Source organism: Rhopalosiphum padi, chromosome 1 (genome assembly GCF_020882245.1).
Source record: "Rhopalosiphum padi isolate XX-2018 chromosome 1, ASM2088224v1, whole genome shotgun sequence".
NCBI classification, from domain to species: domain Eukaryota; kingdom Metazoa; phylum Arthropoda; class Insecta; order Hemiptera; family Aphididae; genus Rhopalosiphum; species Rhopalosiphum padi.
In genome coordinates, this window is record NC_083597.1 from 32,240,708 (window position 1) to 32,302,811 (window position 62,104).

The 62,104-nt window shown below is 26.2% G+C and overlaps 4 protein-coding genes and 1 long non-coding RNA gene across 6 annotated transcripts in view; 2 read left to right on the forward strand and 3 right to left on the reverse strand.

Moving 5' to 3' along the window:
- LOC132917107 (vacuolar protein sorting-associated protein 18 homolog) overlaps positions 1-1,490 on the forward strand; it is a 5,612-nt gene extending 4,122 nt beyond the window's left edge. The window contains exons 14-18 of the mRNA XM_060977672.1: positions 1-315; positions 384-535; positions 613-879; positions 939-1,078; positions 1,161-1,490. The exon at positions 1-315 is cut by the window's left edge and continues 40 nt beyond it. Of these exons, the coding sequence (XP_060833655.1) occupies positions 1-315; positions 384-535; positions 613-879; positions 939-1,078; positions 1,161-1,224 (938 nt within the window). The 3' untranslated portion in view covers positions 1,225-1,490. The remainder of the gene's footprint in view (positions 316-383; positions 536-612; positions 880-938; positions 1,079-1,160) is intronic.
- A 1,918-nt stretch (positions 1,491-3,408) lies between these two features.
- On the reverse strand, positions 3,409-9,174 carry LOC132932437 (uncharacterized). Its single transcript, XR_009662874.1, has 4 exons — positions 8,701-9,174; positions 6,884-7,024; positions 5,479-5,658; positions 3,409-4,654 (listed from the first exon to the last, which is right to left on the reverse strand). It is a non-coding gene; the product is annotated as an uncharacterized LOC132932437 (long non-coding RNA).
- Positions 9,175-14,932: 5,758 nt separating this feature from the next.
- Positions 14,933-43,866, reverse strand: LOC132920445 (guanine nucleotide-binding protein G(I)/G(S)/G(T) subunit beta-1). 2 transcript variants are annotated; one of them, XM_060982851.1, is made up of 9 exons: positions 43,456-43,866; positions 24,740-24,836; positions 20,743-20,888; positions 20,218-20,388; positions 20,015-20,137; positions 19,823-19,952; positions 19,690-19,761; positions 19,335-19,551; positions 14,933-17,926 (listed from the first exon to the last, which is right to left on the reverse strand). In XM_060982851.1, exons 2-9 carry the CDS (start codon positions 24,794-24,796, stop codon positions 17,820-17,822), a joined length of 1,023 nt encoding a protein of 340 aa, XP_060838834.1. In that variant the 5' UTR covers positions 24,797-24,836; positions 43,456-43,866; the 3' UTR covers positions 14,933-17,819. The 2 variants fall into 2 exon arrangements, with proteins under 2 accessions (XP_060838834.1, XP_060838842.1); XM_060982859.1 differs by lacking the exon at positions 43,456-43,866 and adding an exon at positions 31,860-32,362.
- A 1,552-nt stretch (positions 43,867-45,418) lies between these two features.
- Positions 45,419-48,614, reverse strand: LOC132917937 (uncharacterized). The gene is made up of 3 exons (XM_060978938.1): positions 48,437-48,614; positions 47,705-48,189; positions 45,419-46,658 (listed from the first exon to the last, which is right to left on the reverse strand). The coding sequence occupies exons 2-3, from the start codon at positions 48,155-48,157 to the stop codon at positions 46,449-46,451; spliced, it is 663 nt and encodes a 220-aa protein (XP_060834921.1). The 5' UTR covers positions 48,158-48,189; positions 48,437-48,614; the 3' UTR covers positions 45,419-46,448.
- Positions 48,615-48,794: 180 nt separating this feature from the next.
- Positions 48,795-51,713, forward strand: LOC132917936 (signal peptidase complex subunit 1). Its single transcript, XM_060978937.1, has 4 exons — positions 48,795-48,982; positions 49,427-49,486; positions 49,553-49,639; positions 51,435-51,713. The coding sequence occupies exons 1-4, from the start codon at positions 48,947-48,949 to the stop codon at positions 51,573-51,575; spliced, it is 324 nt and encodes a 107-aa protein (XP_060834920.1). The 5' UTR covers positions 48,795-48,946; the 3' UTR covers positions 51,576-51,713.
- The last annotated feature ends 10,391 nt before the right edge of the window (positions 51,714-62,104 follow it).

Sequence of the window (62,104 nt, forward strand, 5' to 3'; positions counted from 1 at the left end):
GCTTGAACTGCCATGTGGAATCTGTACATAACTATTTGATATCTCTCTATATCAAGTACAATAGAGACAAACTGATGAATTACTTAAAACTACAAGGTCGAGAGATAACAGCTGTAAGTTACAATCCAGAATTTGCTCTGCGATTGTGTCGTGAACATCAGTTAGGAGAAGCGTGCGTACAATTGTCTATTGTCTTGGGCCTATGGGAAGCTGCAGTGGATCTAGCATTGACAGTCAGTGTTGATTTGGCCAAAACCACAGCTTCGTTGCCCAATAATAATATAGAATTATCAAAAAAACTTTGGCTAAAGATCGGTAAGTTACATTATAACCTACTTATTGATTTGACATAATAATAATATGATGATCGATTTTTTCCTCAGCACAATATGTAGTAAAACAAAATAATGACATAGAACAAGCCATGCGATTTTTGGAAGAGTGCAAGTTTTTAAAAATTGAAGACATATTACCATTTTTCCCAGATTTTGTAACAATTGATCATTTTAAAGATGCTGTGTGTTCATCTCTTGAAGTAAGATAATGTGATAATTATTGTAGCTTGTATTAGGTTATTTATGAAAATTATTGCATTCGCATACATTTTGTTAGGTGTACAATAAGGATATACAAAATCTCAAGGAAGAAATGGAAGATGCTACCAAATCGGCCGAAGTAATTAGATCTGAAATTTTGTCATTCAGAAATGGATACATGTTAATCCAACCATCGAATGAATGTAGCAGTTGTCATGAACAATTAATGACCAAAGCTTTTTATACGTTCCCTTGTTCACACTGTTTTCACGCAGAGTGTCTGATCAAGGAAATGCAACCATATGTCAATTCCAGTACAATAAACACTATTAAGGATCTACAAGTATGTAGCTATTGGTTGCTTTTTTATTTTTAATAAAGTATAACATTATTTATTTTTAGAATCAGCTCAGCACCTTGTATCAAAACAACAAAGACATATCACAGTCATTGGAAGCAATCAATCGTCGCGATAAAGTCAAAGATTCCCTAGATAAATTATTGGCAGCTGAATGTTTTTTCTGTGGCGATATTATGATCAGGTACATAATATACATTTCTACAATAATAGGCAGTATTAAATTATTATTAAATAAACATAAAATAATATTATTATCATTTTAGTCTTATCGATAAGCCTTTCATAGAAGATGCTGACTTTGAAAAGATAAAACAAGATTGGGAATAAAATCTATAAAATATTATTTATGATTTAATTGTATTATTTACTAAATAACCATAATATGAACATACCTATTATTATTGTTTATATTTTACTTTACTCTATATTCAATTAGAAATAATAATTATTATTATTTTGTCAATTGAAATTTGTTGTATTTTTTAATTCATGTCTTCCACATCAATCATGCCATATTATATGCACAGTTATACCATGTATTGAATACCTAATTATTATATTATATGATTTATAATACACAATGATCTCAAAGGGTTACTAATTTTTTTGTTTGAAATAATTATTGCCTTGATTGTTTTATGAATATAAACTAATTATCAATTTAATTATATTACTTATTATATAAGAATTTTTATTTTTTATTAACCATTGGTAAATGTAAATATAAAATATTTATTAAAATAATAAAATTAATACTACTGCAGTTGTTGGTGTCCACTGTCCAATGGCCCATGAAGTTTTCTGTCTTACATTGTCATTCGTTCGCCTGAATACAGATTTGTCATTTGGTATTTTAGTTGTTGATCAGTATAAGTAATTGTAAGCTCATGACTTCAAAGTGCAGGACTGCAGGAAGTGACAGAAATACAATACAACATGGTAAAAACTATGAGCGACATGATAAAAGTGAAACACTAGACATACGAAAGTACAAAACATCTATTGTTGGACAATTTTTTGGGTAAAACACACTTTTCAGTGTTAGGTTTGTAGATAGTTATATATTTTACAGAAAAAAATATTAAATAAATAATAATATTTTATAATTACATAATATATTATATGTTAATTATTCGTGATTCTAAATATCCGAAAATAATTGGTGTATACATTTTGGTGACCACACAAACAAATCAATCATTGATGGAACATTAAAATAATGCAGACAGTTAAAATCCATCAAATTATCAATATCAATATTCAATAATAATTATGATTTACATTATTGTAATTTTATGTAATCAATAATATATTCTATATACTTACTAATAACTACTGTTACTAGTCATTGTTATGACTTATGACTGACCCAGTGATATATTGACTGACATTGAATTGAGTCCCGCAAATACTTTTGGGTTATCAGAGTTGAATCCGACCAATATTGTTAGGTTGTTCGAGTTGAGTCCTTTCAGCCTATTATTAATATATATTTATTGCTTATATTGTTTTTAAAATAATAATAATTTATGTGTAATATAATAATGTTAATAATTAAATAGTGGTTGGTAAAAATTTGAATGATACAGATTTTAAAAAGTCAATTCTTTAAATTTGCTTATTTATATATTTGTTTGTCTGCTCCCGTAAAAATTTTTCTTTTTCTAATATATCTTTACATGGTTTTTTTTTTACTTTGCTTTTTAATTTTATATATATATCAGACTGTATCCCCAGAAGAGTGTCCACAGTAAAAAAATATTTGGATGTCTCGAATGGAATGAAAAAAAGCATTTAATTTTAAGTGACTTTTACTGTGTAGGTAGTTATGATATTTTACCTATACGAACTCAATTCTTCTTGCTTTGCGTTGTGTATAATGAAGTGAGTGATGCTTGTATTGTAAATATCTGGTAGTTCATCATAATTCATAACAAATTGTTTTTTTTTTATGAGATTTTAACTTCTATTGGCTATGTCCGAGTGGTTTTATCATTGCTCGAAGTTATTAATGATGCAAGTCCGTCATACTCGTCATAGAGAATGGTAAGTTCATGAGTTTCACAATCATAAGTATTTACGTCCCACACCTACCTCCCCTTTACAATTATCCAAACCGTATTAGTTGGATAATTTTAAAGCTGAATCGGTTGGGATGGTTAATGTGTTTTGTTTGTGCTTTACTATGGTTCCACAGAGAAGCTATTAAATGATGTTGTATTGACTTTTGGTCCATTACAGTCATATGCAATAAAACCATGTGCCATGTGTAATTGCAGAGAATGAGTAGATGTGTGGACTTCATTATGATTATGTTGAATGTTGAATGTGATATTTTGTCTTACAATTTATAAATATATAGAGTAGAATACAATGGTTTCAATAAATATAATATTATATTATAAATAGTATTAATACAAATAAATAGTTATAATATATAACTAATAATAATAATAATTATAGTTATATACTTATATATAATTTATGTTACTTGCTATAATTGTTGTAAATTTTTATTAGGTTAAAACTAAATTTCTTCTTTTTTTTTTTACCTTTTTGTACTTTTATTAGGAGTATAATTTTTTTTGATTTTCATAAACATTATAGTATTTATTATTCATTTATCATTATACGATTATTTATCATATTATGTTGTCGTATTTGTTGTTTTTCTTTTTGCTTATTTTTGCTGAGTTTATGTTTTTTTTTACTTCAAATAATTTTTATTTTTTATGATTTATGATATTATAGTGTTTTGCATATGTTTTATTTTAAAATTTTTTTTTTTATATAGGCTTGTTTTTATAAATGATAATTATTGAACCATTTTTATTATTTATTATTTTTGCGTTTTTTTACAAAAATGTAATATGATTATGCTTATTTAGGCTAGTTTATCTTAGATGATATATATGAGACCTTTACACATTTTTATTTTAATATTTTATTTATTTTATTTTTAAATTCCAACAATTGTCCAACAACGTATAACAAGTCCGAGAAGAGTTTGTTGGAATGGTTTTAGTTTGTAGTGCCAAGTTCACGTACGTCTTTACATTGTAGGTATAACAAAAAAGTTAGATTAAATGGACGTTCTAACGGGCGTACCCGCATGTGTTGTCTCTGTCTTACTAATGTAGATCATAGCTAATTTTCGTTCAGCAGAACACATTTTGTGATTTTAGGATTAATATTAGAGTAAATTTACCTATTATCAAATTTAAAGGTAAGAATATTATCTAGAAAGTTGCCTATATATTGATATTATCATTTTAAAGTGAGTTATAGCTATGTAAAATATTACAACTTTAAAATATTCATAACTCACTTTAAAATTATAATATCAATAAAAGCATATGCAAATTTCTAGATAAATTCTTACTTTTAAATTTGATAATAGGTAAATTTACTCTAATATTAATCCTAAAATCACAAAATGTGTTCTGTTGAACGAAAATTAGCTATGATCTACATTAGTAAGACAGAGACAACACTTTTTGGTAGAACGTCCTCTTAAAATCTTTATAAAGATAATATTGATAATAATAGATATTTGGATTTTTTTTCAAATACGCCGCCACATCCAGGGTGTTCTACATTTAACCTTTGCGCCGTAGTACTTTTGAATACGCTTGTGTGTCCATTTACGGTTTTTGGTTTTAAAGTAGGTGCTTTGTAGCGGTTCGGTCCCGGGTAAAACTTTTTATTTTGAAAAGGTGTACAGCCGCTTCTCTTTTGTGTACTGTTAAATGAATACCTAGATAGAAGAAAGTTTAAAAATAGTGATTGATAAATGAAACATTATCTTAAAATTAAAAATAACACCTAACCTTAATGTCATATTGTTAGCAAAAAAATTACTTTAGAATATTATTAAGGGGATTCGATACCGTGATTTTCTGTTTTTGTCTAACGCACGCGTGGCATAGGATTTTAGACGGTGGTGGAACAAAATTGCATCGGGTTAATTTAGTTTAGAACTATCAAGCAATAAAAATATTAGGCACTAAATATAAATACCTACCATTAATACCAGTATGTAGTAGGTAACTATATTATGTTTATTATGTAGGTATATTATTATGTCAGTGTGTGAGTAGTTACTTTTTAATTTTTACTGTGGATATCCGTTGTTTTAGTTATATAGTATTAACTGTTTGGCTGTTACTTTACTAATAGAAGAAAATACATTTCATATTGATTATCAGACTTACACTATTTACCAATAAATTAACGTCATACAGTAATCAAAAATATTTATGTTTATTAACCTAAGCCAATATTAATAGTAACTTTCTCCATAATTTATGGAATTAAACGTCACTAAATCTGTTATTAAATTATACCTGGATTGCATTACGATGCATCTGCTAATAATGCAGTGTAGACTTGAGACTATATATATTATATGGACACGGGAAAATATTACATTGCTTTTCAATCGTAATAATTCGTTCAGTTGAATGTCGAATTCAACTGAATATAACTAAAATCTATTAGAGTCTATTACTAATCACATAAAAAATATGCACCTTCTAGTCAACTATTTTACAGTTTATATTTATATTTTATTTTTGTGACCTGTAAACGTGTCATAAGGTCCTCTGGTGCCAATCTTCTTTTTCACTCGCGTCTCAATCATATGCTGTTTCAAACCATCTGCGTAATAATGAGGTGGTAAAATCAATTTATTCTTTGGTGGATCACAGCAGCAAGTGTTGATCTTAATTACGCATCTCGGAAAAACCATGCTGTTTCGGCCTAATTGTTTAAAAAAATTATATATTATACAAGTATACAGTTATTATAATAATGATACGGAACGAATTGTAAAAAATTTAAAATCAAACAAATTTTAATTAATAACTACTACATTACACAATGATTGTTAGTCAATATTTTTTTATTATTTAATTGTAATCGTGATTAGGTATATCAAATGGACGTTGGCATTACTTTTATATTTTTTACCTTCACAAATAACGAATTCGTCATATTAAAATTACCACTTTTCATATGTTTTATATTTTTATTATCAAATTATTCATATTAAATAAGTCTAATGAACTCGTAAGTAATTAAAGAAATAATTACTAAGGGTACCTTAGTTTTTTACATTTTCAAATAATTGAAATAACTATTATCTCTTATAATCAATTTATTGTAATGCTTATTTGATTATAGAAATATAGAATATTTTGATAAAATAAAAATACTATACGAACCTTTTAATTTTTAGTAAATTCAATTATAGGTAACTTGTACCTAATTTCAACAGCTTGTTTATAGAGATTATATTAATATTAACTATATCATAATAATTATAATATGATGATTACATTAATTTAGATATAACTCTATGAACAGAGTTAATAATAAAAATGAATATCTATTACATAGACATATGATCTCATGCTAACATGGTAACAGTCTAATAAATATCTGAATTATGATATTTCAAAACGTTATTTAACAAAAAAACTGTTATATTTTCTAAATATTATGTAATATTACATTGTGTATATTAATATAATAATTACATTAAGTTATTTAAATATTTTATTAAGAATTATTTATGTACCTAGTATTTTGCAATAAATAAGTAAAAGCAATTTTCATAAAATGGAAAAAATAATATTTACAATTTTAAACATAGACACACAATAAAGTATAAAGTATTTGCAGCGAATATAGTTTATAGTACTTTTTATATAAATATAAATTATGTGTGTTCATAATACAGTTTTAAAAAAATTGTTTGTACTTTTATATTTTATTATAGAATAACAATTGTTATTCTGACCTGTGCCTAACGTATGGTCTTTTCTCTCTTCGAACCTGTACGACCCGGACAATAAAGGCTTCTACTGTATCGCCGCGTTTAATGAGAACATTTTTTTACCAGATAACTCAACTTTATGTTATGTAATTGTGAATAATTTATAATAAACAATAAGTATTTAATCTATATGTATAAGAATCTAACCTGATATTGGAGACGAATGAAACATTACATTGTCTTGCATTTTTATATTATTCGTTGAATAAATAATTTAGCCAACAAATAGTCAAATGTTCTTGAATTAAATTCCAAAAAAATAATTTCTTCCGGAGTTAGTTCGGGCAACTAGTATAAACATAAAAATTAAACAGTCACTGTAGGTATACGGTTGTCATAACACATGTCACATAATCACATAATATCAACAATATTATTATACTTTAATTATACAGATGATAGTTGTTATTTTATACATTCTAATTCTATAGTAAATAAAAATAACACACATATATTTTGTGTAATATTTAGTTATTATTATTTTCAAATTCTGTTTATATTAGAATAACGTATAAGTACAAATAAATACATAATTTACACATAGGTTTTAGTTGTAATATATTTATAATAAGTTTAATTATATGTCTGTAACATAACGATTACTACATTATTTCTATTAACTTTTATTCATTATATAAGAAATAACGAAACACCCTATTTGAATAATTCACTTGAGTAATAATAGTTTTGCAAAGTTTTATTACATAAAAATAAAAACTGGTGAAAATACTATATCAGTCGGATGTTAAAGTTAAATATCCCCAAGGGTGGGGTTGTTTTGGAGCGAATCACCTTGTTAATTCAAAGTAACTGCATAATGAAAATTTTCTCGTAAAATATAACTTAAATTAGAGCAGAAGGGTTAGTAAAACATTGTGTGTAAAATGCGGTGAAATTATAACGGGCAATGTTTTATTTTTCACAGGAAATATTATCCTGGTAAAATAAGTCAGAGAATTATGATTTTATAATTTTGGACTCGTTTTATTTCAAAATAATAAAATATTCATCATTTGTACCTACATTGATACCTGCGTGAAAGGATTTTTATTTTGTGATATGTAAAAAAAAAGTAATGCTTGAATTATATTTAATATTATTTTCTTATTTTTGGTTCTGTAGTACAACAATTCAAAATGAAACTAATCTAATAAGATATATTACAATTTATAATATAATGTATAAATAAAATATTTACGGGAAAAAAATCATTTTTTATCCTGGTCAATACTCAACAAAATAATTGTTCAAACATTTTTGTTGAGAAAATTAGTTTTTTCATAAAATAATATTGTGGTTTATATAAAGTGTGTTATAATACGAAATAAGATAAAACTAAATATCAGATTTATAAGAAAATAAACATCTTTTTTAGATAAACAAGTTTCTAAAAATATAAATAATAATTTATTGTTATTATTATTTTCAACAGTTATAGTAGTACCATAAAATAAAACTATGAGAGTGCATAAAATGTTTAGAACCAAACTGATTGGGAAAAAGGCGTGTGAATTGAGCTGAAATCGTGAATATATTTACTCACGATTTTGGTTGAGTTTTACTGACGCAATTCCAACGATATAATTTATTTTAATTTCAGATTTGTATTAAATGTATCTAAAATATTTTTCATAGCCTCAAAAATACACGAAAATGATCGTTTATAAGACATCATATTTTAATTATTATATTGTAATAAAAGTGATAAAAAATGTACATAGTATTATATTAAATGCACTGATCATTTATATGAAAAAATACATGTACAATGTTATATCAATAATTTTAAATATTTAAATATTTTGATCATTAACCGAATTTAAATCTATACTTTCATTTAAACAGCCATATTATTAATGCAGTTATTAGTTAATTGAGATTTTGTTTAATTCGTCTAATTAAAATAATATTATGTTTCCGTGAAAATACTTTATAGATAGACTAGAAAATACTACAGTACTTACAAGATGTTAAACGAAAATGTATAATTTATGTTTTCAATTTAAAGTCATGGATATATTAGACCGTTTTTTTGTCGGCTGGCGCATAAATCGGAACTCTTAATGAAAAATTAAAAAAAAACATTCTCACTGTATGAAATGGTTTTCAAAAATTATGTCCTTATACTCGATAATACAATTTCATAACTATTAAAAAATACGTTTACGTGTAACCACTGCAACCAAATCGAGTAGAACGTTCACGAACACGAACACAATATAATAACGCACATCGATGATATTATAGCTGTATAATTAAACCGTATAGAATTTGATTTAAAGATAGATAATACCTATTCTCGTTTGAAGTGAGAGTGGGATTTTTATTTATCATTATACATATAATGTATATTATAATATATGTACGTCAGTAGGTATTCGATCGCTTTGTAGATGATTGTTTTCGTTATTAAAATACAATCAAACTGGTAGAAGCTGCAAGCTTCCCTTTTTACCAAATAACTTTACTTTTAATTATTAAAAAATATTGATTAAACGCCATTACTCATTATATGGTGTGATAAATGGTCACATTTTTTGTTTTAATTACAATTTTTATAAATATCTTTGAACTATAATTATGATAAATTAGTTAACATCACGATCTGAATGTTTGAATAAAAAAACAAGTTGCATTTTGTTTTTTATCAGGTAAAAATATTGCTGGTTAAAATTATTGCATACATAATTGATAATAAAAATACACAGTAGTGGGTTAAACTCATCAATATTAGCTCAACGAGAAAAAACTCGATTCTATGCAATATTTTCACTTTAATTTTATCATGTACCGACACTGTCACACTGACTTGTATAATTTTATTTACTTATTGAATATTAAAAATGCAGTTAAAATTATGTCTAAACTATACCAGCAGATTATTTTAACAATAAAATTATAACGGTAACAGGCAATACAGTGATGGGTGAAGCAGTGACAACTGAAATGATTATTAAACAGACCTAACTTGAAATTGAGAAAAAAATTGATTGGACATCTATTAAGAAAAAACAAATGAATAGCAATATTAATTGAATAAATGATAAAGGGAAAAAAGGTCTCTGAACAAGTCGAACAAGAACTCAAATAACGAAACAACTCATAGAAGGTAAAAGAATAATAACAATTTATAAATAAACTAAAGTACCTATCAGTGGAAGATAAAAAATCAGGTGGCCTATCAAAGTAATTTAACCTATCTATGAATTATAAATAACTTTATGCAATAAATTATAAACGCTTTTTGTACAATAATAAAAATAGCTTCAACAAAATGCATCGAAAATGGTGAGATAGTGTGTAAATAATATTTGTTTGGTATTCGATTAATTTAAATTTAGATGCATTAATATTAAAAAAAAAAACAACGTTTTAATGACTTCCATAGTATAAACATTATTACGCAACAAAACTTCATGATTAAAAATAAAATCATAACATTATTTTATACACACCTATAATAATATGTCACTCTTAGACCAAATAAATAATTATACTAGGCAGCATCCTAATATATTAATCGAATTATTATTCTGATATTATCTATATATGTACTGTTAATAATAACACACGAAATGTTCGATAATAACACATTTTGTACAAAGTCCTATACACTAATATACAAAATCAATTTTCAATCGCACAAGTATAAATTATGAAGGGTAATATAAATTAATATAATGTAGCACCCAAAACATAACGCTCACGCAATCAACAATCGGCAGTCATAAACTCATAGCTGGCTCACATATTATAATATAGAGTAATAATTATTATTAGTTACAATAATTCAATAACTAAACAACTCTTTCTCGTCTTTCAGTCTTATACCTTTCATACGTTTTGCGTATTATTTATATCAACCAAATGATTTCATTATTTCACTAAGAAGTAACTTTCTTGTCCTGTGTTCATCTTAAAGCCTTCATCACTTTGGATTCCACACGAAGAGGGAATGACTTGACTTAAATAAATATGTTCTCTATAGCGGCTAGTAGGTACCTACCTACCTACTGTGACATTAAGCCGAAAACGATTAAATTTATTGTACATTGGCTATATATCGGGCCATAAATGCCTATGACGCAAATAATATTAATACTATTCTGTAATACGATAATTTTATGAATTCGTTTGGCAATCAACCAATGGTATACATTTTAATGTTGTAATATTTTACATAGCTATAACTCATTTTAAAATGATAATATCAATAAAAGCATATGACATTTTCTAGATAATATTCTTACCTAAACATTTTATAATAAGTAAATTTACTCTTATATTAAAGCTGACCTGGTGAAATTTGAATAACTCCTGGATATTCCAGATAAACTGTAAATTTAGCTTATAAATATACCTACCTCGAGATGTGTAGTCGGATCTATTAAAATTAATTTCACCTTTGCAGTTTGGATATACATATTTTGATAGGCATAAGTAAAATAATTATACATAAGACTTTTTTTTAAAATCATGACATAAAAGACGTCACCCCCTCAAAAATAATAAACACCACTGATGATCATACAGTGTTTGTTTGTATTGATTTTTGTGATAAATAACATGTTTGGGATAATTTTTTTGAGAGATTTTAATAATGAACTTACATATTATACAATAATAATTAATAATAATTGTAGTATGGACAAAAATCTCATAAAAAAAAAAATAAACTAATATTGTTGAGTTAATAACGTGTACACCTTATTGAATTATCAGGTCCCTTAAGAAAAATCACCGATTCTTGCGTATAATTAACCTGCATTTTGATTTTTTTTCTTGTCTTTTTAAATAGTAGGTAGCTAATAGGTATTTAGTTTTATTAGCATGGGGTTATATATGTTGTTATTTTTTTTTTGTATGAAACAAATCAGTTTATAGAATTGAAATGAAAATTGGACTAAAGTAGACTTAACTACTAAATGACTAATCAAATCTGTTTATATAACTATATAATGGCTAGTTATTATTATTTCATTTTAGAAGGCATATTGAAATGAAAACATATTTTTAAAAGTTTATGATTCATCGATACACGTGGTTCTGTCATATTAAACGAAAATAAAAATCACCACTTCTGATTTAAAAATATCGAAAATATTATTTTGATTTTTGAGTTTAACATATTTAAAATATCTTCAAAAACAGATGGTTTGTAAATAATAAAATTTCAACAGACTATAACTTTGCCAATTTTGTAATTAGAAAATAACGTTTTATGTAAAAATTATTTAAAAATATTCTATCTAAATCTGTACAAAAATTGGTGTTGGCATTTAAAAAAATGTAAATTGTATCATGCATGCGCGTATCGAGAAGATTAAGAAGTTGACATATATCTGAAAATGTGTATTTACTATTTAAGTACTCTCTTTCATTCAGCAAAAACTCCATTTCAGTACAAGATCATCCAACTGAAATATTTAATGGTACCTACCTCTTAGCGTGAACACATTGTATATAATATGTATGATCTAAGATGATATCTAACACAACCTTTTAATATTATTTAGTACAGTACACTTAGTATGTCGAACGTCGGTATCTCGAATTTTTCGTTATTTCGAACTACATTGAAATCCTCTTGAAACTATCATTATATTTAATAGTGTTTTACTTTCGATAAATCAAAATAAAATAAATTGTTTTTCGTTATCTCGAATCCACAAATATTAATTTTATTGGGTACGGTAAGAATAAAAAATTAAGTGAATGATATATTCATTATATACAGTATAGTGTTGTGATTTCACGCATCGGTAGTAAATAATTGTAGTAATTCATAGACAATATAATGAAATGGAAAATAAGAATAAATTAAACGTCCTTATAATGCATTTTTACATTCTTACAAAAACAAAAATAATATTAAACAAACTGCAATGACAGATTAAAAAAAATGAATTTATTCATTATTATAATTTATTGATATGTATTAGACATTAGTACTTTAAGTATTCTAACTATGCATTTTAAGCATTTAAATTATTTATCGATTTTTTCAAAGAATTTTAATAAAACTCGTTAGGTTTCTGTTTCTTTGAGATTTGATATAATATCGAGAATCCACCGTATAAAATATTACACTGCAACAATGGCCATACATTGCCTACACAATGCGCCGTCTTAAATATTTAGACGATAAATATTATTATTTAATAATTTATTATAAAACACTAGATCACAGGCGTACCTAGGGGTGGGACTGAACTACTGAAGCCCACCATAGCTCCCCAGAATTTACGGGTAAATGTATGTGCTTATAAACATATTAGTATTAACTTTATTTTTACCCACAATATAAAAAATATGTTTCATATAAACAAATTATCATTTAAGTCAGTTGTTAACACCAATAGAATCAAATATCAATAACTAATAATAATCTAATTAAAAACAATTCGCTATAAAACATTTTTTTTATTACTGTGCGGGGGATATTATAGATACCTTATTTTGCTAACATTTTTAGTACTCCATAGCCCCCTTTAACTTAAATTTTAAACTTAACCTGTCCAAGCTCATCAAAATTAATGTCTTTAAAAAATTGTACCTACTTAATAATCTTTTTTAGAGTTTCGGGTTTTAGTGAGAATTATTTATGAGGAACCTTACATTAACTTTTTGAGTTTTAGCTAAATATACTTATACACTTTTAACTACAAAATAATTTTCAAATTTTGGTTATTTTGATAAATTTTGTTGAAATCAAACTTTATAGAAAAAAATACTCATAATATACTTTAAATTATTTTAAATTACTAGTACAACCAACAAGGGATCTTGTATTCATTTAAAATATAAATTGTTTTGTGAACATTGAAAATTTCAAATAGAAATATGTATATGTAGTGCTGTGCGTATATATAGCTTTTCATTAGTCCAAATATTTTAAAAATGATACTATAGATAACAAATGTTAATATTAACATATTGCTCAGTATAACCTGGGTCCCCCCTAATATTTCAGAGTCAGGGTCCCGGCTCAATGTACCGCTTGCACCGGTGGTTTATCCGGCACTGTTTATCATAGGTTTACATATAAATAAGTATTTAACTATTTTAAGGTAACAACTAAAAAGTAGCAATTATATTTATATGATTAAAACATGTTGTAATTTAATCTTAAATACCACTTTCGGATCTGAAATTTCAATTCATTCAGTTAAAAATTCTCAGATTTTCATAGCTTAAAACTATTTTGGTACCACCGTTGATGAATCAATATAGGTAGAATTATAAATATTTCATCAGAAGTAATAATATAATATTACTGTGTTCAATGTTTCAACTTGTAATAAGCATATGCAAATTATGTTGATATGCAACATTTCTTCAACATTGCAACATTTCAGGTATCTCTATATGGCAGTAGCCAGTAAGATTGAAAAAAAATTAGAAATAGATATATATAATACATTAATACTTGACTCTTGGAAAGGCAAAGTTCAAAGAGATTGTAAAATATGATAAAAATGTATTTAAAGTAGTTAAAAATTGTGTTTTGTATTGAAAGAGGATTTAGTTATTTTTAAATTGAAAAATATAATTTTAATTTTATATTTTATGCCACTATGATTTTATTATTTGATATCAATATTGAACTCTTATTTAATTAATTATAAATTATTATCATTTACAGTTATGAGGATCAGAAATAGTGCAATAAGTTTTTGTGAATTTTTATGTCACAGACTTTTTTTAAATTAATTTTAATTACTTATGAATACAAAATTATAAGTATAACTGTCAACAGTGAGTTGTCAAAGTATTATAAAAAAAAAAATATGGGTTCAATATTAGCATAATTAATAAAATATTTGGTTTAGGACTATTTACCTGGTTTAAAATAAAAATGTCTGTTTTATAAAAATTATGAATTATTTTTATTTTTTAAGGTCATGTAATAAAACAGAAAACAATTTTCATTTTTAGATGTAAAGGTACTTAAAAGTTTAAAATTATATAAAAAAAAAACACAAAATTTTACGTAAAAAATTAGTGTAGTATGTTTAATGGGTCACCAGATATTAACCTCATTGATCTAAGATTTTTAATAAAATCTATGTATTGCACAAATTATAAGGTTAATCACTGCTTGAAAAAATTAAAATTTAAAGAGTGCTCTAAAAGTATTTTAATTATTTAATCAATGGCAATGTGTAAAAAGCATATTAAATAACACTTAACATATTTGAATATGTTAAATATTTATTTTATTTTACCATGACAAACTTATTACACTTACATTTTAAAAAATAAATAAATAAACGCAATAGCGATAAAAAAAAAAGGAAATAAAAAAAATACAAGACACTATTAACTACTTGGTTTTTAGTGTTTTTTCCTTTTGGCAATAAATTAAAATTAATAATGATAACTTAACTTATAATTAATTAATATGATTAGAAATTCGACAAAAACAGCGATATTCTTTTGACTGCAATATTTTTTAATATTTTTTCCTTATTTCCTTAATAGTTATCGAACAACGATAATTTTAAGACCTTATCGTTACGTAAGACCTAAAGTTGTAATATTTTATAATTATAATTTATAACCATAGTAAAAGTACCTATATGATACAGTGTGTGACATCAAACTGTTGCCGAAAAAAAAAAAATTATAATTATAATTGTAAATTATGTAATTTCTATTTTATATTTACATAATAATATTAGATGGTAAGATGTAATCCTATTGATAATTTTTTTTTAATTATAAAATATACGTACTATAGAAAAAATTCAAAAAATGACTGCAACACACACTCAAAAACAAAAACAAAATGAAAGTAGAACACAAAATCATTACAATAATCGATAAGATTCTCTAAGTACTGAATGTATTAAAATGTTTACAAAGATGTTTGGTTAAGCAAAAAAATGTAATTATAAATTTGATATTTTGTACATACTATTAGTATTATTATTAATAAATCTATATATATATATGTATGTATAAATATGTTACATACATGCATATAAATATACAATTTTTTCGTTTATTCTTAAGTAACTAAAAGTAAAATGAATACTTTTAATTAATTTTATATTTTGTATGTTCATAAATTATTATACAGCTGATCATTCAAGTTGAAAAAAAAAATGTATTTTCTAACAATTAACCATGTGGTTGTTGACAATGTTCATTGAATTTAAATATTATATTCAATGACTTTTCTTTTTAATAGAAATAATTAGTCTTTTAGGAAAAAATATATATTTATAAAAATATTAAATCATAAAACTAAAAAAGGTTTCTAAGTCAATAGTTCTTTAGGTATTAAGATAAATTGTCTGTATCAGATAGCTAACATATTAGAACACAACACATGGTATAGTATACAGCTAATGCATATAAAAAAGTCTTACTCCATATTTAATTAACCCAAAAAACATGTATATGAAGATTAGATAAATTGAAATAAGACATTCTTATAAACATAAATTATAACACATCCATGAAAGATCTAGGTAAGACTTAATAAACATTTTGCCTTGTATTGATGCATTAACAATTAAATTATCAGAATTATAGGAAAATGCAAATATTAAATTTTGTGTGTAATTCGCCATAAATATGCATACTGTGTTAGCTATACCGTATAAAATTATAAAGAAACTGAAAATATTACCACCACCATTATTATCAGTAAGAGTTGCAGGATATTCAATGGCGTAGGTAAATCCATTTAGGGAATCAAAAATTTATTTTAGTAATTCGTGGACATTTAAAGAATTAAGTAATTAAATAATAATAATAATAATAATAATAATAATACAAAATAATGACCACCTTTAGATATATATAGTGGCAAAACTTATGGTTTTATCAGATTCATAATGCTAACGTAATGGTTTTGTTTACAAAGTAACAATAAAATTAATATTAATTAAAATTAACTATTCAATGAATGCTTGACAGTTTAAAAACAACACAAATAACTCACACGTATATTTTAATAGGTATAAATGCTTTTTAAAAAACTGGTTATGTAATATAAAAATGTGTATGTGTGCGTTAGAATGTAAAAAAAAAAATTTAAAAGTAAAATATATATTAAAAGAATATTGTTTATAATAAAAACCAAAGATGTGTATGATCAGAGCACAACCCTCATGAAGGCCGTCCGTGGTGTTACAAAATGTTAAGACGATTCTAAATATTTTAAGAAGTCAACCTCAATGTTTAACCCAAAATCTTTCACTTATAAACATATACACATTGAGTGTAATAATTAAATATAAATGGGTATCAGCAAAGAGAAACAACCGACCATTGTATTGAGAACAAACTGTTAATAGATTAACTTCTTATTGTAAAATAACGCCTGTATATTTTAAAAACCAACATCGGTGTAAAATCTAAAACTTTTCGGTGAAAATAATATATAGTTCAGATTTATTTGAAAAATGCACACAGTTCTGATTATATATTTTAATTCTAAGAACTAAATTTTAATATTATACACAAGATTTAATTTACTAGTATTTACACAGAAAAGTATATAAAGTTGTTTTTTGTTGTTTTAAAAATTATTTTTAATATGAACACTCGTTAAAAAAACTTTTTAGGAATATAATTTTTTTTTTTAGCGTTTTATAACTTTAAATACTGATCTATTCTAGTTATATGACTTAGATATAAATATTCATAATTATTTTAGTTTGTATGTATGTATATATATATATACATATCTGTATATTATATGTTGTAAAATATAATTGTTAACACTACGTTTCCATAGATAGTTTGTGTTGCCACGGTTTTGTTTTTTTGAGCACCTAAACAGCCGCGGACACTTGTCCCAAAATGCGCGAAACGGAAGACCTTCAAGTCGGGTGGTATTTGATTTTGAATAATGCAACTTAGAGATTACTTATAGTGATAAAAACAAAACATTTCATTTCGCGTGAGTGGTCCCCCGTTAAGAAAAAAATGTTTGAACTGTTTTTTACTTTATTTGGTTTTTTGATGTATTTTTATTTATTTATTTATTTAGCTGTTTTTGGGGTTTTTTATTTGTAATTCAGGGACCGTTTGGCGTTGACTTCATAGGTCTCATTAGAGGGCCAACTCAGTTCCAAATACGTAAAAAGCTATCCCAAGAACCGGTAGCAACAGCCATGCCATCTTCAGTTACTCCCAGGCAACTGACTCGGTTGTCATGACCAGCCAATATACCTAAAATAAAATAATAATAATTTAATGGTATTTAAAAATAAAAATATTTCAAGTAACATAATATTAATAATAATTTTTACATCAATGATGTATAAAATAAATTATTACTAGGGCAAGAAATAGACTAAGTACACCTTAAAAGAATCTAAAAATATGTCAAAAATAATTATTTTATTAATTCTTTAATAATATATAAAATAACAAAACATTAGATCTAACAAATTATCTGTTATAAAAATTCTAGAGAATTAAATTTTTACATTTGCATACCATTCACATATTTGAAGTTAAACATAAAAAATATCCTGACTACTAAAAATGTTATAGTTTTAATCATTAGATGTTATATTGCTTAGTTACTAATGTTATTGTATATTAAATATTTAAATAAATAATGTTTATTTTATTATAACATGGCTAGAGCAAATGTATCTGTAAGTGATGATCAGAATTTCAGAAGTCGTTGTGAGCAAGAACAAAAAGCTTTTGATGATTGGCCTAATAAATGGGAGTGGATATTGGATGAATATAAGTACTGCTGTAATAAATCATACTTAATTTATTTATTGACATATTTTCAAACAAAATAGAGAAAGAAATGAAAAATTAAATGCAGTAAAAAAAAATGCAATGATGAGAGAGGGTAATTTAAACACAGATCTTAGAAGTGTGCTACCTTTTCCTAATACGACATCTAGAGAAGTATATAATTAAAAATACTACAAAATTATAATTTATAAGACATTTATTAATTTTTTTAGATTGGTTGGTTATCAAGTAAACAAGAATTTCAGTTGGAAATATTTGGGCCATACGTTACACATATACCAATTGAAATAAAATTAAATTATAAGAATGATTTATAATGGTACATAATATATTAATGTTGCATATACTACGATTTATCCAGGAAAATAAGTCTTTATATAGTATACTAAAATTTGGAAAAATAAATATATATTTTTAAAATTATTTATAAATGTAAAAGGTTTTTAATAAGGTACAATAATTTATATTTATATAATATTATATAATATTATTATATATTATTATATAATTTTTATTTAATAAACTTGCAATATTTCTTTAAAAAATTATAAAAATAATGATTTATAATTTCAAGTTACTTACAATCCAAAATTGTATTCAAGATATGTTATCCAGTATAAATTTAAACTTAAGAGGTGTGTTTTCAAATATTTTTAGAAGAACGATATTAACTGTTTGTCTTAAGTATGTTTTTACAATAGATTATTTATAACTAGATAAAATATTAAGAACATAAATACCTAATATCTTTTATATTATTAATTTTTTTAATTTCTGATCTTTTAATAATCATTAACAATGTTTAATGTTTGTAGAGATTTTTTTTGTAATTATTAATTTAAAATAAATTTAAACTAACCGGCACGTTCAGCTTTCATTGAGTCCCAAACATTGCAGTTGAAATCATCATAACCTGCCAATAGTAGACGTCCTGATTTTGAAAATGATACAGATGTTATGCCACATATTATGTTGTCGTGTGAGTACATGGCTAATTCTTGGTCAGACCGAATATCAAATAAACGACATGTAGCATCATCTGAGCCAGTAGCAAAGGCATAGCCATTTGGGAAAAACTAAACAAAAATATCAAAACATTTTAAAATTAGAAAACCTAAGATGCATATAATTATAATATTATATAAATAATTATTAAAAATAGTATGCATTTATTTAAAAATAAGTCAATAATGTTATTGCAAATAATTTATTACCGTAACAGCATTGATATCAGATTCGTGTCCTGGGAACGTTTGTTTGCATGTTCCATCTCGAACATCCCATAACTGAAAATTAAATAATAATAATTAAGTTTTATTTTATTTGAAAACAATAAATTATAAATACTTTTGCTGAAGCGTCACAAGCTCCTGATACAAATGTTCGCATATCAGGTGACATAGACAGAGACATAACATCGCCAGTATGTCCAATGAACGATGAACACTGTTGGCCAGTTTCGATATCCCATAATGCACTATAAAACAATAATTTTTGTAATAATGAAATGTAATTTAACTACAAAATTTAAATATTTACCATGACATATCTCCAGAGCTGGTGACAATTTGGTTATCATCAAGGAATCTACAACATGATAAGTAACCTGTGTGCCCTGGCAGTTCTCGGCTAACTCTTACATTACCTTCTCTTGTTTTTAAACTAAAAATATTACAATAAATAAAGATAATTTTCTTTAAAATCTAATTTTGGTTAAATTATTAAGAAATTATATAGCATACCTATAAATTGAACATATGTTGTCTAAACCACCACAAGCAACGAAACTGCCGGATGGGGCATATGCACACGTCATCACCCAGCTAGACCTAAGTGGTATGGCGTGTACCTTATTTGTCGTATAACTATCCCATACAATAAGCTTTCCATCTTGTGAGGCTGATACTAGGTTTCTAGAGCAAAATTATTTAGTAAATAGTAAGTTTTAAAAGTATATAATACATATTATACATAATAGGTTAAGAACAATGATACAGAAAGAATAAAAATAAACATCTTAATATTCTAATAACAATTGTATACTCATACTATATTTTTAAAATATATAAAATTATGAAGTTTTTTTTTGAAGTAAACCATTAATACTAATACCCATTACACAATTACTATTAAAATATTACATTATTTATATATATTTTTTTTTTTTGAAATTTGTCATAATTAGATCTATAAATTAGACAATTTTACTATACATTTTTATCAATATTAATATGTAAGGCATTACTTTCTCAAAAGTTTTGAATTACCTGGAGTCAGAGCCCCAATGCATGGCATATATTTTGGCGAGATGTCCACGGAGGGTACGTCTCGTTCGCATTTGTATCCGGCCGACCGGTTCCATGCTGGTGGTCGCTTGCGACAGACTTGTGTCGCATGCTGCTTTTCTCGCATCCTATAAAAAATAAAATTTTGAATCAAACTAATTTTACCCATTGATTTTGATTAGAAATCCATGTACATATATACAATATATACACGGCAATATAATTAAAACAACTAATATTATATTTATTTCATGTGCCTCTGTGTCCAACCTAATACTTGTAAAATGAACCTATTAGACATATGTTATATAATGCCAATACAGACGCCATTTTTCTTTTTTTAATGCCTTATATATTAGTTAGCATTTTTGATCATTTTCATTTGTACTGTTTTTTTGTTGTATATAATACTCTTAATTTCATATTTTATAAAATCTTTCTTAATAATTTCTGCTTTGTCGTTATATAATATTTTTAATTTATATATTTATATCTTAATTCTTAATAGTTTTATTTATATTTTCTTTTTTTTTTGTAAACCATGCACTTGTTATTCTTACGTTTAATATACAAAAGGCCTCATCCCATATATATTCTAAAATAATTCATAATTCATGTTTATTATAGTAAAGTATGATTAAACAAACTATAATAACAAGCATTTTTGTTTGATATTAATTTTTTTTATCATTATAACTATATTGTATATTGGACATTGTCTGTTGGAATTATAAATAAATATAAACATTTGATTCATAGTTTAAAATTTAAATGCATAATGACTAATATACTTGTCAAACAAATTGTTGAACAGTAGTATTATATGACATATATATATAATAAATTTAATACACAATATATATAAAAATTGTGACAGGAAATTATTTTTTTTATTCATCATTATTAATATATTCAATATAGGTACATTCTAACAAGTGTCCATTTGGAGACTAATGAATACATATAAGAATATAATTATCTCCATTCTGCATTGCGTACATGCACCAAAATATATTAAGCAAGTATCTACAATGCAATTGAATAACAGATAATGGTTTTAATTAAGTTTTATTACACATTATTGAAAATAAAATAAACATTGAATTTAATTATTAATTTTAACACAACTAATGTAATATTACATAAATAAAATATATCTACTACACTATTAGAGAAATAAAAGAATAATTGTAATTTTTTTGTAAAGAGAATAATAAACTGGAGATATTATACATAATATGGTATAATAAATAATAACAATTACAAAATCCAACATTTTTTTTAAGAGTATGCAATATATTCATACCATATTATATTATAATATAATTTAATTAAAAAATAAAAATTTGTCTTAATAATTTTACAATAAAATATTCTATGTTATTATTACTACTTCTTGAATTAATTGTGTAACGGTAGACTATAATAACATAATCACTAAACACAGTTAAAAGGGCGTTTTCGACGTTTTCGTATTCGTGATGTTATAATATATTTTCATAGTTATAATAAAGGCACTAATGAATATTAAAATTGTAAGTAATGACTAATAATATAAAATAATGAAATAATTATGTGAAAAAAAAAATATGATTGGAAGTTGATATTATGTTAATATTACATCATAATAGAATAGGTAACAGACTCATCATTCATATACTAGGGGTGTGTGTATAATAATAGTAATAAAATAATATAACTAGCCACTAGGTATGATTTAAATATTAAAATTATACAGCTATATCAATCGATATAAAATTTGCAATCAAGAAGTTTCCATTCGAATAATAAATAATAACCCTTTCCGATTATCAACCGAAGTGATACGAATAATTTTTTTGGGAATAATTGAGATTTGAGTCGAGGATACGGAGTCCAACTAGTCCGAGTATTTTATGGCGTAGTATAAACGAAGTCTCGTGTGCACACGATATACATGTATCGATTATTACACAGGGCGAACAAACTAGCGTATTCGATTCTATATTGTAATCAGATTTTTCTACACAGTTCGATTAAAATTCAAAGAATAATAAACCTATAATTGATTTTTTTGTTGAAACATCCTTCTCGTTTGCGAAATATAATATTATTTATGGTTATTATTATTATCCAGACTGGGAAAATTGGCCAGTGTGAACGATCTCTCGTCGTGCAGTTATAGTCAAACGACAACGACGGCGGCGCACCCGCGCGCGAGACGGCGGCTACGCGCCATATTGATCGACGTGCAAACGGGCGCGCGCGCGAGATAGTCACAGCGGCGGCGGCGGGCGGTGGAGGAGAGGTCGGTCGCCGCCGCCGCCACCGTATACGAGAGCAGCAGATACGGAGGAGCAGAGTGGCGTGGCCGGGGGAGCGAGACTGCCGGCCGGCTTTCGCATGACCCCTTCGCTGGCCACCACCAACGACGACGACGACGACGACGATGACGACGCCGCCGGCCGCCGCCGTTCTCCTCTTCGCGTGTCGCCGTCACCGTATACCGCACCGCAAAAGCTCTCTGTGCACTACACGCTAACGCCCTCCGCCTACGCCACCGACCCGCTCGATTCACCAAGCGAGCGCCGACTTGTAGACGTGTGCGTGCAGTGTGTGCGTGGCGTTGGCCACACAGCCGCAGCGTATATTATTATACTTGTACACACATAAAATAATGCCGCGGCGTTTTAATAGCAGCTCCGCGCTTATATATAACCGCAGAGTGTTATTATACAGCACGATTGTTACTATTATTTTTATATATCATCAAACCGGCCCGGCGACGACGATTTTACATTTTTTTATACCCTCCATAGGACCGCTGCACATAATATATTGTGCTCGCTTACACGCATATTATAATATTATATACGCTATTCGACTGGGTTATACGTTCGGCTTTTAAAGTATAGAAGAAAAGAAACAATTATATCCTTCGACCGGATAAGACGTTTCATCCCGGTGTTACGCGTGTATGGAATATAGATGGTTGTGTGTGTGACGGTTACGAGTGGATCTCGAGAGCGCAACACGTGATTGCCGCACGAATACGCAACGGGTTTTTGACGGATACTATACATCGTAATATTATTATTATATTTATCGACATTTAGATACAGAAATATGTCTTGTGGTTGCATTTTTTTATGTAAAACTTCATTATCACAACAAGTATTTCAACAATAAACTTTACAAAATATCTAAAATTGCTTAGGGGGTACTTAAATTGGGGATCAGATAAATAAAAGTTTACCGAAATAAAATAAAAATAATAACAAATATTATGTAGATATTCACAAGGGATAGGGGTTCCTGGTGTCCTAAAATAAATTAAGATTCTTTAGTCAGGAGTTAGTATTTTAGACTACATTTTTCTAGAATGCAAAACAAAAAAATGAATGATGAAATTATTCCATGTTATTGCATAATGTAATATAAAGGTACAACATTTTACATTTTTGTGTAAAAATCATCTTTCACAATAGACGCAGTATACCCACCTATGATCTATCTAAGTTTATACTATTTACAAAACAATAAATGGCTTCAAATGTTTATTTAGATTTATTAATAAATGAATTCAATAATTTACGTAATATGCTCTGATTGTATTGTATAATTAATTATTAATTAACATAACTTGGCTTTGGTAGGATTGTAGGAGGGCCTAAAAATACTGTAGGCTCCACCTGAACTGCAGGTCTGCACAGGCATATAATGAACAAGATAATAATCAAAGAGCATTTGTATGGTATTTATACATTTTGATTAATGTGTTGTGTTCTCATTTATAAACAAGTACCTATTGTTTATAGTTATAATAAAAAGATTTTAAAAATATAACACAAAAATATATTTATTTAGACATATTAATATTATTCATTTTGACTTCAGAGGTCTTAAGTGAAGTATAAAAGTATTAAAATAGTTTAATAATAATTAATTTAGTGTACATGATAAAATATTGTATGATTATTATTTATTATAAGATACTTACTCGTATGGCATTTTTCAGCGTTTCAGCCTCTTGCCTTAATGAGTCCAGTTCATTCATTGTGCACGGCTAGGGCCTCCGGTCTCGACCGACACAAATGCTAAAAAATAATATTATTTGTCAGTTAGTATTAAATATGCTGATGGGTAAAACATAATTATTACGTATGGATAAATCTTAAATTGTAATATATTTCATTATTTATTAATCTATAAGTAATAAATATATAAAAACTTGAATTATAAGTATTTTGTTTAAATTTAATATTTATATTATTACGAATTTGTTACGATATAACAATCAAGAATTGATTAAATACCAACCCATACAAGAAGAACGCATAGGTATTTTATAACGTTCAATGTCAGGGTAATAATGATGTATTGGTGATTTAGTCGTATTTTTCATTAATAACAGTTAAAAAAATATATGTTTAAAAGTTTGAGAACCAATGCAATTAGCTTGTTTATCTATCAACACATGTAATTGACAGGATGAAGAGAAGGGTAGCATTAACTACTAGCGAAATTGACTTCCGTCAATAGACCACACGGTCTATGAATACATTCCAGCAGGCATGATAATGGGTTAGGGAGGGAACAAAATACGGATACGTGACGTCAATTACCAATGAGTTTATAATTTCATGTGTCTAGTTTTTCAAGGCTCGGCACATTTTGACACGAAAACTCAACGACTTAACAATAATTGACTAATTTCTTTCAAAAACCTTATTCTTAGACAATTAATTATTGAAATTATTAGGTAGATTATGCACGTTGACACCTTTGTGCATTACCAGGCATGTAAATCTAATGGGTTATTTTAATCAATTATTGTTATCTTTACAAGACACTAAACAAATACATAAATTAAGATAAAAATACTATTATTATTTATATTATACTTAAACGCTAATAATATGTATTTAAATCGTATACATTATGTAATTTATGATGTTTATCAAATAATAAATGGAATTCTTATTTTATAAGAATAAAATCGAACCGTAAGAGAAATAATTCAGAATTTAAACTAAATATAATATAATACTTATTAATATGCCTAAAAATTGATATAATATAATTTGTTGTAATTTTAGAAAAAAATGTATATTTCAAAAACTTAAAATATTTTATTTTCTCTATTATTACATATTATAACGACGTCATAAAAATACAATTACGCAATCCTCACATACATATTAAAAACATTTTTTTACCGATTTAACAAAGATAAAAAATTTTGTTTTTTTGTTCATTTTATTCAATTTCTTTAATGTACGAGAATAGACGATATTAAAACATTTATTACATTATTGAATTTGCATCTTGCTTCCGATTTTAAATTAATAAAATCGAAGGATTTTACATATTTCATATATATATATAATAGTGCCTTTCGTAAGATGTAATATCGTAAGTGTGTATATAGTATATATAGAAAATTAATTGAATTATTATTATTAATTTCCCATCGAATCCCTTGTGGAGGGGTTATATTATATTATATAGAATCGGTATGGTGGTTTTGACCGGTGACCGGATTGGTATAGCCACGATAATCCCGGTGGACGATGCGTGCACGTCGGAGTCACGAATGACCTGCCCGAAAGTTTGTGCGACAACTGGCATTATATAATAATTTCACTACACGGGGGCATGGAAAAATAATAATAATAATTTCTCTGAACATATAAAATAAAAAGGACAAAAATCCAAGTCCTCGGTGTATGATTAACTCACGCATTCTGGAGTAAGGGGTAGAAAGCGCAAGCGCGAAGCCGATCGATCATCGGGCGCAGAGCCGCGTGCTCGTTTTTTACCCAACCCGCCGCCGGCCGGCATCACGCTCATGTGTTCATACACACACACGCGCGCGCCCGCGCAAGCGCATGTTTCGCCCAACAACGAACGCACGCGCACAGCACATACACTATAGCTAAAATAATTAAGCAAAATGTAATCTTTTGTTTTAGTTTGAATGTAAAATACTTCAAGAACTACGATAGACGAATATCGCTATTTAATGTATATTTTTTACATATAAATTAGCAACAGTTTAGGTAATTTCTAACGTCGTGATACTTTCTAAGCAAATGTTGATAAAGAATGATGATTTGTTACACAAAATAATTTTAAGTTTTAATATTTTATTACACATTAGGTTTACTACTTTTGTTATTGTAGGTTTTATTCATTAGGCGGTATATGTCTATAGTCTATTACTTATTAGTTATAATTAGTACAGTTTTTGTTAAATAAATATTTAATTAACGTGCATATATAATAGTAAAACTAATGAAAATAGTGAACTTAATAAATAAATGGAAAATAATGATAGATAAAACTAGGTGTTTCAATTCCCAGCATAGTGTTAAAAATTATAATTTTTTAGTAAAAATTTAAATATATAATCCATCCCAACTATATCTACTAGAAAATAGACTATTATAAAACATATCGATATTTTAGATATGCACAATGGATAGCGTATATCTCTATTGAAGAATACAATAGCACCCGTATTCGACTTAATGTCAGTTAGTAATATAAAACACGCGTTCGCACTATTGTGTAACAAATAAAAACATCAATATCAAATAATAATAATTAATTTTACTTTGTTGTCATAACATATAACAATAATAAATAATAACGTGATATGTTATGAAGTTACAAGTTATTTATGATATTTTAATACAGCTAATGGTAAGAATTGTTAGGGAACAGCTAAGATACATGTCGTGTAACTATTATCTTTTTACATGACTTTTATAGTTTATATGTTATTGTGATTTTGTTTTAATTCAAAAATATTTAACAGCAATTACTTAACTTAAGAGGGAAAATAATAGATGAAACTCAATATTCTTAAGGATTTATTTTTTATAGCATACAATTAGTAGAAACGGAATGACATACTCTCCCAACGCGTTTTACGTGCGTCAAACTATAATACAAGCAGTTTTTTTTACATTGGCCATATGGTCGGGACATTTATAACTTTATTTATTCCAAAGTCCAAACTGGTACAAAAATAAAATTTTCTCATATGCCTATAGTAGTAGAGGATATTGGGGGTAATTAATATGGGAAAAAATGTAAAAATGATTTATGATTAATTATATTATGTTGTTTGAATGCAAAGTATTTGTGTGTAGTATAAACTATATTATGATCCTTAACTCTGTGAACGTTTCCTAAACACAATAATATTATAGAACACACGTAAAAAATCAGCAAAAGACATATCAACATTCATATATATATATAATACTTTAGTACTTAGCACAATATGATTTAAATCATATATTTATATATAATGTGTGAATGTGTTATAAAAAGTACCACTAAATATTTTAGCTATATGAGCTTGGATAAAAATGTGGATTTTGAGAGATGAAAGGCAACACCGAAATACACATTTTTAGAACATTTCAAATGTTTAACCTTATCGAAATGGAAAGGAGAACACAAAAAGAAAATTTTTGTACAAAAAGCTTTCTAATAACTGCAATAGTTAAAGACTGCAATAGACAAAGTTAAAATATGATGAAATTTACTAATAGATATTTTAACCATGTCCTTTTTGATATTATTAAAAACTATTTATACACCAAGAAAAGGTAAATAAGCACTATTAAGTAATCATAACTTTTCAATGTGTCAATTTTTATAATCATCAATCCTTTAAATTTTGTCTTACTTAATCTCACAAGTAAAAACGATTAAAATTAAACTTAACTACAAAAACAAAAAATACATGTAAAGACAGCTAGATTACTAAAAGAATCATAAGTTTTAATTTAGTCAAACAACATATTTAATTAGAAAAAAAACGTTTTTATTTAAAAATTATTGCGCATGTACGTAACAAAAATATTAAATATTTAACATTTTATCAAAATATGTATTTCCTCGTTCATCATTGTCCCTTCCTGATAACCTCATTTCAATCCTAGGTTATTTAGCTGAAATATTTGGTACCTATAATAATATATAAATAATAATATTGCGCTAAGATTTGTACGCGTGATGTAATTCCATGCATTACTGGACGGTTCTCTCAAATAAGACTGGTTAGATAGTTATGTATGAGTTTTCGTCAATGTAAAAATAAATATTGATAAATTTTATAATTATATATTATATAATACAATAAAGAAAAAATATAGTCTTAGTGGCAATAAATATGTCGCAGATTACGATTTTTATTGTAATATAACATTATGAGCCTACCTAATAGCTACCTATTATTAGTATTATTATTACTATTATGATTTTATTATTTCACGTGCGTAACACAAAACATGTTATCATGACGTGTTGATGGTTGAGGGTAAGCACAAACGAGCGTGAACCTGCACAGTAGGAAAGACGACTTACACACGGTACCCTGTTGGAGGATGGGGATAGTAACGCTCTGAGAAGTGTTTGACCGGTCGGCCACTCTTTGTTTTATATACTCGCGCGATGCTGCGGCGTTGTCTTTTCCGCGGCGGCTAGTACTGTAATATCCGTATAGAACATATAAACGCACACACAAGCACATACATCGCGCGCGCCAAAGGTCAACGTTACCGTCGGGGCGCGGATGTTGCCGTGGCGACCGACCGACGTTTCCTCCGGGGTAAACCCACTGCGTGTGCAGCGTGAAGGCGACACGGCACGGCGGTGTTCTCTCGTTCACTTCTCCCCCGCCTCAGCGAAGCAGTTCGACAACGCCTTTGACACCGCCGCCGGGAAAATGAACGATGACACCGTGTCGTCGCCCATCAAAACAACAGCAATAGAATCGAAAACGCGCGAAATAAAAAAAACCACTATAATCTATAATATATTCTTTAGGCATCGGCGTGTATATTATATAAGTGCTCCACGATGAAGGGGTTGAACGGTTATTTTAAAATTAGTCAAGTTAAGCGATAGGGACGTTGACGATGACGGAAGAAAGTACAAGCACCACTATATGATGTCATAAAAATCATATTATTTATTAAATATATAGGTATATAGCAAACATTCGAGTAGTGTAGCTATATAATAGTTCCGCAATTAAATTTTTTGTTCTTGAGACTGTATCTACGATACAAATACATTATATATTAATTTGTATTTTGTAAGCTACACAGTTACATGCGTCCGATTCTAACATGTTTTGTTAAATTGTTCATAGAAGCCTGACTTGTAAGATTACATATTTTGCATGGACAATGAGCTGCGATTAGGTTTCTTTATTTTGTTTATCGTTGAAACAGTCACCACAATTGATAATACGAATTTGGACACGAATCGATTATTAATAAATAAATTTAAAAGGCTCCACTAATTAATAATTATTTTCAAATCCATTTGCTAGTGTCACGATGTAACCACGCGTGATACGAAGATACGACGTCACTCCAGACGATCACTCCCTCAATGAGAGTTGTACATAGGTTTTTTTGTATTTATAATAATATAATTTTCGAATAATCAGAAGAAAATAAAAATGACTAGGAAAAAAAATTAAAAAGTGATTCGTAGAGGACCCAGTATCCAATTATTTTAAAAAATGTCCACCAGAGTTCCATCATATATCATATACATCATTGAATTATTTCAATTTTACATACGGAATTCAAGTCAATAGCAGGGTGATTTTAATAGTAATTATTAATGAAAAATTGTTTTGTACATCTTGATAAAAATTATGCCAAAAATAGATCAGGTAGAAATGAGTAGATAAATCAACACATCTTATTGTTATATATTATTTCCTAAACCCTCCATATTTTATTATCACATAATTAATGCAACCGTAGCAAGCTGCACTCTAAATCGTAGACAAATTATTTTGTACATATATATAATAAAAGTAAAGCATATTATTATTTATAATAGTGCCGGTAGGTTTAAGCAAAAGGTTTGTTATAAATTATAGTGTCAACAAATTTGTCAATCTTTGTTTCTCTAAATATGGGTGACGACTGCCTCAAATATTTTTTACAATGCATCCAAATATATTCACTTTCGTCTCGGCTATAATTCATTCTATACAAATGACGTCAATGGAAAACTTTGCCCTCGTTATTCAAAATATTACGAGTTATAGTCTATAGATACCTAGTATGGACCATTATATCAATGATAAACAGTATATAAGATAATATTAATTATTTTCAGGGGGTGTTGATGTATGGTTTCCCTTGATCTATTATATACCTACAATTTTTAGTTTTCAAATATTTTATTAAATGTATTTATTGTGTTATAGTTCAATAATATAGACAACAGCTATTTTGATCAAAATTATACAAGTAATTATACAAATGGCTAATTATAATATGAATTTGTAAAAAATTAATACAGTATATAAGATTTAAATCCGATAAATGGATTTTTTGATTAATTTACAGCTTTTAAAATATAAAAATGATTGCTGAAAGTGTAATTTGAAAATAAAAATAATAATCGACTATGTTTATTTATAAAGTTATAACTTTTAAATTATAATTCACGAAGCTATAACCAGTATTCAACTATCATAATATACGAATAAGCAAATGAGTAATATTTTAATAATAATTAATCAATTAATTTTAATACTTTAGATACATATGCATACATAAATATTATTATTATTTATTACATAAATATAGTTGTACTATTTGGGAAAATATAATATGGTTTGCATGGTTATATTTAAGAAATGTATTCTAATTTTACTTCTCAATAAGCATCCAGCTACGTCACAAAATATCAATATCAATATATTTTTTTTTAGTAAGAACTCATATCCATTTTTATTTTATACTTATAAATTAAAATCGTAAAATTGGCTGATTAATGTTCTTATAATAGAAAAACTATACAAAAACATGAAAAATACATCACAGTATACTTAAAAAATTGTATGATTAAATATTAAATTTATCTTTAAATAACAGATGTGTTATACATGCAGCGTTTTTATGACGCATTAGGTATCTATTATAAATATTTGAAATATAAATAAAAATTTTTATTTTACAATAGTACAATACTACACTAAAATATTACATATTATTACATATGATAGATAAAATAGAAATTAGATAGTATAAAGTATGCTAAATTGTATTATTTCTGCTGTTACTCACCTCAAGATAAATTAAATATTTAAGGTCAAGACATGGATGTATCCGTCAGGTTAAGCGGTAGGACGTAAATATCCAATTGCGCGTTTTATTAACGGCCGCTAGACATCTTGATAAAAATATTAAACAACCACCAAGATTTAAGTCTTATCTCGCGTGTAATGGTAACGCACCGTCAACGCACGACACCCCTTTCAACATCGTCGTAATGTTAACGCGAAACTAATGAGTTGAAAAACAATTGATGAAAATGTTGGGTGATTTATCTAAATAAAATAACGCACAGACAAAGCGTTGGTTGGTATGTATGGCGTACAAAAAAATGTGATTATGTTTAAAAGCTAATATTACAATAAATAGGGTTAGTGGTAAAAAAAATTAATGAAAAATATCGCATCGGTTGCTGTTGTATTCATTCCTATGCGAACCACGCCCAACACCGTACTGAATGCCTGTCGAGCGCGGATGTAAAGTTCCATCGCAGCACGCTAGAGCTTTAGGAGAGGCTTTCGCAGCGCTGATCATACTAACGTTCATACAATACCCTCTCCCTGATTTCGACATTCACTCCTTGTTCCCCTACTACACTATGAGACAAAAGTAAAAACAAAAAACTGTATTTTAAACGGTCTATTCAATGTTTGCTACAGTCATATATATATATATATAATATAGTAGATACTACAGTATTATTTTATGACTATAAATATTTAATTTAAAAATACATAATTGTATTTGTTGGAAACTATAAGTAAGTAAAATCGTACTATAAAACCTATTATATATTATTGTAGATATTCTAAGCATAGTACCTTTTTTTTTAAAAAAAAAAAAAGGATTAAGCAATAATTTATAAAGTTTTAAATACCATTTAGCCTAACCTAACTGTTGAAGACAGGAGTTATCTATACAACTATATTTACATTTATTAGAATAATTTAATTAAAAATAATATGTATGATGTATTATTATACATAAAATAGTATGATTTATGACAGATATATAATAGTACGAGTATAATAAAAATTATAATTTTAACGGCTCGTTCAAGTTACTATAACTAATAATCTTTCTGGGTATCCATACACCAATAATAGTAGCGCCATATATACTCTATATATAATATACTATACACATAAATACATAATTATACGGTCATGTTTATATTCTGTCTATTAAAGTGTCAAAATGTATAATGTGATTTTTAAAATTAAAAATAGCGATAATAAATCATATTAAATAATGTGATATAATTAAAAGATTGAAAAGAAAAAATCGACAAAGATCAATTTGTCTCAACTTTAAGCATTGGTTATTATTATTTAGTTATTACACCTACTATAAAAATCAAATCAAAGATAACTTTCATAAAAAAAATCTTGAGAAATATTTGGAAAAATGGCTTTTGCCTATTGATATAAGGTATAAAATATTATACATTGAAAATCATGATAATATATCATTATCCTCAATTCTCAGCTCAAATTAGAAATCTTTCTACCAAAAACCAGGAACACGTATTTAAATGAAATTAAATGAACACCACACCGAAGTTTGTTAACGATGATTTTCGTGTGTAATTTAGCAAAAATAAGTACATAAATTACAGTAATAAATTATTAGAACATTTTTAGCACCTATTATGAAAATTATACAAAATGGGTTATTAAATAATTTTCAATTCAGCAGTAAGTACATATGTATAGCTAAACTTGTTATATTTATATTTAAAAAAACTGATATCACAATATTATATGGATAAATAATATTTTCTTTAAATTTCTTAAAGCAGACTAAAATAATTGATTTTATCAGGGCAACTTTCGAAAATTTGTAAATTCAAATTGATAAAAGTAAGTATAATTATAACATTTATTAATGAATAAAAAATGTATGGTATTTTCAGACTTCTTATTATAAAATAAATGTAGTGCAATAAAATTTTATAAAAGAACAGTTTTAACTAATACAATTAAAATACACCAGTAGATAAAAGATTATTTTAAAATGTAGGTAAATTTAATATTTTCATTAACATGAATTTTCTTTAACGTAAATATTAAGTGACCTAAACAAAATTTTTTTATTTAAAAAGTCGATCTCAATAACAATTTGAAATTTAACCGATACCTGAAGCGTCTTCAATATTAGTAGTTTATTAGTTACAGTTTTTAATATTGATTAATTTATCTGATATTAAAAATAATAATAATGTAGACATATTTTGAACTCATTCATTTGATTTTAATAGATAAATATTTATTTTAAAAAGTGGTTTTTTCCCTTAATAGTAATTATTTTAATTTACTGTAGAATAACAAATAACTGCATTGTATAAAATATTTTTTAATTTTAGAAATTACATACAACATACTAATTCTAAACATTATACAGCTATAAAATATAATATAGTATTATTTTAGCTGTTAATAAATATAATATATACATAGTATATTATATATTAGTATACAGTTATATGCGTATAAACACTAAATAAACTATCAATTTAATACTAGGTTCCTAAAATTCCACCTGATAAACTAATACAGAATATCTGTACGCGTTCTCGGCTGTGTTCAATCGTAGTAATAAAAAGAGCCGACCACGCCGGCACTGCTGCCGGTTCAACCGCGTCTTGACGGGCGCAACACGCATGAGCTTTTAGATTGATCGGACTCCCCACCATTAACAAAACCATTGAGAGGGCGGTGGGCGCTGCTGATTACGAGGACACCTACTGCTAGTGTACCGACCTCCCAGCCACAATATAATATACAACCAGAGGAAATAAGAGACTGGATTCTGGAGAGGACATCAAACAATAAATACAACTATACAATATATTTAAAATATAGTGTATATAGTTTATTTTATGGATAAAAATTTAATATAATATATAAATATAATTTGAATTAAAAATATAGATTACTAGTTTTTAAATATAAATTTAACTTTTTCTAACTTGTATGCGTTACTGAAAATAAACATAGGTTAGGTTCCCTACTATAAATAATTATAAATTATAACTATGATTTGAACAACTGTTGGTTAAGAGGATGTCAGTGCAATATTTGTTTTCTTTCTCACTCACGTTTCGATAAAGCACGTTCATATAAAATTATTTTTTATAATTTTTGAGAGTTTGACTCATTAATTTGTATTTTATTAATACCTAATTATTATTCGACTTTATATTCGTCTTAAAAAATTGTTTAAATTTAAACGGATATTTAATTTATTTAATTGTTTTGATACAATATTTAGACTAATTGATATAGCATACCTTTAAACAATTATTTTTTATAATTTTTGTAAAGGATGATTTTACTCAAGATTGCTCAAAAACATAAAAACATTATTTTACATGCGAATGCGTTTAGTCTATGTTGCGCGTGAGCCAGAGAGAAAACAAACAGTGCGCTGACATTCTCCTAATTTAATTTTAACTCTTGTAAAATAACTAAAATATTATTATACATAACAGAGATTATCATTACCTAAAATACTCGCTAAAATATTAGGAATATAATTTATAACACAAAAAACATACATATATAATATGTAATTATATTGTTAAATAAAAATTAAATACTTATTTAATAAAACAATTATATTAACCCAGGAAAGACGTTGGGAAAATGATAAGCACTCTTTTCATTTAAATTAGACTATTGGCGTTTAAAATTATTAAAAAGTGGTAAGCAATAATTATATAATTTTTAGCAAAGCTCTTGATCAACAATAATATTCTTTTGGCAATTAATACTAATTTAACATGATGATTATTATGAAAATTTATCGCACAAGTTATTTTGTATTTAAATTTTGTTTTAAAACACAAGACAATCATTTTTGATTAAAAGAACCACAAAAAAAAAAAAAAAAAGAATCACTACACTAAATTTTTTAAATAACGTTTGTATAAAAAACAGCTGCTAGTCGAAATAAAGTTTGTCTTATTAACTTGAAAATTATAGGTAACATTCGTAAAAGGTATTATTATGATTAATAAAATGTTATTACGAAAATAAATACAATTAAGTACGTAACCTAGTATATTAATAACCAATGTATAAGTAGATTCTTATAAACCTTTTAAAACAATGCTTCTATGTTATAAAAATAAAGATAATAGATCAATTTAATAATTTCTCTAAAATATTAATTTTTCAACTAATAATTTAAATTATATGTTTGAATATACTATATAGGTAATCAATTTTTTTAAGTTTTTAATTATAAGTTATTATAACTAATATAATAATTTTGTTTATTAAGTGCAATTTATGTTAATAGGAAAAAGAGAGAATCTATTACCGAAAGAATTTATTAAAGACAGAACATTTGTTTTTTTACTATTATTTTGGTAGATGATATAAGATAATAAACAGTATACATGGCTATTTAATGATTTAAGAACATAATATGATATATTATTGGAATGATATTGATAACTGGTGTACGAAAAAAGAACGTAATACGTCCTATCCTGATTGTTTTTCAAAAATATCCCCGGAAATATCTTAGTAGTGCATTGATGCTGGACTCTATGCAGAGTGATAAAAATAACAGTAAATATTCAGTACCTACCTATCTCGAAAAGTAATAACGTTTATTTTAAAAAAAATCTATTTTTTTAAGTTATTTACTTTTTTGAATTCAACAAATATTTTGAATTTTATAATCTGAAGCAGAATATCTTTCTGAGCAAGTACTTGTATGAATATAAATTTAATTTCAAACGAGTAGTTAATTAGTGATAACTTATAAGTATTTAAAGTTTAGTTGAGTGGAGTGAAGTAACAGAGGTATCCCATCATAAAATATTAACCCACCATTACTCCGCTCATCAACATTGTTAATACTTATAAAAATAATTAACTATTTATTCATTCGAAATTTGTAAAATTGTATGCATCAATATTCTCAGAATATAAAATAAATGATATACGTAATATTTCACAAGCTAAAAAATGCATAGCAGTATGCTAATAGTATAACAGCAAGCAACAAATGTTATTTTTCATTAGTTCAATTGTTTAAATCTGATAACTCGACAAAGAAAACTAAAATTAGATTATATAAGATCCAGGTTATGAACTCGTTGCACTATATTCTTGTGAAGCATGGGTATCAAATCCGACGAAGACTAACTATCGAGAAATTAGAGGAAAATAGTTCTTAGAACAATTAGCCTTATATGAGAAATAAAGAAGGCGGTTACGAAATAAGACCAAACAGAGGATTTAATATATACCTTTTTGAGGATACATCGATATTAATAAAATGGGTATGTTTAATAACAATATATTAAAATCACGCACATAAAGTTACAAGATAGAGAGCAAATAAAACACAACCTAGAAGAAGGCCAAGCCAACGATGTGAGGATCGGATATTCAGATTAAAGAAGATCTAAAAAACTTATCAGGAGGTGCTGAACAAGGGGAAATTTATGTCACATATGTCATATGTAGAAAGATATCGTAGAAACGAATGTGGCATGAACGGCCATGAAAAAAAAATCCTAAAAAAATTCGAAATTTACAAAGATTAAAATTGTATTTCTATTTCAAACAATTTTACAAAATATTTATGTTTTTTGAGATAATACATTGATTAATGATTATAAGTACTAAAGAATCAACCAGTATTATTTTCTGTGTAGTTACTCTAATGATCTTACAGGAAAATTATGTACAATATAATAACTTGTATGGTTAATGCCGTCAAAGGTGAATGATAATATAATTTTTTTTTATTTTAGTTTGAATATATCCGAGGAATTTACCGGGGGAAAAAAATTAGGTTACAATAAAGATGATAATGGATCTGTGAGGGAAGAGGGGGGGTAATTACTTTATTAGTTATATACTTATACAGGGAATACATTTACTGCACATTAATTTATGTACAAAATTAAACGAATAATTTTACTAATGGACGAAACTAAAATTAGTACCTAGTTATAACCTATATTAATTATTATTTTATAATAGGATTTTATATTTATATTCAACACGCAAAAAAAAAAACAATAAATGAATTCTATTCACACGCTTTTCAACTGTTTTAAATTCGTTAACAATTTTATCTAATAATGATTATCAACACAAAATATATAATTATTATTGAACAGCAGTTATAAGTCTATAAATATTATTACTTACTTAATATTTTAATTTTATATACCCAACATTATTTGATAATTTTAAATACCTATTGTAAGTTTTTATCAATGATTATTATCATCATTACACATTATTTAATTTATAGATATGAAAATATGTATCAATTTTTATAACAATGTCCATGTAAACTATATAGGTTCCACTAGGAAATCATAAGTGGTGAGTGTTGAACATGTTTGTTCAAAATGTGGGTCATCTCAGGAAATGTTTTTTTTTTTTTTTATATATAAAAGCATTTGACAGCAATGTTTTTACTTGGATCCAATTCAGTTAGATATATTCACTTGGTAAATAATTTTCCTCAATATTTACTTTGATCAATTGTTCTAATTTCAATGAAATTATCAATGAATATAGTGCGAACACAACACAATAAATAATGTACATACTATATGCGCAGTGTTTAACATTCCACTAATATAATGTCGTACCTACTATTTTGATACATTAAAATATCCATCAAACATATGTTTAGGTTATTAACCTATTGAATTTCAAATATATTTAATCTTAACTAGTTGTACATATTCTTAAATGTTTATATAACTATTTGCTTATCAACCGACCTACATCTGTTTAGAAATATCTACATTTTACATATTACGTTAGTACTTAGTTGTAAATGTTTATTTCTTTATATAAGTATTTATTATGTTGTTTCAAATAAATTCTGTTGTTCCAATTTATGTATGTACCTATTGTACCTATAGGAATCAACATTTTTTTAAATTTATATACATATTTAGTGATGAAATTATATTTTATGTTTAAGTAAGTATCAACATTAGGTAATTAAAAAAATATTAGATTTACAATATAAGATACTTTGGTCTATCTAGGGTTTCTGCGGGGTGCCATTTGAGACATGTTATACATAATAGGAACTGAAATAGGAACCTTAGGTAGCCTTGTTCCAGTTATTGAAGTATGATTTTAGAGAAAATATGAAAAAACTTAACATAAAAGCTAAAATTGTGCACTTACAACCCAAGAAGACTAAATCAATTAGTTAAAATGGTCAACATTAAGCATATTTGCTTCATACATAAGGTTAATGCGATATTTTACTATTTTAAAATTATTTTGGAGAAATTAAACTTTTGACTTAAATAATTGTTTTGTTAATGAAATTTTACTAATAGAAATCTGAAATTATCTATTAAATTTGTTTGTAAATTATAACAAATTATTCAAATATAACTAGTTCTTGTTAAAGAACTTTAATTATCTAAGATTTTAACACCATAAACTTATGTTATTCATAATATCAATTATAAACTCTAATCAAGACGATACCTAGTTTAATACATTATAAAAACAACATAACAGAACAATATTACTTAATTTAGTTTCTAATGTGGAGTTAAAACTATTAACTGGGTATGGGCCGAAATTTTGTTGAATATATACAACTTTACATAACATAGTGAGTTATGAATGTAGCACAATATCAGTTTTAACATAGTATATTCAAATTATAGTATACCATAATAAAAAATAAAAGATTATGTTATGATGCTGAAAGTTACTTAATAGGTAACATTTTTTTAATTTTTTTTCTACGTGTCATTTTAAACAAACACTTAGTGTCCCCGATTGTAATAGATACAAAATGTCTAAGACTATATGTAAATTATTACAGTGTTTTGAATTTCATACTTTCCAAATTTATTAAATGACATCATTGATTATAAATAGGTTATTGTCATAAGATAATATCTAATATTTCAAAGGAAAATCTTTAATGTTCAATATTTCCTTACCTGACATAAATAGATAAAATATTAATTGGCCTATTAATAATTTAGTATTTTACAATAACTGTCATAGACTCAGAGCTCATAGATATACCACTATAATATAGTATATCCATGGTATATCTAACAGTTTTATTGCTAACCTTATAATATAATGTGTTTATTAAAATTGGTTCAGATAACTTAAATTATATCTAACTGTCTAAGATTTTATAATTTTTTAGTATAATTTTGATAATAAATTAAAATTAAGATATGTTAAGAATATTATTCCAGCAAAACTATACAAAAATTATGTATTCTATTTTTGTAGTAATGATGAGCTATTGAAAAAAAATTACTACTTGGAACATGGAAGTATATTTGACACAACAATTGAATAATAATGAATTCAGTTTTAACAGTAATCAATTCCATAAATAATATATTATAAATTATAGTATATTCTATATAAAAATTAATTCCAAGATTATCTTATTATTTTTAGATAATACAACCTTTGATTTTTACATCAATTCATTTCATATATTTATATGTATATATTTTTTTAAGTGTTTTTATTTTAGAAACAATAATAAAGTAATGTAAATGTTACAATACTTTAGATTAAAAAGTCCACCTTAGTAACAAATTTAATTGAAAAATAAAAACAGGGATCAAGAATTTAGAAGGTTACTTTAATTATGTATCCATGGGAGTTAAAGAATGAAAAAGACTTGGAAAAAGGTGAGAATCTTGATTCTAGGAGCAAAAAATATAGTGAAGGTTGCATGGAGAGAACTTACTCAAGATACAAATAAAATATTACAGATAATATTGATCACGAACTATGATAAATTGTTAAAAAATATTAATTAACCTTATGGGCATTATCAACAGACAACAGTATTCATAAGCACAACTAGGTGAGAGCTTGGGGAAGAGGCTTAGATTCTTCCTCCAATGTAAATTGTATAATAAAGCCATGGAAAAAGTTGTCTTTAATGAGGTGTATACAATTATTTTGCTAAACACGAGTAAGTATGCTGTAAGACTGTTTCTCAAATTTGGCAAATGTTTAGATTTGTTATACCATTTAAGGAGTTCTCTGTGGTGATACCAACTTCTTTTTTTTCAAAAAAGAACTAGCTTTTTAATGCATTTTCTTGTGCATGCCTACAGTATGATCATAAAGATAAATATTATTATATTAATGTAAACAGGCACGGATTGAAGAGGGCCAAGGGGCCCCCCGTAAACTCAGGAATATAGGTAAATTTTAGGATGGTCTGTTTTTGGCAGCCAATAAAATACAATATGCACATACTATTGCCCCCCTGCCCCATAAATTTAGTCTGGATCCATGCCTGAATGTAAATGTACATTTATCGCAAGCTATTTGCAAATATACCAACCATCTTAGAAGAAAGGGGTAGAGGAAATGTTCATACAAACTAATAGAGAAAAAATATGAAGGCGTCCTCAGAAAAATTTGGTTCTAGTTGCACGTATGCCAGTATTTTTTTTGCTTTTTGATATATGAAGCTGATAGATAAATAATGATTTGAATTAAAGCTGATAAGTGATATAAAATATAAAAAAGTTCCATAAAAAAAAAAAAAATAACTAAAGTTACATTAATATTATCAGAAATTTTGATTTTATTTTTAATTTCTAGTGAATACAATATTCAAAAGTTTTAGCTCAATAAACATTCTATAAAAATTAATTCTAAGTTAAGTATAGATTAATCAAAAATTGCTAATTTATATTACAAACTCGAGAACTTAATCTTTGTGAATTTTATTTAATAAAGTATATTATATTGATAAACACACAGATGTGTAATTATCAAATCACATGGGGTCCAAGATTTGTTTATGTTTGTTTCAGTAATGTTGGGTTTTTTTTTTTTATATATGCTGCAAAAATTTTCACAGTAAGTTAACACCCTTGCTATTGAATATTGTATTGTAATAATAAAATGATCCAAAACTAAAAAAAAAATGTTAATTACTTAATAGTGTTTAACTTTAATTTATCCCAAGGGTTCTTTTGATGTAAAATGTTTTTAAGTGCATGTTTTAATTTATAAATAGATACCTTAACTGTACAAAAGTATTTTCTTATTATTTGTTTGCATACTATTTTAAACAAACCTGATAATAGGTAATTTATTTGTTTAATATCATATGAAAAAAAAATTTGTTGAGCTTGATTTTCTAAATTCATTAGAAATTACATTCACTTTCTGTTATATAATAAATAAATAAACAATTATTTCATATTTATTTTTAAAAGTGAGATAAAGACCAAAAGATAATTAATGATTATGTTTATAAATAAGATTTAGATTTACTTATTTAAATATAAATAAAATGTTACAACTATTAAGGTATCAACTATAACTCTTAACATATATATCAATTGAGGCAAAAAGGAAGTGACAATGAAGTTTAGAAATATGATTGATGAAACCAATGTTACCTACGCCTTTATCATACCTTATTCCATACTTACATAAAACTACTCAATTGTAAAATATTGTAAAATAATAAAAAGTTAGTATTAAAAAGATAAATGTTCATATTTTTAAAAAAACAATAATTCATATTATTTTAAGAGTACCTAAGTTATGTACAGTAGTTGCTCTAATACTATTCAATATTGTATCTAGACTTAAAAATAAAGCATAATATTTATATTTTTACTAGTTTTACTCAGTGGTGTGACAAACTTTTTTATTTTACAAAACATACATCATCATTATATTATTACTTAATTCCTACATTATTACCTATTTAATATTAAACATTCTAAAATATGACTGAAATATTAGTATTTGTATAATAATAATTATTATTAACCTGAATTTGTCATATAAGCCTGTACAGTATACATAACATTTAGTATAAAGCTAAATAGGAAAATTAATAATTAATTTATCAGTTAGTAAATGAATATGATTATTTAGAAATTATTATCAACACAACTTATTAGGTTACTTGTTAAGTATTAAATAATTAATTTAAATATTTCTTCTCTTGAGTAAATGATCTTTAAATGATTATATACTTATAAGTGCATTTTTAATGGAAAATATATAGTGAACACGAAATAATTTAAAACTGTTAAATAAGATAGGTAACTATCAGCAAATAAGGCTCCAAAATGTTAGTAATTAATACTTGTCCATGAAGTGTTAATTATTGAAAATTAAATACTTTATCAATGCACAAAAGCAAATAATATTATATCTATTATACTAATAGAGAAACATCTAAGGGAAGTTACTTAATAGCAGTAAGATTACATTTTAAGTTTTAAAACCGGGCACAGTATTAGATATTAATATAATATATTATTAGGTAGGTAAATTAATCTCTAGTATAATCAAATTATACATAACGTGTAGAAGCAGAGGGCCTGTTAGTCGCTCCAAGAGAGCGTCTAACGACATGGGACTACAGTTTCACTATGTATCGGACTACCGTCGGTTTGTGTGTGTGTGCGGATGAACGGAACACTGCCGGTCGCCATACGAGTACTAATACATCCTTATCACAGGGGTAGTGCTTACACACAGTCTACGGGTTATTACAGCCTAGCCATACCCTTATTATTACCAATACTATAACACTATTATTACACAATTAATTGAGTAACACTCACCCTTGTCCGTGTAATGTATGACACTATTCAGTCCGGCCGAGTGCCCGATGTTTCTGTAAAGCACATTCACGTCGCTAACGCACTTGCGATACACCGAATTTCACGGCCGACACGCTCGCGCACCCGAATGCCAAACTCTAGACGAACCCGGACGGACGACCGCTCGGACTTGCACAAAATTTTCTGCTAAGACGGCGCACTGCACATATTATTATTATTTGGGTAACGAGACGCGATTTTCTTATTTCGCTTTTACTCTTACTCTTTTCTCTTTCTCTCTCTCTCTCACACACACTCGCTATTTTTTTTTTTATTTTATCGAATTAATAATAATAATAATAATAATAATAAAAAAAAAATTATTCCGTAGTGATACGCGCGCGGCACGAAGTGATAAAAATTGGGTGCGGCTTCCGTAGAGGAGTCCACACAGTCCACTCGCTCACTTCGCGGCTGTTCCGGCGGCAGGCGGGCGAAGTTGGTCCGCCGCTCCACCGCACCCACACCGAGAAATTTACCGACTGGCCCGCTACCGGTAGTTGACGTCATTGCCGACGTTTCTTGGAAGAAAAAAACGAACCGCGCCGGTCGCGGGTTCAACAGCAGATTAAACAGATACAATAATAACAGTGTTATAGACGAAATCTATAACAGATCTATTTAGTTATTATTATTGACTGTATACCTATAGTCAATTGGTCCATAATAACGGCCTAGGCATTCTGTATGTATCTATGTTATGTGTTGCTGGAGAGGTGGCGGCCCATTGAATTTTATACTATCTGTACTGAGTTGGCCAGTAGTGAATTTATTTTTGGTCCGAAAATACAATCATCTACGGTATTATGCGTTATTGTATTGACGAGCTCGTTGTTTCTGTGCATTTTAAAAAGGCACAAATATTTTACGATAAAAAAAAAAAAATAATAATAATTTGAACATTATTATAATATTATATTATTTTACCTTAGGTCAATAAAATATGTTGAACTGATATCGATTATAATGCTAACGAAAATAAAAATATACAACAGTGACGTCATCGATAGCATAATATTTCAGTGGGAAATTTGAATACGATATTATCTAATATATTATACGCGCACACATAAATTTTTTTTATTTTTATTAAACAATAATCAATGATTATTCGAATACAAATTATTAATTAATATCATATTGAAATTTACATTTACCTATTTATGAGTATATGCAACGCACGCTAAGTCGCAAGTCGAGTTTTACTATGCAAACATCATTGTTTTTATAACTGCGTTTGATCAGTTGTGTACCTAAAGTATTCGGACATTCACTAATCACTACTCAACCTGTATTTAAAATTGGATTTTTTTCAAATTCAATTATATTAAAAATATAATATTCTATGTTGAAAAAAGTGTAAGGTATTCATAAAATCTGTTTAGAATGTTTAGATATTGTTATAGACTATATAATCAGTACATATCATTGATTATATTATATTTGTTTGTCTTTTAAATAGATACAGGTCACAAGTATAATATTTCAGGAAAAATATTTTTTTTTACCAGAAGCTTTTTCTACTTATAGAAACAAATAAATAAAAATAACAGTTACTAACCAATTCTTAAAAAAATGTTATTAATAAAAATTGAATAAATACAATATTTAATTATTATAAATATATTTGTTTTATATTATTGAAATATAATATTTTTATTACATTGAAATTATTAAATTAAAATATAAATCATATAACATTTTACATGTAAATTGAGTGGTATAGAAACATCAAAAACTTACTTCATTTATAAAAATTTTTAATTTATAAAAAAATAAATAAAATAAAATAAATATTGAGTAGTTAAGAATTTCATTTTATTAAAAATAAATAATTAAATCTTCCAACTGTACAATATTCAGATAAAGTTATTGCATGTTTTATGGTTCAAACATAAAATAAATATGATCAGAATTTATATGATTTAAAATTAATTATGAAATTAAATATATTTGTCCCATTAATGACAAGTACAAATTAACATAATTATAATATTTTTCTAATTACTAATAAGTATACATGCAATTTTATTACAAATATCTAATAATTATATTTTAATTTAAACAAAAATAAAATACACAATTCAGATTGATTTAGAAACAATAACTCTATACATAAGGCACATAAATATTTGTACATTAAGTTTATTTTTATTATATTACATTGAATAATAATAACAATTTTTTAAAAATAATTTTGATTATGATTTTGATTATACATTTAATTGAAAAAAAAAAATACAATTATTTGGCATCTAACAAAAAAAACTGTGCACCGTAATTTTTCATTCAAACAGGTGCTTAAAATGTTGGTACAAGTAATTGCTCCAGTAGTCTTGCCACTACTTGTGTATAAAATTTAAAAAAAAAATTATCTACATAAAGATTTTTTTTATAGAAATTTATTCTAATATCATAAAAATATTAATAAAACTAGTTTCTTTGGTGTATAAAATATAGTTGTTATATAAAATTTAAATGTGGTTTGGTTTTATACTATAAAATATAAAATTATTTTAACGTTTTAAATATTATATAATATAATAGATGATTTATTTATCATACTCAATCACTAAATTTTGAGTCCCAAAACTAATCATTTAATTGGCACCTACTGATTGACAATATTTTAAGTAGTTATTATTTCATTATACATAGTGAAAAAAATTGTGAAATGGAATCACCTAAAAAAATATTTCAATATGAATTGATATAATTCATAAGTGTAGAGATCATATAAGTATTAAGTCATATAGCTTCACACATTAACCAAACTATGACTCAAGGAAATGGATCAATTTGTAAATTCATCAACATAAACCACTGTATTTGATTTTTAGACAAGTGAATTTCAAGCATTCGTTTTCTCCAAGCCCATATAACTCAAATGTAAAATAGTGAATATTTTTAGTGAAATTTCATATAAACATTTATTTTTTTGTTTTACTAAGAAACTAATCAGTATTCAGAAACTCTGCTAATTGATCTTTAGGTTTCATTATGATAATAATAATCCATCCAAGTACCGCTCCATAACATCGACAGCAGTTTAATGCTCGCCAAGTCTCTGAAACTTTAGCTTCGACTTTACCAGACATAATAGCTGTATCATATGTAGCACATGCAAATGCAGCTAAAGCTGTTAATACACTTAAGAATAATACCTGAAAAATAATAAAATTAAGTGTTTACATTGGTTTGAGAATAAATAATTTAAAAATTAAGTTACTTAGATAAAAATGTTATTTGTATTGACTATTGATTAGAAATTTAAGTCAGATTATAATTTTAAGTTAAAGAGAATTATTTTATAAAAACAGCAAATAATTTGACAAAAATTGAAGGAAATATTCATATTTAATATTTTTTTTAGTACTATAGGTAGATTGAGATTATTATTACTTTTACTAGACTGATATTAACCTAAATTAATGTTGAACTTAATCTTAACAAAAATAATATTATTATAATATAACATGAATAAAAATATTGGATATTATAATAGTATTAGGATATAATAATTCTTCAATTACGTAAATAATAAAATCCATTTTTTTATGGTAAAAGGGTAAGTCAGGATATTTTAAGGTTTTAATTCTTTTAGGTAAAAAAATCACTTTGTTTTTTGAAACATTTCGTTGAGAAAAAAGATTTATCGATATTTATTTTTACAAAAAAAAAGAATCTTTTATACCTCAAAATTTCAAAATTTGAATAAATGAATATACAAGGTGATTTTTTAATCTTCATATTTAAAATTAAGACAAGCGCAGTAGTGAAAAAACCTTTTTACGGGGCTACCCCGTATCACTTCACTCCGTGAATCAAAACTTTAAATATGTATAACTCATAAACTACTCGCCCTAAATTTGATTTTTATAAATCAAAATACTCAAAATATATTCTGCTTTGGAATATAAAATTAAAACTATGTTGTCATTCAAAAAAATAAAAAAATTAAAAAATTATAAGGATAAAAAATATAATTTTTTAATAAAAACATTGCTTTTTAACAACTTGAAACTATGTAAAAATCAGAATTTGGATATATGTATAATTTTAGCATGATAATGGGGTGAGCATGCTTAAAAAATCACCTAGTATATAGGACAAATGATGAGTTTAAAAAAAAAGAAATATACATAATATATTGCTCTTAGTTATTATAAAATCAATTAATAATAAAATAATATTAAGTATTTAAACTTACTAAAATATATTTTGGTTTGAAGCTCTCACATCTATACAAGTCAAAAATATCCAGAACTGTGCACATACATATAGTTGACAAAAAGAAAAATGACATCAATATTAATGGTGATCGATGGGATGCTTCACCTAAAAATAATTGTGCCAATGCTACTCCTGCAAGTAGACCTTGACTAACAGTGCCCAAAGATGCAAATACCCTTTGTACTCTTGCTGCAATTGGACGTAAATTATTGTAGTTCTCTGAAGAAGGTGGATGATCATTTATATGATTAAAAAAATCATTTTGTTCAGTTTTCACAAAACGATTTTGGTCTTGAACATAAATTACAATTTTATTGGCATCATTAGTACTGGTAGGACGTGCTGGATGTGATAAAGGACTTGTTGAACTATGCACATCATCTCTAACTTCTTCTAATATGGCTGCAACTGTATTGCGACTAGTGTCCATCTTTAGTTGAATTCAAATTATAGTTACATCACCTAGTTAGGATAACATTAAAATATATTTAAAGATCAATATGCTTTAGTAATATATATGATAGGTAGTTTTTCAAATAAGCTACTTAATAAAACTATACTGAAACATGAAAAAATTATTTACACAATGATATTTATTATACATAACTTTCATTTAGAATACAATATTATTGCACGTCAATCAAAAGTAGTTATAACTCAAAAATTATCAATCTTAATAAGGTATATTATAAGTTAGATAATAACAAACCATTTTTAAAATGATGACTAAATCGTAATACAAATGTTTTTTTTACTTTTGGATAATAAAGTTCATAACCAGAATGTAATTACATTATTAGATACATTTATTAATGCATAATTCACATTACAGGTAGAAAAGAAATTGACTAATAGATATTATATTACTTCAAATAAATAAAATGTAAACAAATAATAAACGAAAATAAATAAACACTGATAGTGATAAAAGCGCGAAATACATTGATAAGTTAAAACCAAAGAATAACAACCCCTGTAGTTCATTACTACAGGGTCTTTGAATAATATTAAGATGACGTGTGATAGATGGTATTATCAATACGATAACGTATGTCGTATACAAATTTATAATATTTGTGTCATAATCACAGACATATTAATACATTATAATTTGTATTCAGAATTTCTGAATATTCGAGTTTTTGAAGATTAATTACTATTTATATTTGAGAATTTATCTGTAGTTAAAGTATATTATTTTATTTGTGAGTTTTTCATAATGTTCGATAATTTATCAATTTGGAAATGGCATATGGTGAGAGATTTTAAAATTATTTAGCTTTATGATCAGAACATATTTTAAGGATTTTTTCGATGTATGCATAAATTTGATTTGATGCACCTTCTCATCCTACAGCAATGTGCCCCAAACCCCACGTTTTTCAAATTAAAGCTATGCAAATCATGTTCAAACACATCTAAATAAGCTTCTTGATCAAAGTACTATACTTACTAGGGTTCTTTTAATATTTTATTAAAACCAACATTATTTTCAAATACATTTATTTTATCATGAAGTATTTATTATGTACTTAATATTTTTAAATAAAGATATTACATTTATGCACCATGAAATTTAAAATGCAAATAATCTCTTTATTAGATGTTTATATTGAATTTTCGAATTCAACCTAAATATGTCCTACTACAAATTTAAAATATAAAATGTGTAATACTTAAATGATTAATATGTTTTTAGGATTTTGTTGGACAAAAACATGCTGAATATTTATTTAGAACCATTATTACTACATGTGGTGTAAGTTTTTTTTATATTTAATTAATTAAATGTTGATATTAATATTTTATTTTTTATATTTAATAGTTTGTTGGATTTATTTTGGGATACATAAAAGAGCAATTTTCAATCACAATTGGTCTAACATTAATTGGATTTTTTGTTTCTGCTTTAGTAAGTGAATTAATATAATATAATAATAACAGTAAAAAAAAAAAATAATAATAATTTTAAAAATGAAATATAATTTAGTATTGATGTATAAAGCTCTTATTTAACTGTATTTAGTAATTCAACCTTAAAATGTCGTATTTTTTATCAAGTATATTATTAATAATTATCATACATATTAAATGTGAAACGGACCAAATTGGTGTTATGTCTCAATTATTATTTACCTTTATTAAGAATCTATGATTGGATCATTTGGATCCAAACAAATGTTTAATGCTATCCAAAAAGAATGTATTTAAAAAAAAATTTTAATGAAAAATTAATGTAACTTCAATCTATACAGTTTTTACAGACTTCTGTTGCTGTACCTATTCATTAAATCTTACTGCTAGTATGATTAAAATATTATATTTTAATTCAATACAACTTTACATTTGTTTGGATCCAATAAATTCATTGATAACAGATTAAAAATAATAACAAGTGTGAAGCACGATTTAAGATAATTCGGTATTATCTTATTGTGGTGTGAAGTAACACTTATCACCAGTATTATCTATACAATTTGGTCCATTTAAAACCTAAATAAAATAACCATATTAGTATGTTTTGATTTTAATTTAATAACATACGAGGCATATCCAGAAAGTAAGAGTACTGAGGCTTTCACGACCGCAGCAAATATTTTTTTACTATGTTCGCTACACTGCTATATAGCTTTACTCCTCTCTTTTTAATCAAGACCATAACAAGTTCATTACGTTTAAAACTGTGGTCACAAGAATTTTTCTCGTGAAACATGTTGATTGAGTTTGCCGCCAAGTCCGAAATCCGCGCTGTCATTCATTACCTCTTTGGAACGCTATAAACAGGAGGGTGATAATTTTCTCAAGTCTATTGTTACTGGAGATAAAACTTGGGTTGCACACTATACCAAGAAACAGTCTGAACACTTTCATCACACCAGTTCACCCTCAACCAAAAAGTTCAAAACTACCATTTCAGTCAAAAAACTCATAGCATCAATGTTTTGGAGACCATAAAGGCATCATATTGATTGAATATTTACCTCAGGGGTAGACCATCAAAGCAGCAAGGTAATGTAAAACCCTAAATAAATTGAGAGGAGCTATTCAAAATAAAAGGAGAGGTCTGTTAACAAGAGGAGTCTGCCTGCTGCACGTCAACACCAGACCCCACACAGCCAATATCGTGAAGCAATTTTTTGGATGGGATGTTTTGAACTGCCCTCCATATTCCCCGACCTGGCGCCTTCAGATTACCATTTGTTCACTTCCCTGAAAAAGCACATAGGTGGAAAAAGATTTTCTAGTGACGAGGTGGTGAAGGGGTGGTCGAGAAGTGGACAAAGGAGGTGGCGGCAGACTCGATCGACATGTTTCACGAGAAAAAATCTTGTGACCACAGTTTTCAACGTACTGAACTTGTTATGGTCTTGTTATAAAGAAGAGGACTAAAGATATACAGCAGTGTAGCGAACATGGTAAAAAAATATTCCCTACGGTCGTGAGAGCCTCAGTACTCTTACTTTCCCTCGTAATATCAATTTTAAAATTGTAAATAATTGTTATTGCAAATAACTTTTTTTGTTTAACAACTATAGTTGTCCAGTTATCTGACAATTACTACAATATATATAAACAAGTACTTAATTATGAATTACAATTAACATTAAGTCCTTATCAAATAATACATTAAATCTATGATCGTTTTAAATGATTGGATTAATTGTTAGAAATTATAAATACTTAATTTCTTATTTTTTTTTTTTTAGCTAACAATTCCACCCTGGCCTTTTTATGCTCGTAATCCGCTCAAATGGCAAAAAGTAAAGAAGGTTAAGAAAATTGAAAATAACTTAACCTATGATGAATACAAAGAAGATAAAAAGAAAGAAAAAAAGAAGATAAAGTGAACTAGTTGATAGCATTTTTTTTTAAATATTATATTTTTTCCTATTATATTATATAATTTAAATTCATTATTTGAAATAAATATACGTTATACATATTACATTATAATAATTTTGAATAAAATAAAATATTATGATTAAGATGCAGATTTAAATATCTTAAAAATAAAAATGACTGTATTAATAAAGATTAATAATATAACAATATTTAAAAAGCTGCTCCTAAAAATTATTTTTAATGCAGTGTTAAATTTAAATGATTAAATAAAACTCTTTTTATTGTATTATTTAAATTAAAATTTACATAATTTGGTGCTTTTGATATTAATGCAAGTCATATACATATAAAACAACTTATTTGTATATATCCATATATACTGGATGATCCTGTATTTATGAATAGATACAGGATCATGGCTTTCTCCATTCTTTAATTTAATTATAAATTTATTCAAATTATAATTTATGGAATTTTTAATACCTTATATCTAAAAATTATATTTTCAATTTTTTAAGATATTTTGTATTACGTAAGGAGTGTTTGATATTGATACAAACTTCTATTTACCATACAACAACCTCTTTTTTTACCGTAAATTATTTATACTGAATAATTTTTTTTTTAATATGTTGATGTGCTTAAATCAAAATTTAAACAAATAGTTTTTCAATCATTAAAATGTATATTAAGGATAATAGTTGTTACTGTTATCCATCATTATAAAACATACAAAAAAAATCCAAAAAGTGCTCTAAAATTAAAAAAAAAAAACTATGAAATTGCAAAATAAAAGTTTCATTATAAAGTTGTTTGATGTATGCGATTAATGTTATGCTTGGAAACAGGGCCGGATTGGGACCCAGAAACTTACCGAGCAGAATAATTTTACCGGCTCATAATAATAGCTAGATATTTTAGCAAGTGGCTAATATAGCGGGGTAGCTTGCTGGCTCGATCCGGGTCTGTTTAAAAATTGTTTTGAGACATGAAAATACAACTTGCATTTAAATCTTTACCTAGATTATACAAAAGCATATTACCATATAGTTTTAAGCATAGGCTATGCTTTAATATACTTAAATTTATATCTTAGTCCATAGCTACAAACTATATTTAAATATTTAGAATTTAATTCCCAAATCCCTGATATATATGACTTATGTTCTACCCATCACAATTCATTTAAAAAATCTCTCTCATTGAAAATTTGCAGGAACTACAATATCTTAAACATTAAAACAGAAAATTGATTTTTGAGAAATAAATGTATTACTTTTATAATTTTTTTTTTCTGTAAATATCAATAGGTTCCTCACAAGTTTTTTTAAGCTATTTAAAAATCTTAAAGATATACCTATCATTTTAAAATAAGATATTTGTTTTTTGTACGAAGAATAGCAATTTTAGTACTTTGAAGTAATTCAAAAATGTTTTTAAAGGAAATTTTAATCTTTTACCTACCTGTCCTACCTATATTGTTAATTTGATTTGAAGAAAGTAGGTACGGGTGGTACCGTAAAAAAAAGCTTAAAAAATGATAACTATTAAAAAAAACACATGTTTAAAAAAATTATTATTTTATTTTGATCTGATATTTTGTAAGAAAAATATTTTCAAAAACCTTAATAGATCTTGAAATACTGAGTGTTATTGGATAAAATCAAGCATGTCACTAGAATTTTTTTCCAAGGGGGAGGGGCAAAGTGGGGCAAATATTTTTTTTACACGGGCTAATTCAATATTCAATATTTTAACAATCAATGAAGTTATTTAAATAAAATATAAATATTTTCGTATCATATAACATAACATAATATAGCTATTAGCTATATAGTATAAACTTTTGAATACCTAGTTAAAAATGTTTTAAGAATAATGCCAAATATTTTTTATGTACCTTATGTAAGAAAATTTTTAATCACAGACCTTCAACAACTATATTAATAATGATGTACAAAAATGATAATTTCTTTATTACTTTAATATACATACCTTTGTGAATGAATTTATGTTTTTTTTACTTACATTTTATAAATTAAAGTAACTGTGTTTAGTAATGAACAGATGAATTTGTTTGGCTCAACTTTAATGCAATGATTTGGGATACATTTGTTTGTTTATTTTCATCCAGTAATTAGTACTTAATAAAGGTAATAATTAGGGCTGGGATTTCGATGCACTTTGCATTGTTTTTCAAAGCTTACTGTGCAATGCTCATCTTGTCACAAATTTGTTTTATGTACATTTGAATGAGAATAAGAAAGTTTATTTTGCATTTTTTGGCATTTTTTAGTTTTTAGGTCATTTACTTAATTTTTTAGAGCATTTTAGAGTTTTTGGAGCATTTTTTGAGTTTTGAAAACCAAGTGTATGAATTTGAAATTTTATTTTAAGATTTTAAGATTTTTACACCAACATGGTTTTTAAATAAATATAACAGATTATAAGTAGGTACTCGTAATTCGTATTATATTATCGGACAAGGTGTGAGTAACCTCTACCCGCATTTCCTGTTAAATAATCTTAAATCGGTAAAATCGACGTCCGATGATTGCATTTTTTTTAGGACATTTTTCGGGGGTTTTTAGGGCATTAAAATCCCAGCCCTAGTAATAATAAATAAATAAAAGATTTTTTCTCATTTTAAATTGTAGTAAATAATTGCCTTATTAAACAATGCTAGTAGGTAGGTTAATCCATAATAAAAATACCAAAGATGTTGTTTGTTCAATCTTCATTAATATTCAATTATTATAATTTTTAATTAATAAAATAAAAAATGTATCTTTATTATATTGTACATATTTTTCGGTGGGGGCTAGAGCCCCACCTTGCCCTCCCCTTTGGCACCGTGCCTGGATAAAATCACTGTGTAAGCTGACGGTCTTCACTCATAATCGTTTTTCGTATACAATGATTTTATCATTGAATTTAAATTTTAGACAAAACCTAAAACGATTTACTTAATGACAAGGACAGAAGGTACCTATATTCAATTACTTCAGTACTCCATAATTACTTAACAGCAGAGCGGACCTACTTCAACTTTTTTTAACACCTAATGCTAAAAAAATTAATTAATATAAAGTTTTTTAGAAGTTGATTGGTTTTGCAGTATCTAAAATTTTCAAAAATAGGTATATAATATGCAATATGCTCATTTTTTTTATAGAATTTAAAATGTCAGCTTGTTGTACTTCGACTGCTTCACAAACAGCAAATTAACGTCACAATGTGTGCTCAGTAACAACTATCAAGAACTCTAAACGAATACAGTATTCAATTAAAACTTTTCTTCTTCATTTTGAACATATTCGCATTTTCATAGATATTATTAGGCGTATAGCAAAAGCTTTATATTAAAAGAACTTTGAGAACGCTACACCCACGACCCACATGTGCTATCTCCGTCTTATATATATGTAAAACAGCAAAAACAATTTTGCGCGGGATAGAATCACTCAGGCTGTAGTGCAAGGGCGGATCCTGCAGCATGTATTAACGGTAGGGGCACTTTATAGAGAAATTATATAATATAGATATAGTCCCCCACAAAAAAAAAACAATATGATAAAAATGCATGTTTTTTAATATTATTTTTTTCCAACGGGGGTGGCACTTGCCCCCAGTGCCCCCCTGAATCCGCCCTTGCTGTAGTGATAGTTAAGATCCCAAATTGACAAATAATATAGCTGAGAACATTATCTGTTTTAATATTTTGATATCATTTACACGAAAAATGTTCTTATTATTTCAAATTTCAAAATCCATTATTTTTGTGTTTTTCAAACTTGAATGATTTTTTTGTAGTTCCGATATCAAAAAAATAAAAACGGTATTTCTCAGCCAAAATCCTTTTTTATGTGGTGAACATTTCATTTCTTAATTATGACTGTATAGCCTTCTCGCAGTTCTTTCCACGCATGCGCAAAACAGTTTTTGCTGTTATACATTTTGTAAGATGGAGACAACACGTGCAAGTGTGTAGCATTCTTTCGATTTTAACGAATGTTAAAGTCTTCTAAACTAATGATGTTTAATGTACGATCGGTTGCTAACTAAACACCACAACAACTTTCCAATTTTTTTATTCATTAATACATTAAACATACTTATAACCTTTCAGCCCACACATGCGCCATACCTCATACATTCATAAACTACTACTCGCATTTACTGTGTGATGAAAAAAATGGCTTGGCAATGAAAAAAATTGGCTTGCTTAAATTTTGGCATTCTTATTAAAAATTTAACCTTATTAAAAAAACTCAGATAACGGGCAGTATGCCACTTATTTATTGATGTTTTTTAGTAGGGTTTTGTATTAATTGTAGGCTGTAGGTAATTAATTTGTTAACGAATACATCCACACTGCATATATACCCATCACCTACATTCAGACTTTTAAGACTTTTAACCTGCACGTGCACACATTATAAATATATGGCATAGGTATATAGCCTTATATGCTTTATACTTTATACTTTATAGTACATACCTAATATAGTAATACGTCAAATGTGAAACATTACAAACGAACATGTTCGACAACGATGTTCATCCAAGTATGGACAACATGTGCATATCATCATGATTACTACACATAATAACAGTAGACGAATTTCATATTACGATAGACTGTGGACCTGTGCATGGGTATAGGTTCAGAACAATTTCAAAGTGTAACATAACACGATAAAATACTTGATAAGTCATGAAACTATTTGTTCATTTTGTGTATAATACTATAATACATATATTAAAAATTTCAAATAGCATATTATTTGAGTATAACTATAAAATTTAAATTATCCATTGTCGTATTGGAATTTGGAATTTATAATTTAATAAACAATCTATTATTGTACTTATGTATATTATATTTTTAAATTGTATGATTATAATTTATAAATAAGATTAATTTCATCAAAAAATGTTTTATACTAAATTTGAACTTACTTAGGTATTTCAGTTATTCCCATTACATACATCCTATACTTATTGTTACAATTTTAAAATGTCTGGTTAATTTACTCTTTAGTCTTTAAGATGACGTTAAACCATGTCCATAATAGTCACACAATCGTAATATTGTAAATTTGTATTAATATACTATAGGTATTAGGTACTATATTATTACCGAGTACCGACATAGATACCCACAGAAAATAGTATAAGTAAGATATAATAAATTAATAATTAATTATACCTATCGATTACCAACTACTTTTATATTAAAGATATTAGATTAATAATACGATCATGTGCCATACACCCGCAAATAAACACTTAAATTATTTTTAATCTTACGAGTAAAGAGTAAATAAATAAATTTAATTAAACATTTTTTATTTATTTTAAAAAGACTGGTAAATTTACTCTTTAAGATAATGCCACTTCAATTGTATTGTCTCTTTTTTACAAACGTACAACATGGTAAATTTGTGTTTAACAGTTACAATTATTGAAGTACTTAAGCTTTATTTATTAAGCGATCTTTTATTTTAACCTACATTTTATCAAACATAAAGGCAAGAGCATTATTTGTGTTTTCTAATGGGTTTTACGATATTTTAATTTTAAGCTTCAGGAAGTGAACAATTAAACTGTAATATTTTACAAAAGCACTGTAAACTTTTTCCGTATAAGCTGTGTTATTAACATAAAATAGTTGAAAATATTAAATTATACTACATATGGCGTAGTTAGGTGATTATAAATGTGGTTATTATGTATTAAGGTCTGATGAAAAGTGAAATATAAACAGTATAAATAGTATGATTTAAACAATATTACTTGGTAAATAACAAGAAAATTCTGAACATAGCTAACACCAAGGAACAAGGTTACTGCAGGGAATGCCAGGAATCACCAATTCATATTTTTAGAGGAATTAAGAACATTTTCTACACAGGTTGTCGTTTGATAACTCTTGGTTTGCATAGAACACAGAATAGTGTGTAATCATACCTAGTATCTACCTAAGTTAAGAAATATTTTTAAATTAACTTTAAATAACTTTATTACTAAAGATAATACAATTGCTGAATAGATAAAATAGATAATTTGAAAAACAAGAATGATTATTGATTTATTGATTACGACTTTCAATAGAGCCAATAGAGATATAGGTATACTTCGTCATAAAATACTAAATAGGTAGTAGTTACCTATACTATATTTTAAATTATGACGTAATGGTTTATTTTTTTTGTTAGAAAATCGAGTCATGACATCACTGTCTTTTTAGTTATTTTGGAATTCTTTGTAGGTACACACTATATGGATGTGTTAAAGCATTCCTTACTATGATATGAGTATTATAAATGTGAGAGAGTTTTATGTACCTAGGTACCAATGAGTTACATTGTTTGTAATTTTAGATGTTAAAAATAACATTGACTATAATGGTAAATATTAAATAGAGGAATAATTAGGTATTAATTTAAATTCATCTAAGAATTTAGAAATGATATTAAATAATGTTAGTTAAAGAAGTATCAGTCGTTTTTTAGTGTGGTATTGTGATGTACTCGTGTCTTTACCAGTAACATTAGAATTACAGATCGAACTTGACATGAATTCGTGGTTTGTGAAGTACTTGCTGCAGTGGCGCAGACAAGAATTTTTATTGGAGTAGAGGATATATATATTTCAAAAAACTATTTCATTTTCGTAAAAAAAATTCATAACATAAGATTATAATTTTTCTATTATCAGTTCCTATAGAAAAATAATTTATAGAGTATATATATCTAAAAAAAAAGGTCATGGGGGATCTATTCCCCCGTGTTTACGCCATTGACTTGCTGGTTAACTGTAAACTGCCAAACTAGGCTTTAATACTGTTGTTGAAGAATTAATTATAGATTTTATATCTCTATAGTTTAATATACAAAAGTAAATATATATATTTACTCAAAAAATGTAAACATTTATAACAATTTCCAAATTCAATAATTCCAAGACTATACGTAATAACTCTATTCAAAAAATTGCACTAATCAAATCGTCAAAATTATTAATCTTCAACCAGTTCAACCACATCTGATTCAACCTAGACTAAAACTTTAAATATTAAACTTTAATACTTTTGTATTTTTAAATAGTTATTTTAAATTATACTTATAACAATTTGTGAGGAACCTTGTATTACATTTCCAAATTTTTTGAACTAGTTATATATTTTTTTAAATATTTATACCTAATAAAAAAAATATTCAATTTTCAAATGTCTTTAATTTAAAAACATTAAAAAAATTAGAAAAATACGCAAATTTTTACGCTAAATCAGTTTTCAACAAAATTGTTTTCTTTATTTTGTTACAAGTATCTAATTCATAAACGAATACAGGAGACACATGAAATTTTGTCGAAAAAATAAACTCATCACATATTTAAATCATACATTTCCATACATGATATAATTTTCAAAATATTTTATTGTAGATATATATAATTTACCTTTTTATATTAATTAACCCATAGATAAAGATTTTATATGTATCTTTTCTTTTCATCTAGACCTAGATACTATCATTACTATTTATAAAATATAATATAGTTGTAAAACCATTTACCGGATAAATTATATACAAATTTTTAAGCTTAAAATATTAAGTAAGTTTATTGGTGATTTATAAATACTACTATTTATCAATAGTCGTATACTAATAAGTAAGTACCTAATATAGTTATTATACATATGTATATAATATTTGTACATCTACATCTACGATCTACAGATATAGATATAATAAGTTATAACTTTATTATGAGTATGAAAAAACGCACATAAATGCATAAAATGCATTAATTATATCTGTTAATTTTTATTAGGTAGGTAATTATAAACAAATAAAAAACATAATATTAAATATTTTTATAAAATTGTTTATACAATATACATGTGAAATTAAAATGGTAATTGATATATTAAACTTAAATGTATCTAAGTATAGTATTTTATGAAAAATGTATTGTTTTGCGAGGTAGGTATAATTAAAAAAATACGTGACTATAAACTATTATGAAGTATAATGTTTGATTAGATAGCAATAAATATTATAGTCAAGGGAAATACAAATTATTTGTCTTAAATCCTAGTATGTATGTATGTTATCTAGTATACTTACAAAAATCAAACACTTTCCTTCACGGCTTCACTTAATTAGTTAATACTTTAATCTTATATTATGCAATAGAATAGATTATTCTATAGGCAATAGTCTGCAAGTACTTCGCACACCACAAACACACGGCACGTTCGATCTTACTATTTTTACCCTTATGTTATAGCCTTATATATGTAATGCACGTCTACATCATAATAAAACAATAACCGACGATCCTTCAGCCAACATATAGTTACATAGTTACTACCTATTTAGACAATATATCCTTACTATAATTAATTAAATTTAAATCAATACCTACTAATTGTTCACATATTCGCCATTCATCTAGCCTCTATCGTTTCAAACTCTCTACCATCAGTCATCAATGACTCATCATATTATGGAACACTATAGCACAATCATACAATTTGGGGGAAAAAGTAGATTAGTACGTGGGTTAGGTTAGTATACCTATAATTATGTAGATCATAACAAAGTACTTACCTTTTCTGGAAGGACTCTTCTTTCTTATTTTTCAAGTTATCATTTATTTTTTATATTAAGCCTATATAGCAGTATTTTTAGTTTTTGTAATAGATAGTCTGAATAAAAAAAAATATTAAAAAATACATATTTTATATTATATATATTACTTGAGGAATGAGGATAAATACTATTTTTGGTTTTCTGATTCGGTGTATAGCTGATATTTCCGACATATCAACTTTACATAACTTGTCCCGCCCAGCGTTACATTTTTTCAATTGATTAACCGATTATGTATATCATTCATTAAAAATAATCACACAGTCTTAAATAAAACAAAAAGATAATATTGAGGTCATCGGGATGAAAACTATTCTATCTTTTGATGACCAAATCACACACATTGATCATAACTCCCATCAAAATCGGTTGAGTACTGACTACTGAGTAGTTTCGGAGTGCATCGTGGACATACCTGTCGTACATGGTTCACCCAATTTTTATATATAAAGATATACCTATATATAACCCCGACAGCAGGTTAGTTGATATAGGAGTAATGATGATGTGAAACTCCATGTATCGCGTAACATAGGTTTTGGGTTTATTGAGTATTAACGCAAACACTAATATGTTTATTTATTTTAGTCACCTGAAAAATTGATTTAATTACATACATTTATTATTATAAATTTATAAATTTATAATACCAATATATTATATACTCAAAACAGCAAAACTTTCAGTTTTTGAAAAAATCAATTTTGAATATATTGATATTTGATATTGGTATACATAAGTATGATACATTTATTTCTGTAAATAAAAATATCATGAAATTTTGAATATTAAATATTTAAATACCATTTAATTCCTTATAAGTTGTTCCAATCTTCCAATAGAAATAAAAAAAAAAGTGGGCAAGTAGGTATCGCTCTGCTGTATAGTAGAGATGGAGAGAAGGTCACTGATCACCATAATGGATGTGTTAAATTTGAATGCAATGACGGGTATCATTGTATACGAAAAACGATTCTGAACGGAGATGATTTGTCAGTCAATGATAATTAGTTGGATATATTATATTATTACCTATATTTAAATTGTAATATATCGTTATTTTACGCGATTTCGTAAAAAATTAAATTTTATACGCTCATAAAATGTTTTCTATATTGACAATGGAATTTTTTTTTCAGTTACTTGAAGGAAAACTTATGGATAACCTAGCATTGGATTTTTGAACCTTAAGTATAAATCACAAAAATTTTATGAATTTTCAACTTCAAAATTCTTTACAAATTTTCTCAATTTTGATATATTTTGTAAACATTTGAACTTTAAATAGTTATAAACAAGAATTGTGACTAACGATTTTTGATTTTTTTTTACTACGATAGGAACAACTTATAATAAACCTTGTATTAAATTTTAAAGATTTTTTGGATAGCCAAATTTTTTTTATTGGCATTTTAAGAAAAAAAACTTAGAAAAGTCAATAATTTCAATTTTTTATAAGTAACTTAAAAAAGGTCAACATATTTTGAAAATTTAATCGTAAATAGATAACCATAATATAAACATTTGGTGAAAATTTCAAGTATTTACAATGATTTGTTTTTGAGTTACAGCAAAATCAAAAAATCAATTTTGTCAAAAAGTGGTTATGCGTAAAAATTCTCGTTTTTCCGTTATTTTTTCAGGGTTTTTCCCGACGCTTTTGAAAAATAATTGAAATTGTTTGCTTTCGACCCCTCTAAGTACCAACTAGATTCAATTTCCTTTATAAAGAGGGGCTGTTGTAAAAAATTCAAGCATTATTTCTACTCCAAAACATAATGACAGACACAAAAAAAATAAACAATAGATTTTATTTGAATACATGAAAAATATTCAAAACAGTTTTTATTATTTTAAATCAGATTATT

Excerpts from the sequence above, each read along its gene's own strand:
- LOC132920445 (XM_060982851.1), bottom strand. The coding sequence starts at position 24,796 with ATGAATGAACTGGACTCATTAAGGCAAGAGGCTGAAACGCTGAAAAAT. Across the intron at positions 20,889-24,739 it reads CGCTGAAAAATGCCATACGA|GATGCGAGAAAAGCAGCATG; the intron begins GTAAGTATCTTA and ends TATTTTTTATAG. Across the intron at positions 19,953-20,014 it reads AGCTCTGGAGATATGTCATG|TGCATTATGGGATATCGAAA; the intron begins GTAAATATTTAA and ends ATTGTTTTATAG.
- LOC132917937 (XM_060978938.1), bottom strand. The coding sequence starts at position 48,157 with ATGGACACTAGTCGCAATACAGTTGCAGCCATATTAGAAGAAGTTAGA. Across the intron at positions 46,659-47,704 it reads TCAAACCAAAATATATTTTA|GTATTATTCTTAAGTGTATT; the intron begins GTAAGTTTAAAT and ends ATTATTTTTCAG.
- LOC132917936 (XM_060978937.1), top strand. The coding sequence starts at position 48,947 with ATGTTCGATAATTTATCAATTTGGAAATGGCATATG. Across the intron at positions 48,983-49,426 it reads CAATTTGGAAATGGCATATG|GATTTTGTTGGACAAAAACA; the intron begins GTGAGAGATTTT and ends ATATGTTTTTAG. Across the intron at positions 49,640-51,434 it reads GATTTTTTGTTTCTGCTTTA|CTAACAATTCCACCCTGGCC; the intron begins GTAAGTGAATTA and ends TTTTTTTTTTAG.